The 72,089-nt window shown below is 37.2% G+C and overlaps 2 protein-coding genes and 1 non-coding gene across 3 annotated transcripts; 1 reads left to right on the forward strand and 2 right to left on the reverse strand.

Moving 5' to 3' along the window:
• Positions 1-10,483: 10,483 nt before the first annotated feature.
• On the reverse strand, positions 10,484-11,620 carry LOC126606684 (uncharacterized). Its single transcript, XM_050274056.1, has 2 exons — positions 11,152-11,620; positions 10,484-10,649 (listed from the first exon to the last, which is right to left on the reverse strand). The coding sequence occupies exons 1-2, from the start codon at positions 11,595-11,597 to the stop codon at positions 10,484-10,486; spliced, it is 612 nt and encodes a 203-aa protein (XP_050130013.1). The 5' UTR covers positions 11,598-11,620.
• A 1,063-nt stretch (positions 11,621-12,683) lies between these two features.
• On the forward strand, positions 12,684-12,765 carry TRNAS-AGA (transfer RNA serine (anticodon AGA)). The gene has a single exon. It is a non-coding gene; the product is annotated as a tRNA-Ser (tRNA).
• Positions 12,766-30,096: 17,331 nt separating this feature from the next.
• On the reverse strand, positions 30,097-30,822 carry LOC126609202 (mitogen-activated protein kinase kinase 9-like). Its single transcript, XM_050277183.1, has one exon. The coding sequence runs from the start codon at positions 30,820-30,822 to the stop codon at positions 30,097-30,099; it is 726 nt and encodes a 241-aa protein (XP_050133140.1).
• Between the last annotated feature and the right edge of the window lie 41,267 nt (positions 30,823-72,089).

Raw genomic sequence — 72,089 nt, forward strand, 5'->3', positions numbered from 1 at the left:
TAGGAGAAGACGAAGCTGCAGACGTGCCAGTTTGCCAAAGATGGGTCATTCCCCTCGTCACCGAAATGCTACTAGATGATACAAATGTCATCTCAGTACTTCCAGTCGATGTTGAAGAATGGAGACAACCGTTGATTGACTACTTAGAGCATGGAAAACTTCCAAATGATTCTAGACACCGCTCTGAAATACGTCGACGAGCACCTCGCTTCCTCTACTACAAAGAAACACTCTACCGGCGCTCTTTCGAAGGAGTACTTCTGAGATGCCTAGGTGAGGAAGAAGCCAATCAAGCCATGGAAGAAGCACACTCAGGCGTGTGCGGGGCGCATCAATCTGGACCAAAGTTACATTTCCAGCTCAAAAGAATGGGTTACTACTGGCCAAGCATGGTGAAGGATTGCCTGGAACATGCCAAAAGGTGCCAAGCCTGCCAATTCCACGCCAACTTCATACATCAACCACTTGAACCATTACACCCTACAGCTGCTTCATGGCCATTCGATGCATGGGGATTGGACGTCGTAGGACCAATTACTCCAAAGTCATCTGTAGGAGAAAATTACATCCTAGCTGTAACAGATTACTTCTCCAAGTGGGCTGAAGCCATACCCCTAAGGGAAGTAAAAAAGGAAACCATTGTCCGTTTCATCAAAGAGCATATCATCCACAGATATGGTGTGCCTCGCTACATTATCACTGACAATGGAAAACAGTTCTCCAACCGACTTGTAGACGAGCTCTGTGAGAAATACAAGTTCAAGCAGCACAAGTCTTCCATGTATCATGCTCCGGCCAACAGTCTTGCAGAAGCATTCAACAAAACATTGTGCAACCTCTTAAAGAAGGTGATCGGTCGAACAAAGAGAGACTGGCACGAAAGAATAAGCGAAGCACTTTGGGCATATACGACGACGCATAGGACTCCTACCCAATCTACCCCTTATTCTCTCGTATATGGCGTGGAAGATGTTCTACCGCTAGAAAGTCAAATCCCCTCACTAAGGATGGCTATACAAGAAGGCTTGACTGATGAAGAGAATGCAAAGTTGCGCCTTCAAGAGTTGGAAGCACTCGACGAAAGAAGGCTCGAAGCTCAACAACACTTGGAATGCTACCAAGCACGGCTATCCAAGGCATTCAACAAGAAGGTCCGCCCAAGGTCTTTCCAAACTAGAGATCTCGTCCTTGCATTACGAAGGCCTATCATCAAAACTCACAAGACAAAAAGCAAGTTCACATCAAAATGGTATGGATCGTACGTAATACAAGAGGTCTACACGAACGGTGCCTACTTAATCATGGCAGAAGACGGCTTGAAGATCGGCCCCATCAATGGCAGATTCTTGAAGCGCTACTAACCCTAAAAGGCGACGACCTAGGCTCCTCGCCTGCATGAGCCTAAACTGCACATGGCACAAAGCTCCTGGCCCGCAAGAGCATAAACTGTGTACGGCAAAATCATCATCAAAATCACCATAAAAAAAATAAAAAAAAATTTCATCGCTCATTTGAACTACGTTATGATTTGATCCCTCTTCAACTGAGGGTACGTAGGCAACTTGAAATTTCAAAACTTCAAGTACAGTCACATCACCAACAAAAACACAAACACTTTGAAGAATAAAAAGCAAATTCAAACTATGAATACTTTATTTCTTTAAAGGAATGATTTGGTTACAAAGCCGTATTACAAAGGTGGAGCTCACATTTTTTCTAAAGAGGAATGATATCCTATGCCAATTCAAGCACCCACCAAGAAACCCAATCGTGCTATCGTCAAGCCACTCACGAGTGTATATTACTATTAGCAAGTCAATAATGGAAAAGGAAATGGGTGATAGTGACAAAATGATGCTTCCAGTCACCATTTAAAAGGAAATGGGTGCACTAGTCACCATCTAAAAAGAAGTGGGTGCATAGGGAAGTAATACATCTTAGTCAGATATACGTTTTATTTGTGTTTCAACACAACATACTGAATAAAATAAAGTATGTCCATTAATATCTTTAAGAAATTACAAGTGCGTAAAAAATAAATAAATAAATAAAAAAAAAAGAGAAAAGCAAAAAGGGAAAAGACAGAAACTTCACAATGGTTGTTCACGTGAAGCCTCAGCGCTCGGTTGAACCCTAGAAGAAGAAGGCACTAAAGATTGATCATGTGGCGCCTCAATGATCGATCGAACGCCAGAAAGCGAAGGCAAAAGGTGCTTCTGGAAGAAAGCCACAAACTTCTGATGGTCGCTTTGAATCCGACCTTCAGACGCCTACAGATGATCAAGCTTTCTCTTCATGCTCGTTGAATAATCATTTGCAAGCATGCGCAACTCTCGATTCTCGCGCTTGAGATGTTTGATCTCTCGTCTAAGGCTTTCAACCTCGGCCGTCAATGATTCAACTTGGCGAGTTCGAGCAAGTATACGCTGGCCCATGTTGGACACAGAGCCCGCGCACTGAACGCTGAAAGCCAGGGAGTCTTGGACAACCAACTCATCAGACCGCCTAAAAAACAACCTATTATCTCTAAGAGTGAGGAGGTTCCTAGCTACGATCGTAGCCGTTGTTGCATCCCTCATCACGGAGTCTTCAACTATAAGAGGGTTATTTGAAGATATGAAGGACGGGCACCATATATCACCTTGACGCGGCACGCCCGCATCGCTCCCAAGACTTAAATCTAAGCAAATGTTGAAAGGAGAAGCCATTTTCAGAAATGATAAAAGAAAAAGGTTGGATGAAGCAAAATCTCAGAAATGCAGCAGGGATAATTTTTTACGGGCATTCAATCTTCAAAGTGTGCACGTTGAATACAATTGACACCTCTTTAAAAAAGGAGAGGCAGCACAACCACTTGTTCAAAAATTGAAGAGACACCACTCTCCGAATTTCAAAACCTGGATTTTCCTGCGTAAAGTCCGTCGACACTTTTTAGACACAATCTCAGCTTTCGGCTATCACGTGTAACTTTGTCAAAAATCACTGACAAAGTTGAAAATGTGTGAAGTTCATTATGTCAACTACCGCACTTCTGCTGACAAGCGTGGGTGACAAGGCCACATTCGCACCACTACCTGCTGTTGGAAAACCCCTATATAGGTCGACCTTCACCCTCTATGGCAAGGCACACATCCAAAACGCCTAACTCTTCTTCTTCCTTGCCAAGAATGCATCTGCAACCAAACCTCTCACCATACTCAGCTTTCTTCCTCCCTGAAAATACAAACGCTTGACTCTTCTTCCTTGCCAAGAACACATCTGCAACTAAAACCTCTCACCATACTCATCTTTCTTCCTCCTTGGAAACACCTTTTCAACCCAGTCGCACCAGAGTAAAGGTATCTCATATCACTAGGGTTGAGAGCAAGAGTATCTCATAGCATGCTTTCTCCCTATCCTTTTCTTTGTCCTCCCTCTTCACTGCAGGACAAGGAGAAAGAGAGCAATCAGCCGACACTTGGCATCAACCTTCCGACTTGGAACCGACTGCCTGGAACCCCTTCCCTGATTGCTCACCTAGCCGTGCTCTCGAATACTCATCTTCAACATCTTATGCTTCCTCTTCGTCTACCATATCTGCCTGGAAAACAGATGATGCAGGTGAAGATGATGCTTCGAAGCATGTGGAGACAAGCGCAACGAATACATGTGCTGATCGTCCGTTACTTCTTCAAAAGCAAAAGTATCTCATATCATTGGGGTCAAAAGCAAAGGTATCTCATATCATGCTCTTCCCCCATCTTCTCATCTATCTTTGCTCTTGCCTGCAGAACAAGGAGAAAAGAAGAAATCAGTCGGAAACTGAAATTAAACGTCCAATCAGGAACTGATTGCCCGGAACCTTTGCCTGGTTACTTACCTAGCGTTGCTCTCGAGTGCTCATCTTCAACTGCTGATATGTCTCGAACTCCCTCAGTGAATGCTTCAGGAGTGTGGATCTGTTGACATCGGCTCTTTGCACTGAAGCTGCTAAGCATGAGTGAGTCGCTGAGAGGTGGTGCTCCGAAGAACCATTTAAAGGCAAAGGGTTGCACACCACTTCAACTATGCAAAAGAAACAAGCAGAAAAGAATACAACACAACGAGCTGGAACAAATCATGTAGCACGAAGCCCTTCCCCGCATAATCGCATAATCCAGACGGAGGAGTTCAAGTAAAGATCCAAGCTAGACACCGTTGCTCTAACCAAGAGCTCGAGAAGCTTCAACAACCTTTCGCTGGCACCGTCACCAAAGAGCAAAGTCTCGATAATCCTTAAAGATCAAGTCACCAACTGGAAGAAGAGCCCATCAATCTTGAAGATCATACCGTTGACCAAACTGCTCAGGGTTCATATGAAAATGCTGCGAACTTCCTTGATCTTTCAAAGCATGCGTGTCCTGAAACTGCTTGTGGTCATGTTTAAGTTCGACATCAAGCCTCAACGGCTCTTAAAGAAATCACAAGGCCGATTCAAGATCAAGTGCCCACCACCCTTGAATCAAATCCAATTCAAGATTAAGTCTGTGGAAAGTCCTTTGGAGGAAACCAGAAAACTCCTCCAGCCTAGTTCAAGATCAAAGCTGTGGAAAGTCAACAAGCGCAACAAAATACGTGCCGATTCATTCACTACCAAAGCCAAAGATCATCTACCACGTAAAGCTCCTTGTGGTCCGAATTCAAAGTTCAAGATCAAGCCTCGACGGCCCTTGAAGAAATTTCAAACAAAATTCAAGAACAAGCCTTAACGGCATTTGAAGAAATTACCAGCCCAGTTCAAGATTAAGCTTCAACGGTCCTTGGATCGACAACTACATTAAGGGACTTCAAAGAGCATCTTCTACATGTAACAAGCACATGTATGCAATGCGCCTTGAAGTGGGGGCATTTGTAGACATTGAAATTTCGGTGGCATAAATGTTAGCCATTGCATTAAGGTTGCATTTGTAAACATTGAAATTTTGGTGAAATAAATGTTGACCATTATATTAAAATTACAACCTTCATTCACATCACCTACATCATACACTAAGTTCACCTACAACATCCACCCAAGTTCACCTACATTATACACTAAGTTCACCTACAACATCCACCCAAGTTCACCTCCAACATCCACCAAAATTCACCTACAACTTCCACCAAAACAAATGGATGGTGGTGATTCATTCCCAAAGCCTATAACTAGGCTCCTCCATCAAAGAATCAAGGAGAGGATTTTACATACACTTTCTCTACTCCCAAATTGGAAGAGAATTCACACCACACCAAAGCCTTGAAGCCTCGAAACTCTAAAGCTTTCAAGCAAATTCTGAAGAATCAAGAAAGCCCTCTTCGTTCTTTGTCAAAATCCTCATTCAAGATCAAGCTCCAACGGCCCTTGAAGAAACTTCCACTAATTCAAGATCAAGCCCCGACGGCCCTTGAAGAAAGTGTTCATCATTCATCATCCGTTCATCCTAAAGATCAAGCCCCGACGGCCCCTTGGATCAACAACAACAAATCTACCCATTACAAAGATAGAATCAGAGGCTAAATTTGTAGAAGAGATTGTAACCCCTAAATCATTAATACAAATATTATTTTGTACACGTTGTTCTTGTTTCAGGAATCTCGTGTTTACAGGCTTATCATGAAGCCTAAGAATTTGCCAGAGCCTACACTGAAGGCACATTTGTTGGGGTTCAACCTCATTCGATACCTCTTTAGAATGGTGAAAGTTTCAGATAGGTTGGTGATGTGTTGGTCAGCATGTTTGCTCTTGACTAGCATATCATCAACATAAACTTCCATGCTCTTCCCAATCTGTTCGACGAACATTGAATTGACCAGTCTCTGATAAGTTGCTCCTGCATTCTTTAGGCCGAAGGACATGACTTTATAGCAATATAGTTCCCTGTCAGTAGTGGAGGCTGTGTGTTCTTGGTCCGGAGGGTTCATGAGGATTTGTTGTATCCTGAGTAAGCATCCATGAAGCTCAGGAGTTCACACCCTGCCGTAGAGTCTATAAGTCTGTCTATGAAAGGAAAAGGAAAGCTATCATTCGGGCACCCTTTGTTTAGGTCGGTGTAATTGACACACATTCTCCACAAGACCTTTTGGAGCAAAAGACTTTCTTTGGTCGGATTTTTCTTAACAAAGACCACATTTTCTACCCATGTTGGGTAATTGACTTTGCGGACGAAGCCTATGCCTTTGAGTTTTTCAACTTCTGCCTTCATTGCTTCGTATCGTTCAGCGTCATAAGATATTCGCTTCTGTTTCACCAGCTTGGTCTTGGGGTCAATACTCAAGCAATGACATATGATATCGGGAAATATGCCTGGCATGTCCTCGTATGACTAGGCGAAGACCTCAGTGTTCTCTTGCAAAAAAGATATCAATGTCAATCAAATTGATGGTTACAAGGTGGTGCCAATCTTCACCATGCGATATGGATAATCTTTTGAGATAGAAACCTTCTCCAACACTTCAGCGGGTTATGCTTGCTGGGTGAAAGAGTCGTCTCAAGGATCGTCAGGTTGACTGTTGCCACTGTGAAGATCCAAGAAGATCCAAGTTGACTTCATTCGGGCTGGTCTTTATGACTTGGTCATGTATAGAAAGGGTTTCCTTGGGCACAGGCATGTGCTGTTGCTTGACCGAAGTGTTGTAACATGATCGTGCACTAAGTTGATCTCCTCTGATGTAACCATTGCCATAGAGGGTTGGAAATTTCATCAACAACATATGTGTGGATACCATGGCCTTGAGATCATTGATGCTTGTGCGTCCAAAGATGACATTGTATGTCGTTGGGCAATCAACCACCAGGAAGTTAGTGGTAATGGTAGCTGTGTAAGGGCAGGTACGAATGGTGAAAGGTAGGTGTATGCTCCCTAAAGGTTGCACGATATCACCGGAGAAGCTTATCAGAGGAGAAATCGGGCGATCAAGCAACTGTTCAGCTACATTAAGTGCCCTGAAAGCTTCACCAAACATGATATTGACCAAAGCCCCCGTGTCTACCAGGATTCATCGTACTTCAAAGTTGGCTAAGTGAGCTTCCACGATCAGTAGGTCATTGTAAGGGTAGATGATACCTCTTTCTTCCTCAGGGTAGAAACATATTGGATCCCAGTTAGGCTTTTGATACTTGCCTCCCCTTATGTCTTCCACGTGAAACACTTGGTGACAAGGCCTTAAAGTTCGTTCGCTGTTTTTCATGGCTCTGTTGGAAGATTCATATATGGGTGTGCCGCCGCTTATAGAATAAATCACATCCACTTGGCATTGGTTATGGTTATAAATCACATTCACATGGCGTTGGCTAGGTTATCCCTTGAAGGATGAAGGAGGAATTGATCAATTTTTCCTTCACGCGCCAAAGCTTCAATATGATCACGAAGGGTGATACATTTCTTGCCGTCATGGCCGTTATGCTCGTGGTAGTAGCAAAACGTGCCCGTGTTCTCCGTGGGCTTGTCACCTGACTGCCTCGACATTGGTTTCGATATCAGGTGTGCTATGCTGGGGTAAATGGCCACGCATGTGGCATTCAAAGGTGTGTATGTGTCATACATCGGGGTAGGGTTTGTCCTGACACGTGCTTGGCCCACTATGTTGACTGCCTAGGGGCGGGCATTATCGTGGCGATACCTTTGGTTATCACAATAGTGTCCCTTACTCCTTTTACTAAAATAAAACTGGTGAGGATGGAAATCTTTCCTTTTGCCCTGAGGTTGATATGTCTGTTGACTTGGCGAAGTATTAAGTAAGGCAGGGAGAGGCACCGTTGTCATTTGGAAGGTCGAGGTTTTCTCATTTGGTTAGATCTGGCTTCCACTCCCTACTTGCTGATAAGGGGTGGCTGTGGGGGGTTTCCCTTGATATGTCCTTGCCTCGGCGGAGGCATGGTTGTAAGCCTGTGTCATCACCTCAGAGTAAGTCTTCCAAGTGTTGGCATTGATCATGTACTTAAAGAAACAGTCACGTAGTCTTGCCGTGAAGGCTTTGAGGGCAGTTTTATCGTCTGCCTCGGCACAATGGGAATACTCATGGCTGAAACGGCCAACATACATACGTAATGACTCGTCTGGCTTTTGGAGAATAGTGTACAAGTCATCCGCAGAGTGCAAGCGATCGGTTTGGAAATTGTGTTGAGAAACAAACAGTTTCCTCAATTCCTTAAATGAGTCTACCGTCTCAGGTGGAAGACGATAATACCAGTTTAGAGCTCCGCCAGAGAGGGTGGAGGGGAAGAGAAGACATCGCTTTTCGTCGGTGTGCATCTGGTATGCCATGGTGGACTCAAAGAGGTTAAGGTGTTCAATCAGGTCCTCCTTTCCAGTATAGAGTTGCAAGCCAAGCTTCTGCTTTGTCTTTGTTTAGAGGGGGTGTTGAAGATCCTCCTTGTAAGAGGGCCAAGCCCAGGTTGGTTCCAATAAGGTATCTCAGCTTGTCGTTTGGCCTTCAACTTGTTTACTTCCTTAAGGAGCTGTAGGACAAGAGGGTCCTGAGTGGAGTCGTGTACCACTGGAGCTTTCTTTCGTAAGTTTCCATCCCCTCTTGTAAGTAGGAAGGTTTGATCAAGAGCATGTGATTTTTTCCTGGACTCGCCGTACTGACTTCCAAGGTATGTCTATTGGAACATCTCTAAGTCCCCTATACCTTCGTGTTTCTCTAGGACTTGTTGCCCCTTCCCCAAATTGGTAGTCGGCCTGGGACATAGGAGGGGACCAAGTCTTTCAGAGACCCTTGGGTCATTGATCTTTGAGCTTACATGGATGAGATTGTCTCGACGTTGCTTTAAGAAGTCTCGACAGTCGCGAAAGACGACTTTCTATCCTTTCACTCCTTCTGTAAGAATGTGTCTTCCCCCACTTCTCCTGCTTCAGGTTGAAACAGCTGGGTTGAGAGAAGTCTCATGTTGATCAATGTTTTGATGATTAGCTCGCTCCTCATAAGGGATACCCATGTCGAAGGAAGGTGACCCTCCGTGTTGGGGGGCACCAAGATGATGGTTAATGTCCATAGGGGTAACGAGCTTGCGTGTTTAAGTACGCCTAGTTTCGTGGAGCGTCTCAAAGAGCTTCTGTTATTGCTCTTGGAGGACCTCATTCTTCATTGCTATCTTGTTATTCTGAGCTTCTAGCACATCGGCTTTAGCTTGAAGAACAACCCTCTTTCCTTCCTTCTTTCTTTGCCTCGCACCAAGTGCAAGAGGGGTATCATTCTGCATATTGTGGCTTCTTTCGCTCCCCATGTTTGAGAGGGATGCCTAGTCAAAAGAGAGTGTACGAATGGTGGAAACCACATTGACAAAGCTGAAGAGAATGGGAATAAGTGTCGTTCCCAGAGACGATGCCAAATGTTGATGCACAAAATCAGTGAGGACTTTGGTACAACAAAAAGTGTTAAGTTTATGACCTTCGCTAGATTGCTCCGGTCACTGGTGTGGATAAGTATGTAAATGGATAGAGACAGGGAAGCAAACACAAGATGTACATGGTTCAACTAGATTGGCTACGTCCACGGAGTAGAGGAGTTCTCATTAATTGTGAAGGGTTTATACAAGTACATAGGTTCAAGCTCTCATTTAGTGAGTACTAGTGAATGATTTAGTACAAATGACATTAGGAAATATTGTGAGAGAATGATCTCTATTTATAGAAGAGAGTTTCTAGTTTCATTCTGACATTGACACGTGTCGTGTTGTGATTGGCTTCTGATGTTGACACGTGTCACGCTATGATTGGCTTCTGATGTCGACACGTGTCGCGCTGTGATTGGTCTCCTGGTTGGAGGGAAACTCTTCTGGATCCTTGACGGTATAACGTTGACCAGTGCTCAGTAGTTTCGGGATTAGTCAAGTATGGTACAAACATCTGGTACTGAGTTTCCTTGAGTAGAAGAAGCTTATGACTTATGAGCTACAATAGCAAGTTGTCGACAATGCAGATCATATGGCAGAAGCGTATGCACAACGATAAATGGTTCCTTATTGTTTAGAGCACAACTTTATTTTAGAGAGAAAAGACACTGCTCTCTCATCAATTTGGTTCTATAAACATTTTTCATGTTGGTTTACAGGAGCCAATCATTGTTACATACGTATAAACCTATTTTTCTGCATTTGGAATTGAACAATTTCATATATATATGGCTCTCTCCTTAACCAACCAATATCAGAAGAACAAATATAGATTTTTTTTTTCCAAAACTTTTACTATTATTAAGGGGAGGGGGAGAGTACGAAACTATTATTTTGGAGAGGGGGGGGGGGAGTTTTGAACTTGGAATGCATAGCTAGGTAAAAACCAACACCCTATACACCAAGATATTGGACCACAAGCATTAAGCTCACTATGTCTAGACGTCAACCCATTCAGCGAACTAAACTTGTCAATTCGATCTGATTCTGCTGTCCCAACAAAAAATGATATCCTTAACCGAATGCAGCAGATGAATAGCAAAGCATCTAAGATGGAAAGTGCAAGCGGTTCTCCGGTGATTCAAGTGCTTGTTAAGCCAGAAGCCAGAAGTTTTTGTGGGTCTTTGTATTGAGAAGGTAGCCTCCGTTTTGGCCCTTTTTCTGTACTCCCACACAAGTGCAACTGCTTTTATCAATCAGATACTCTGCTGTGTCTACTGGTTTTGCCCCTCGCGTGGAACCTCCAGGCCTCCTGTAACTGTTTGATGTACACAAAACAAAGAAATGAGAGAATTACCAAATAATTCAAGCTGATCAATCTTCCTATGGCACTTCACATGAGCATTTTCATAAGATTTGGGAGTTGAAGAATTTCTAATTTTGAATTTAATTCTCTGCTTAATTGTAATTTTCATTTTACAAACTAAAGGTCATACATCCATATATAGCACAATCTTTGGGCTAATTTTCGTTTGGGGACTACTTTTGTGAAAAGCACTTCTGCTCATGAATACTTTTTCTGGAATTGTTCTCTAGAAACCCTGGAGAAGCATAAGCATCAAGTGCTTCTTCAGAAGCTACCAACTGTGCCCAAAAGAGGTTTTGGTTGTCAAAAACGCACATTTGGGCATTTTAGAAGCAGTCCTAAACACGCTCGACTTAAAACTGAAAATCAAACAATGCTATGGTAAGTATATCAATCAACGTCGATATTCGTTGTAAAATGCAATGTAATTATTTGAGTGTATGAGAAAACACACCCTAAGATAACTGTAGAAAGACTCCGTCGTTGCCCTATAACAAGGACATTCACCCCAAGAACCTTGCTTTGATCTAGAATAATACTTGCTTTGTCCTTGCCTTCCATTAGTGCCACCTTCTCTACCCGCACACGCACTTTTGGTTTTGCAAGTTTGCATGCATTCTTCATTTCTTCAAGAAACTCCGTGTTCCCTAAGCTTCCTTCTACAGATGCGGTGGTGGAGCAGCCCCTAGGTCTTCTAAGGAACGTTGTTATTGTGTAACGCCATGAATTAGGGTTTTCAATATGGAAGAGGATCAATTCATCGTTCTCGAGAACCGCTTTAGAGAGTGCATATTGGAGTGCACCTGCTGACTCTTGTGTTGGATCTGCTACCACCATTATTCTCCGTGGCGATGCATTACGTCCATAGTCCATGTCCAGCAGGTATTGATACACCACCATCAACTGCCACCACCACCGTCACCACCCCGGTTGCTACCACCAAGTACAACCAGAAAACCCCAAGGGGTTTTGCATGTAAGAAGTTTCTTGTTCATGATTATTATTAATTAATTAGGGGAGTCTGTTACACCCATCCCTCCGGACCCGGACAATTTCCAGCGAAGCTCCTGCGGGAAACCATTTGAGATTGAAATGTTAGCTAAAAGTCTAACACATAAAACTTTCTTCTTCCTTTTATTTCAAACAGAATAATATTCTTTTAGTTATGTTTGTTATTCTTCTTTTCTTGGCCTGTGCATGCATTCAGATTTAAAGTAGCTTCGAGCCACTAAAGTTCAACAATTTTAAGGTTACAACTTGAAAATATCTGTCACTTGCTAAAAATAAACCTTGAAATATATTTATCTGCCACTACTAACGCAACAAGTTACTTACCAACAAACAACAACCGTAAAGCAACCACAAAATACGAAGATAACGAGGAAAAGAAAAACTCTTCAAGAGCTCAATTGGAGAAAGAAATAAAAATTTCCTCATCAATCTACTTATTATGCTCTGATTGATTTTTAATTATGAAATTCTTTAATGTTACAAATAAGTTGAGTCTTCTCTAAAATATTGAGTTTCCAGTGTTTTTCTCTAAAAGTGTAATATTATCAAGCACTTATGCAATCTCTATGTACATTTCCTTTGTAATTTTCCTCGTTTTTCATTTTTTACTTTACAAATAAAATATTGTCACAATGTGGTATTTATGGTCAACTCAACATGTTTCCTGCTTGCATTCTTATGTATTTTTTTAAAGAATAAAATCCAGAATGTATTTTAAATAATGGGAGCTTACAAAATCAAAATGCAAAAGGGTATGTACTCTTCACATTACAAACACACTACTCAACAAGATTTAATCAACAAAAATACAAGGAAATAAATCTGAAAAACAAACTGTCTTGTGTGCTTCCAGAAGTTATTGCTTTCGTTCAGATTTGCTATTTTAGCCGTGAAGTTGACTTCAAAGAGAGCTAGAATGATGGATTTAGCCTGCTTAATGATAATTACACAAACGCGAGAGCTAAAACGACCAAGGTGAGCGTGCCGGAGTGGTTATCGGGCATGACTAGAAATCATGTGGGCTCTGCCCGCGCAGGTTCGAATCCTGCCGCTCACGTTTTTTTACAGATGCTTCCATTGAGAAGTGGTTTTTTTTTTTTTTTTTTTTTTTTTATACTATCCAAATACAAGACTTCCAAAAAGTAAGGAGTTAATAGGCTAGACGTTGTACGCTGATGATGTGGGTCGCGATAGAAAATCATTCTGAAAAAAAATAAAAAATAAAAAAAAATAAAAAACTGAGGTTATTTTGCCCCTCCCTGCACATGTCTAATAAAAAAATGACTCGGCTTCTCGACCCTCCCACTTCCCATACATTCATATCCTCTTCTATTTTGTACGGTCACGATTAAGCTACGTTAACATTTTATATTGATTTTTTATAAAGATAATAAGACAAAAAACAATAGTAATATAAAATGTTGACCTGACTTAACTATGACCACACAAATAGAAGGAGATGAGAGTGAATATGAAGTGGGAGAGCAGAGAAGCCAGGTTCATAAAAATAAATAAATCCCCTGCACATGCTACAACCTCCAAAGTAGAAAAAACGCAAGACACATGATATCACTTCAAGTTAATCTCCCAATGAAGTTTTTCCTTGCAATCCTTGAAAATCTTTAATCCAATTATCTCCCATATAATTCGTCGTACCGTCATAACCTTCATCAGGAAAGAAATCCAATAAAAGTAATACAGCCAAAGCGGCAAAAACAAGATCATTAGATATAAAACAAAAAGCAAAGCATCATGTAACTGTTCGAAAACTCAAATTGAATAATACATAATAATCAAGTTCCACCAATGTAAAACTCAATAAGGAAGACAGTTCATACCACTAAACTATAAAGAAAACGGACAGAGAAATGAAGGTAACCGCACCAAGTTTATTCCTTGAACCAATACATTTTTCAGTAACAAAACAGAGAGTGCTGTAAACTAATCCAACAAATCTGGGCTAAGTGAGAGTAGGATGAGAGAGAGAGAGAGAGAGAGAGAGAGAGAGAGTTTAATTCATGAAAGAATGTGTCTCTAAATTCTAACTCAAAGGCACCACTGTGATCGAGTTACAGGATGCACCCCACCGTAGCCAAGGCAACGATTCCCTTTACTCTCAGTCTCTCTAGGGTTGCATTAATTTGCATGGCATTGGCATCGTTTCCAAATCATTGTATCCCTACACTGACAGACACCATACACGTTATATACACACCCCACGGCCACCACCATCTCTCATCATCCATCAACTGTACGTGCTGTCACTATTAATTGTTAGAAAACAGTGTTGTCCTTTCAACAAGATGGATACTGGATCGGTCTTGCTCTTTCTTGCAGTGGCTGCTATAATCTTCTTTTGCCCATTAATCATGGGACCGCTGAACCCTCCGGCGCTCCCGCTGATGGTTGCCTTCGCAATGGTTTTAGGAGCCGTCTGGATCGCTCTGAACCATGCATCTAAGTGATGAATATGATGCCAGTGGCAGAGTTATGTTATATGTGTACTCCTCTATGCATGCACAGACTGCATGAGAAATAATAATAATAATAAAAGAATAATAATTTTGTTATTGGCTTAATTTGTTTATTGGTCCCTTAACTTTTCTTTAGCTTCTGTAGCCCCTTAAGTTTGTGGTCAAATTTGTAAAGTTTTCCTTCTATTTTATTTCATGTTCGGGGAGAGATTTACGAGTTGGGCTAACTCCGAGTGCAACCAAATCCCATAGAAAATTTAATAGAAAAAGTACCACTTCTTACTAATAATTCGATACATATTGTCTTTTGTTCTTAACTTATACAGTGACGACTGTGACATATTTGCATTAGCTTAGGTTACTTTGAAAGGTTTTATCGTTTATATGTCTCGACGTTTTTTTTTTTTTCTTCCTCAATTTGCAAATTATGTCTTCTTACCCTGTAGTTTGATTCACACATTTACAAATTCAAGGGGAAAGAAATTAAGCTCCTTATTGTTTGGAAGGTTCAAGTCTGTACACAAAACCGACCACTGGTCCACTGGGGCTAACTTTTGGTCTCCAATGAAGATGGATCAAATCCTCGCTTTCAGGAGAATCCATTCTCCTTAAATCTTCATACATAAAGCTACAAGATTTACGAGTTTTATATTTAATTTCTTTTATATATATACATGCATACAACAAACATGGCTTTTGAGAGTAAAATCTAAGACTCTCTACTTACAGTGGGAAATATTACCGAATTTTACAAGTATAACTTGGTTAGAATTATGATAGACTAGGATTCAATGTTATCGAAGGACAAACTCATCTTCCCACTAAAAAGATAAATAAACTCAAAACCTATTTTATTAAAAGAAATTTTTTCAGTGTGACCGGGACACAGGGTAAGCTATATGTCATTTTACAATTAAAGGAAAAAGCATTTATTGGTTTTTTTTCTTTCTCAAAGTTATTTATTTATTTTGAGGTTAATCTTTTGGGAGCCTTACTTATAGAGACACAAATATATACCATATTTCACACAACTCTACACCTTTTAAAATATTACAAGGAGAGACAAAAAACCCAATAACAGAAAACTAAGCCCAAGAAAAAAAGAAAGGACCGACTAAATTACGGCCCATACCCCTCAACTATAACTGTTAATAAACGGACACGTTAACCACTACACGACAAAAAATTATAAAACTAACTGGTTTCCCTTTTCCCTTATTCAATACCCGCGGTTTCATCTTCCCCAAACCTATTATTTCAAATTCCTTTCAAGCAAAAGATACTTCCCTAGAAAAAAGACCCTAAAATCTCCATAGTTTCCGACACTTTCAAGCCAGATTTTGGGTAATTGATTCACAAAGTTCAGCTGGATTTCCAGAAAGATCAGTGCTTCAAAGCTTTTCCTACTACTCAAAATCGTTCGTTTGCATGATTATATTTTGAACTACGTCAAAAATGAATGCATTATCAAGTGTTTTTGCACTTGTTTTTGCAAGAGACACTTTTCAAAGCTGTAAAAAACGCATGCATTATCAAGTGTTTTATGCACTTGATTTTACAAAAAATTCAGTGTTCCAGTTCGAGAAAAAACTATTTCAATGTTATAGATGTTTCAGTTTCGTTTTTTAGTTTTTATGTATATTGATTCTTCAACAACATCTGAAAAAGAAAATGAATATGCGTCTAAATTTTGTGAGTAAAAACATTAACCGTCTAGCTCGATGCTGCACTTTGAACTGATGTTGTACTTTGAACTGATGTTGCACTTTGTAAATTAATTATGGTTCTACTTTCTGTTTGTAAATTGGTTCTGCACATAAATATGTTGTAGAAAAAGAAAAAAGGAATCTGCATCAAGCTTGTGTACAACCAATTTTGCATCTACCTTGTTTGCTAATTGATGCTACATCTACTTGGCCGCTAAGTGATACTGCATCTACTTGCGCACTAAGTGATGTTGTACATGGCTTGTGCGTTAAGTGATGTTGCATAAAGTTTGTGTGCTTACTGATGCTACATCTAGCTTGTGTGCCTAGCATTTGTCCTTTTGCATCTAGTTTGTCATTTATATGACTTCATATTATTTGATTAAAAATTATACTCATTATCATTTCATTTTTTTTATGAAGATGATGCCAAAAGTAAAACATTTTGCAATAAAAAAAATCAGCTCCAAAATCTCTTGCTATAAAGCGTCCGGTGACAAATGATACGTATGTTCAAATAAGACTAAATCTCTTAGCCTTTGCATAACTAATACAAGAGATCAAGCCAAAACTTGATGAAAAACCAAAAGTCTTGGCATTCATATATAAGTCACATTTTGGCAGACTAATGAAAACTTACATAAAAGGTGAATTACAAATGAAGAAATCAGACTGGATGTCATACATATAGTGAACTGGTAAACACTGAAAAGGGAGTGTTTAAATTCAAAAATGGATATTGCAAATTAAATGATGATGATGTCTAACGCATATTTAGGATCCCAAACCGAGGCAGAGAAGCCCCTCAGTGAACAAGAGACTCAAGAATCTCAAAGCCGAAAGAAAACATATTTGTTGATAAATACTTCTCAGACAAGAATCAATACAAGAGAAATTGCACAAGAAATTAAAGTTCATTTGATACTGGGACAACAAAAGGGAATCAAGATGCAACCTGCCTTATAATTCTATATTTGCTTAACACAAATCTACTTAAGAGCTCAGCAGGGAAACTCCCTTGGAGTTTGGCAAAGAATTGCAACTCCATCGATAACATAAATCAGTACAATTGGGCCAAGGAAGTAGCAAGATACTTGATGAAATCAATCAATAGAACAAAAAAGAGAAAAAGTGGCAAACAACCAACTGTCAATGGCGTTGTTGTATTTCTATTGGTAAGCAAACAAAAACTAATAAAAAAAAAATCAGTTTTTGTCTTATTTTACAAAAATATACAAATTTCTAACTTTTATTTTGTCTACGGTATTGGATTTGTGATCACACCACAATCATCAAACCAGTAGAAGGAAATGAGAAACGCTTGCCAATAGTAGTGAAGTGGGATTTGGCAGTTCTACACGAAAAAATCTATAAAGAAGCAAATGAAAATTTGAAGGTAAAGCTAATACTGCATATACTTTTATGTAAAATATGATTCTACATGTACTTTGTGTGAAAAGATATTTTGCATGTGCCTATTGTGTGTTGTTTTCAAACAAAGTATAAAAAAAACATAACTCTTTAACCTTTCACAGATGGACAATGCAAAACCAATTGAAGAGTTAATTGAACATTGCTTAGAAGATGATGATACGACTTTGTCGATCTTCCACCTACATCAAAAAAGAGGAAAATGGAAAAGCAAGTAGCTAAAAAGGGACCAAAAGCTAAGAAAGCTAAAACGTCAAAAAAATTGGTGCTTGAACATGGAGATCCTGAAGAAGATGAAACGATAGTGGGACCTGAGCAAGGTATAAAATATCGATGATATCGAAAATATCGGCAGTCCAAAAACACGGAAATTTCGATGGAAATATTGGGATATTATCGATATCGATAAAAATTTAATAAAAACCACGGAAATTGTAAGAAAAACTTGGAAATTTTTATTGAAATTTTGCAGGATGTTTATTTAGTCAATTATCTATTAGTTTATCATAAAAAATCGGAAGGAAATGCATTGCATGATAGATATAACTGATTTAAGTTGATTATATAGCGAGCTGGCAAACATTGTGAGTGTAGAAAATATGTAGTAATTAATTAAAGAAGTTTAAACACACCATAATCATTTATATATAATGAATTAGTACAATATTTTACATTTTATACATTGCATGGTAAGATACATGAGTGACTTAGCAAGGTCTAAAATATCGATGATATCATAAATATCGGTAGTCCAAAAACACGGAAATTTCGATGGAAATATCGGGATATTATGGATATTTTAGACCATGGACCTGAGCAAGTAGCCAAGAAAGATGAAACCGTAGTGGCACCTAAGCATAAAAAAGGTGATACTGATGATAAGATGATTGACGTTCAACATCAAAAAGAGGATGATGATGAAAGAACTATTTCAGATGTGCCGAAAAAAGGCTATAATCAAACAGATGATGAAGATATTCAAACGACACTGGCTGCGTGGAAGATAAAAACACAAAGTCAGGATAAGCTAAAAAGTCAAGATGATGACCTAGCAGTTAAAATGGTAAATCCAAAAACAAGCTAATTCTACTTAAAATTTGTGTTTATATTTTATATAAAATCATGAGTTTGCCATAAAAAAATATATATATATAAATGCCATCAACTGAATGATTCTGGTATAACTGATGTTGCATACTAAGTTTGGCATAACTGATGCTGCATACTAATTTTTATCACTGATGATGAATACTAATTCTTGTATAAGCAATAATGCATGCTAAAAACTTATATAAGTAATGATGCACACTAAAAAAATTTTAAAAATAATGATGCATACCAATTCTTATATAACTAAAATAATGATGCTGCATTATTATTCTGCTATAACTTGAAGCTTTGTGATTATAATCCATAACTGATACAGCATAATTATTCTACTATAAATCTGAAGCTTCGTCATTATAATCCATAACTAATGCTGCATACTAAATCTTTGTCATTTAATTCTTGATTTTGAATACCATCAAGAGGAAAAGGGTGGAGAACAAAATGAAAATGAAGATCACTTTGACACACTGGTTGATAGTCAGAGTATCTTTGGCACCCAAATTCCAAATGAGCAAGTCCAAGATGACCCAAATGTTGCACATGATTCTGCCTATCCAACTGTTGAAAATGAAGAAAAAAATGCAGACATCACAGAGAAAGACGCGACTAAAATTGATAAGGTGATCAGTAATGTGTTTAATTTCTAAATAGAAGAGGCGGTACAAAAAGAGGCTCCAAGTACATCAATTGAAGAATCAATTCCTTGTTGGAAGTATGCCCACAAAGCCACTCATTTGATGTAATAGCTTTTTGGAATACTTAATGTATTAAACTTTTATATGTTTAATGGAGGGCAAAGCTTATTGTTAATCACTATTTATTGTATCATGTGTTTAAGCAATAAGGGAATCCAAGGGATGTATTTGATCTAAGAGACAAGTGATCTAAGTGAGTTAGATTATCGAGACCATTCTCTTATGTTCATTCCTAAAACGTTCCTAGCCATAGGATTGCCAATTGGGCATTGACAATCCACTAAGGTTAGTATGTGTTATGTTGACTCAAGCGTGAGTATGACTAGTCTCAAGTCATTTGGTGTTGGACACTAAGACAAACACATAGGTGCTCGAAAGAGTAATCGAGTACACTGAACTACGATCAAAAGAGAGTTTGAACATACATGTCATGTATGAACTCTAAAGTTGCAATATGCAAAGTAGTCCTTTGACCTGAGGCATCATAGATGTCTAATGGTTAGGTCCTTGATCTTTGATCATGTCAAACAGCATTCCATCGGAGTGTCCACGACATTGTTGGGGTCAAGCTATCTAGTCATGTAGGCATATGAATGCACAACAAGGGATCTCTAACCTTCCATGGTGGAAGGAGAATACTCTAAGATATGATTCTAAAGTCTTTGGCCAAAACATATGAATATGACTTAGGAAGTTTGTTCCAAATCATATTCAAGGGAATCATATAGAGATGTATCACATTGGATAGTAGACATGAAACAAACTATTACTCAAACAATGTGATTAAGAGTATTGTATTAGAGAATGACCGTATTGCATTGTAGTTGCAACTGGATAGGTTCTCCAACCAATTCTACTTAGCTTGGGTAACCATGACATACTGCTAGGTGTCACTCATGGTTTGTGGAAGCCCTAAATCATTAGCAAAACACTAATGTTGTTAAAGAGTAAAGAAGGATGAGCTTGGAGGTGACTTGAAGGCCCTCCACTTGGGTGAATCCCTTGTGTAAACAAGGATGAGCTTCAAGGGTAAAGAAACTCTAAATTTTTACTTCTCTTTAATATTGTTAAAGAGTTTATTGGTTCACCATATACTAGGCTTTGAAAGTCATGGGTTTTATGAATTGTTTTTGAATGCATGTCTACTTTAAAGTGTTAATAGCTTGCATATGTATTCAAATGTTCATACTTGTTCTTAGCTAGGACAAAATTTTTCCTTCATTCCTCTAGTGGAAGAAGTGGCAATGCAAAAAGAGCCTCCAAGTACTTCAATCCAAGAATCAGTTCCTGTAGTGCAAGAAAAGGCAATGAAAATAGTGGCTCCAAACACCTCAATTCCTCAAATCCTAGTTCACCAACATAGACAAGAAGCAAATGTAGAATCAGTCCCTCCACTGCTAGTTCAAGCTAAGGAACAAGAAGGAAATATAGCATCTGTTCCTCAACTGCTAGTTCACCCCGAAGAGTCGACAATTAAGACAAGTAAGTAACAAACATTCTATGAATTGCTTCTTGCTCCACTTACGGTTGAAGAAAAATGGGAATGTGAAAATTCAGAAAAGGAATTAACACAAGAAGAGCTGTCTTAAAGCCAAACAGATCTGGCAGAGTACTGGAAAATAAGGGTAAAACTTTGGCTTCAGATGTTGAATAATACTATCAACACATGCCACTTCAAGAATTCTGTTATTGAGAAAATTGTTGAAGAGAAGGATGCTTTGCCAAACGATAATAAGGACTTGCAAAAAGAAAACAAGAAGTTGGAAAAAGAGAAAAAAAATTGGAAAAGCAGAAAAGTGAACTTGAGAAGAAGAACACTACATTGGGGCAATAAAAGAAAAATGGGAAGAAGAAAAGAATGAGTTGCAAGAAAAGAACAAATGATGGCTGAGTAACAAGAATTACCTTGAATGGTAGCAAGAAAAGTCCTACAAGAAGCAATGTGAACTAAATGCAATAAACAAGGAAAAAATGGAAAGAAAAAAAAAAGATAGAAATTTCAAATTCTAAAAGCTGAGAAGATTTCTCTAGAAGAATTGGTGAAGAAGCAACAAGAATAATTTTTTGAGCTAAACAAGACCTTGGATTTCATCAATGAGGTTGCAATAGAAAAAGAAGAGAAAACTAAGAAACATGTTCATTAAGATTCTGCTACTGATTCTACAATTGAAAGCGAAGTTGTTAAAACTAGGGATAAAATCGTAATTGTCTCTGATCAAGAGGTAGATATCCAGTCAAAACAAGTTCAACAAACTCCAGAATAAGTACCAACATAATCTCAAACACCCGTTCAACCTCAAACTCGAACAATGGTCAGACTTATCAAGCAAAATGCCAAAAAAGAAGAAGAGGGATATGCATTTCTATTACACTACCATGGAGAAAACAAGAGAATCAAATAAGTGGAAAGGACATCCATCGTACTTTCGCCTACCCACAATGGACAAAAAAGTCATCAACATTTTCTAGGAAAAAGCACTAGTGTAAGAAAACTTTACAGTTAAATCTATAATTTTTGTTATGCATTAACATATTTCTATGTATATTGTATTTCAGGGACATATATTAGTCATCAACTGCAAATAAGTTCAACTACTATGACAATATTGTGATAAAAGAAGATATATATGGATTCCTTGGAGATGACAGAGTTACAAATGTTGTGATTGATGCACACAACTACATTCTCAGGGACCAAGAAAGCAATTTGGATCATCAAAACTTCTACTTCTCGGTCAATCTCTTTTTAAGTTATAAATATTGAATTTAGATAAAAATCTATTCAATGTCGTTGAAACTGCATACTGATGTTTCATACACATGTCCACATTGATGCTACATACTGATTGTCCATATACTAATTATGTTCTTGATAACAGATGAACTTCACCAATTATGAAAATGACGAAGCCAAGATGAAAGAATTAAAGCACAGTTTGGGGGAACAATTAAACGAACAAATGGGAGTTGCGCGAAAAATCTTTATAACTCTTCTAAATCAATAACACTACACATTGCTTGTGTTCGATGCAAAGGAGAGGCATTTCAATTTTTACAACTCTAATAGAAAAAACCTCCAAGAAGGTGAAACAAACATGCACAATGACAATGCATATAAAGTGGTATGTCTAAATTCATTATTGCTTATATTTTCAGTGATTTCCTAGTACATTTTTCAAACATACGTTTAATCTGTATACAGGTCAAAATAGTTGAAGAATGGTACAACAACAGAGACATATTATTCCATTTTCCATTGAATGAAAGGAAATGTTCAACAAATGACTACATCAAAAGAAGTCTTACAAATGCAACTTTTGAGATGGATGAACAATGTCCAATCCAGCTTGGATCATAAGTATAATTGTGTATTTTGATTGTTTTAATTGAATTACTATTCTTGGTTACATATTTAAGGTTAAACTAATTTTTGCAATGAATAAGATAGTAAAATGATTCTGACTAAATATTAATGTTGTTGGAATCCTTAAAATTTGTTGATTATGAATAAATGTTCAGTGATAAAATGATTGTACACTAATCATTAGATTCCGTATAAAATACTAATTATGCATACTGAATGAGTCTATTATAACTGATGCTGCATATTGAAGCTGTATACTTAGTCTGCTTTAACTGATGTTATATGCTAATTTTATTTTTCCATAACTAATGTTGCATCAGTCTGTTTTAACTGATGTTGCATGCTAATTATATTCTTCCATAACTGATCCAAAAATACATAAAGACACGATCTACAACTTTTGAATGAGGTTTGAGGCTTACCTTAGCCGGAGAACGTGAAAACTCATGGGAAAACTTGGGGAACAATGCAACTGCACTGTGTAACGATGGAAGAGGTGTTTGGGGGGTTCCTTGTTCATTTTGAGTTTGTGGTTTCAACCAGGGAAGAGGTGATGGTGTTGGTGTCATTGATGTTGTTGTTGTTGTAGGTGTAGTACCCTCAGGGAGGGTAGTTTTTGTGAGAGGAAAGGGATGGCCAAGAGGTGAGGGAGAGAGTTTGAGAGAGTGAGAGTGTTTATAAAGAGAGGGAGAGCTTGATATTTTCAGAAAAGGGGAGGGGGACTCACGGGTACAAGGGGAAACATGTGGGGCCTAGCGGCTCACAAAACAATGTCACTAAAGACGAAACACAAATTATCCAAAAAACGTTCGATGTTTCGATATGAAAAATCTTCGTTATAACTCCAAATTCAACTCCGTTTGCGCCTACAAGTTCATGGCGATGAGTACAATATGAATAAACTAAGAAAAATAGTAATGCGCATCACAATGAGATGGTCAACAAAAGCCAACTCAAGGGTAATTCGGTAATTTCATAAGTCCAACAATACGACAATATAACAAATTAAGGACGGGGTTTCACAACTCTCAATTCAAAACTGTCTCCCATACTCACACTCATCTCACACCCACCTCATCACCTATATCTCCCCCATCTCTCACTCTCGCAATTGATTTAAGGTTAGTTTTTTTTTATTTGTTTAATTGTGTAAAATTAATTAGTGTTGTTTGTTGTAGGTTTGTGATTTGATTACAATAAAATTAAAAGAAGGTATGTATTTGTCTCTTAATTTATTTTTAGTAAGTTTTAATATATTCAAAGGAAAACTAATGAAAAGTCCAAAAAAAATTTAGTTTTAATGAAAAATGACAAACAAATGAGCAGTGAATAGTATCAGGGAAAGGTAAAAATGTGGTTTTTCGTTAGAAGTAAACAGTACCAGGACTGTTTCATTAAAACTCCCTTTATTCAATTGTGATATATATATATATATATATATATATATATCATTGTGTGTGTGTGTGTGTGTTGAAATTGTTGGTTTTGTGAAAATTTGAGTTTGTGTTATTAAAACATATGTAGCTTAGGTGAATTTAATTTGTGTAGCATTAGCCTAGAAAAACATATTGTGAAATTTGTTAAAATTTCATAACCATTTATATGAAGTTAATTATGTAGATTAAATTTGTATAATATATTCCAAAAAAAACGTAGACTTGTTTGAGAGTCTGTTGGATGTGCGTGTAGACACAATATGTGTCTTCACAACCTAACTGCTTCTTGAAATGTGCATTTCGAACAGTCCAAGAGTGCACTAATATGCGTTTAGGGGTTTGCGATTAACGTGGCTAAGTTTCGATCATGAAAATTCGATTGTATCCCTGTAATGTTCTTAAAGTGCATACTAGATATTTGTTCATAATACATACGTTGTGCACTTGGGGAACCCTAAGTTGATGCTGCCAAATTTTTTATGATAAAAAATAGCTACCTCAATCGCAAACTGCAACATAGAAAGTGCACTTACAAATGATATATGATCATTACCAGACATATGAGGGGATGATCAATCGTATATCAATTTGTTGTGATGACTAAATTCTCTCAAAACAGGCACAATGGGATCACGAGTGGCCGAAGCAGCATACCTTGTTCTTTTGGTACGCTAGAAGGGTATGCTACTTAGGTCATTGAATAAGGCTGCCCTGGGATCACTAGTTGCATAGCAAGCCTAAAGCATTTGATGGGAAAACAAAGTTTGTCCTAGACTAAGAGAATGATCTGGAGATGAGCTATTGCCCAAGTTGAATAGTCTCAAATTTAGAGAAGAACTGAGACTAGTGGAACAACTAAATTCCACTAAAAGGAGTATATTTTTTTACTTTGAATGCTGGTCGGAATTAAGAGAATGATCTGGAGATGAGCTATTGCCCAAGTTGAATAGTCTCAAATTTAGAGAAGAACCGAGACTAGTGGAACAACTAAATTCCACTAAAAGGAGTATATTTTTTTACTTTGAATGCTGGTCGGAATTGAAAATCAGAGACATTACTGATCCCAAGCATATTGAGAAGAATGCTTGCAACAATATGGTGGGAATGATTCTGCCTATCAAGGTAAAATCGAAGGACACCACGAATACTTGTATTGGCATACAAGAAATGGGGATAAGGTATAACATGTGGCCGGAATTAGTCAATTGTAAATACAATAAGGGATATGCCAATTCTACTTACAAGATGACTGGTAAGAGAAGATTCTTGAATGGGTTACAAAGTGTGAAATTTCGAGACGAGTATGCTAATATTATATCAAGACACGTTAAAATCGACAGTGAGATATTGTCAAGTTTAAAGAGTCAAGACTATCTTGTGTTACTGCATTTCCTATTGATATTTGGCCCTACTTGGAAGACATGGTTCTTAAGACGATTGTATATCGATTCTTCTAGCAACTATGTGCTAAAATGTTGTGAAAGTCGGACATAGATGACATGATTGAAGATATTGTGTACATTCTATGCCATCTAGAGCAAATATATCCACTGACATTTTTCACGAGTAGGGTTCATGTAATGATATATATGGCAGATGAGGCAAAACTTGCTGGGATAGTGCATAATTGTTGGATGTATCCAATTGAGAGGTAGCCTTGTCATTACGCTTGTTAATACTTTTTATCCAATGATTGAAAGTAAAGACTCTCATAATGTTGATATTTTTTAGACTATTGGATAGTTACAAGCGGTTCATTTAGCAATAGGACATCACCCGAAGAATCCATAATTGGTCGAAACTAGTGTCAGTTACAAGCGATTAGTACAAAATCGCTTACCTTTTGTGTGAAGTACCTTTGGAATATTGGAACTTCCTTTAACAAGTGTCAGTGCAATTTTGACGTGGGTGAGCCGGTCGAAACTATTTGTCTTTGCTCAACCTGCACGCCTATTCGGTGACTTGGAGGCGGCTCATTAGTTCATATTAAATAGCTGCGGTGAAGTTTGGTCATTCCTCAAACAACATGAGGCATTGATGAAGACCCAATATCCTTTACGTTGGGTTAAAATGGACGAACAATTCGTTTCACATTGGTTTGCTCAGCATGTAAGTCTTTTAATTTTTACATTAATTTGATTTTGCCTGTTGAAAATTCACATATATAGTGGTATTTGGATTTTACTTAGTTGCGACAATTAAGATAAGACAAATCGATCGCTCTTGTTCGGCGAAGAAATACTGCAACTCACATATACAGTGGTATTTGGATTTTACTTAGTTGCGACAATTAAGATAAGACAAATCGATCGCTCTTGTTCGGCGAAGAAATACTGCAACTGGCATATGGTCTCATTAAAGCAAAAACGTACTCTAGTTGTCAGGTAAATGGAGTTAAACTCTTGACAATGAAACGAGACAACAAATTGTAAACTCAAAATAGTGAAGTTTTTGTTCCGGGGAAAAATGCGAATAACTTTTTCTTCAGCAAACTTATAAATGTGGTTCAGTGGTTATACATAAATCGGAAGGAAGTCATGTTGTTCAAATGTCATTGGTATGATACGAATTCGAGCACTCCAGGTAGTATCATTTGAGATAATTACTTGTTTTCTATCAACAAACACCGAGGGTTTGAGGATCATCCATACATCCTCGCCGATACGGCAAAACAAGTACTCTACCTTGATGATCCAAAGGCAGCAATGGGGGTTGGTTGGAAAGTAATAAAAATTGTGTACTGAATAAAGTATTCTATTAATTTTATTTAAGTTCACAGTGGTACATTTAATCTTCATGCTTAAAAAATGTTAATGATTTCGCCGATAGAAAGGCAATAATTATGTCGGGTAAGGTGTCCTTGTCCGACGGAAACATAGGTCATTTGTCGAGCAAAGCTATATTTTATGATTTAGGGTTTAAGGTTTATAGATAATTGGGCGAATGTAAAATATTCGTCGGGCAAAAGTTTAGGACATTTTTCTTTAGTCAATTTCTTAGGGGATTTTTATAATCAACGAAATTATTTTGAACAATCCAACTATAAATGTAGATGGTATATACTCCAAGATTGCATAAGCAAAAAAAAAAAAAAAAAAAAAAACTTTCATGGATTAGGTAACGAGACGAAATATGCAGTCTACAAAACTAATTTCTACTATCCTATCATCAAACATGTTTGAATATAGTATGAGATTGCGTATGACAAAAATTACCAAAAAACAAACTTTTAGGGATTAGGAATTAGGTCGAAAGGTTGGACGGTTTCAAACGTAGCATAACGATTTAACTACTATGTTAACTTTGATTTTGGTGATTGTTTGCAAGGATGCTATTTGAGAGTCAAATCACACATTGAATAGACTTAATCATCAAATTCAATGATCGTTTAACTGTTTGAAAATAAATAAAAAATTTAGAGAGAAATTGATTTTTTTAGTGTTCTCTAGACAACATTTACAATGTTCATTGGGCAACATTACTTACATTCGTCAGGCAAAGGTTGAAATTTCCCTCATTTTTTTTCCAAAAGTTCAAATTTCCCTCCATATTAAAAGTTTGCCCTACAAAATTCTATAGATTTCGCCGAGCAAATATTCTCAGCCACCATTTTTTTTTTTGCCAAAATTTTCATTTGGTAGACTTTTTTTATGGAGGACTTGCTCAACGGAATTGTTCGTTGATGAAAGATTGATTAAAACACGGGTAAAATCTTTAGACCGTAGCTCGACAAACCATTTGTCGGGCAAAGTTCTATTCTTTTATTTCGGGCCGAAAGTCTCTCTTAATCTTCTTGCAACTTTTTTTTTCTCACTCCAAAATCCCCTACCCCTGCAAACCCCCTATCCCCTTAGCTCTCACACTTGCCATCTCTCTTGCCCCTCTCCAAGACTCCAACTCTCAAACTCTCACAAAGGTACGCTATCCCCACTTATTTCGAATTAAATTTTATTATATTAGAAATTATTTACTACAAAAACATTTAATTTATATGTCTAAATTTGTGATGTATTTGTGAATTATTTGCGCATTATATGTGGGGAAGGGGTGGAGAATATTGAAGAGGTGGGGGATGTGATAGGCATTGTTGTTTTAGGAAATACTAGCATATGGGCACACACAAAGTGTGTGAGAAAATTTTTTATTTTTGTTTTTGAAATAGAAGGAGAGAGGAAGAAAGTGATAGAGAATGTAGGAGTGGGAAGTTTTTATTTTATTTTATTTTTTATTTTATAATTAGAGATATATTATGATTACATGTAGGTTAGACTTTGAAAAAAAAAACAGGAAAATTTGGTTGTGTAAAATTACATTTCTGCCATACATTTCTTATTCATATTCTGTTTTAATTAGAGGGTTAAATTGGTAATTTTATAAAGCTTTGGTTGACAATGAGTGTTTTATTAATTAGTAGAGATTATAAATCTTTTAGAAATATTAGAAATTTTTAGAAAATAATGAAATTTTTTAGAATCGTGGTCGAATTTGATGGAAGAACGAACAGTATTTCATGTTTTTATTTCCTAAGTATGAACACAATGCTTTCTCTTGATTATAATGTCAGAAGGAAAAAAAATAAAAAAAAAGAGTCCAAAAAATAAAACCTGTACAAAAAAATAATATTAATAATTACAATAATAAAATTTGTCAAATTTTGGTGGATAATTTAATTACTTGGTTTGTAACATCCCACATCGTTCAGGGGAGTGGATCCTATAAGCCTTATATGTATATTCTCATCTCTACCTAGCACGAGGCTTTTTGGGAACTCACTGGCTTTGTGTTCCATCGGAACTCTGAAGTTAAGCAAGTTCGCGCGAAAGCAATCTCATGATGGGTTCCACTGGGAAGTTCTCGTATGAGTTCCCAGAAACAAAACCATGAGGGCATGGTCTGGGCTCAAAGCGGACAATATCGTGTTACAGTGGAGTCGAGCCTGGGATGTGGTGGGGGCCTAGGCCAGGATGTGACAATTTGGTATCAGAGCCAATTCCTGGCCGGAAGTGTGCCGACAAGGACGTTGGGCCCCTAAGGGAGGTGGATTGTTACATTCCACGTCGCCCAAGGGAGTGGATCCTGTAAGCCTTATATGTATATTCCCATTTCTACCTAGCACAAGGCCTTTTGGGAACTCACTGGCTTCGGGTTTCATTGGAACTTCGAAGTTAAGCGAGTTCGCGCGAGGTCAATCCCATGATGGGTGACCTACTGGGAAGTTTTCGTGTGAGTTCCCAGAAATAAAATCTGGTCGGGGCCCAAAATGGACAATATCGTGCTATAGCGGAGTCAAGCCAGGATATGGTGGTGGCCTAGACCGGGATGTGACATGGTTGGCTTATGAGATTTAATTAGGGACATTAATAGAAAGAGAAGAACGAAGCTTTTTTTTTTTTTTTTTTTTGAATAAAAGAAAGAAGTTTTAAACATAACTGATATATAGATTCAGCTGTAAAATAAATTAACATGGCATCCATTAAGTAAAGGGCAAGTGAAAGAAAGCAAGTTGGAAAAATAGCTAGCATTTATCTAACGAGGCAAGTGCTCTGCATGTTTGTTATTTTTAGTTCATGTTTCCTCTTATCCCTGCAAGTAGTGTTACATATATATGTGTGTGTGTAATCTGTATACATAATTAAACGAAAAACTCATATTATTACAGTGAATTCTACTTTTTTCCTCTAGCCGTCCTTTTTCCATAAAACAATAGTTTAACAAACATGCTAGTCTTACTACATTTTTTATATCGTACTTGTACCATAGAAATGGGACCAACGTGTGTTGGTGGACATTATTTCTATGGGGCCTATCAGAGAGATGGGTACAAATGTGGTAAGTTTATGTACAGAATTGTAATGCTAGAGAAATCATTTATTGAACCTTATGACGTGTTTGTTGATGATTGTTAATTTATTATATAAGTGTTGATTAACGTATTTAATTTTTATTGGTGTCACACATCAATTGGTTTGTTGTCCAAAAAATTAGTCATTACCTTATACAAAAACCCAATTTTAACTTGAGTGCAAAGCGAAGAATGATTTGGTCCAACACATTTTTGTATTTTTCGTAATATTGCATAAGAAAAGGATGAAAACATAAAAATTTATGTTTCATCAGATTTCGATTTTCCGTGGGAATCAATCAATCAATGTACAGCAGCAGAAATTAACATTCAAAAACCAAGATTGGAAAGGAAGGGGTGCCTCAACAACTGACCCGCAGTCCATCTCTTTCCGACTTCCTTCTGCAAACTAGCCTCAATAAAACTCTTGAATGTAAGCGAAAGTACCGACAAGAGAACTGCAGGCGCCGTCCTAGTGCTGATACCAAAGTCGGCGATTTTCACTTCCATGTTACTGTTCACCAAAATATGGGCAGGCTTGATGTCATTGTGAGCGATGTTGTGGGTATGGTGATACTTCAGGCCGCTGAGCACTTGACGGGCCACGTGGGCAAGCTTGGCCTCGGAGAAGGTGCCATTGTCTTTGAGTAAAGCTTCGAGGCTGCCGGAGTCCATGAACTCCATGAGGATCTTGATGACTCCCATGGACTGTTCAAAGAAGGCTTCACAGCGGACAATGTGGGGAAAGTCAGTGCAGCGGAGGATCTCAATCTCAAGGAAGAGATTACATCTGACCGTGGGGTCTGAATGGTTGCTGACGAGTTTGAGAGCGTAGGTACTGGAAGTCTGCTTGTGGCGAACCTTGTAGACCTTGCCGCCATTACCTTGGCCAAGGAGTTCTAGTGTCTCGAGATCAGCAGCGGAGATTGAAGGGGAGGAGTAGTTGGTGTCTGTCATCAGTGCGGGAGGATGGACGGGAAGAGAGAAACATGCGCAGTGCTCGTGCACGGAGAGAGGGGCCAAGGACTTCAGTTGCCGACCTCGAATGAGAGCCATGGTGAGTAGGGTTTTGAGTAGCTAGGTCGTAGGGTTTCGAGTACGTGGCTAGGTTTATGGATTATGGCCATTGAGTAGCTAGGGCTTTGATATATATACCTTTCCTAAAATGAGTAGTTTTAGCAGGATACTCGGAAAATGAGTACACTACAAGAAAACATGGATTAAGTGACCGAATTTTTTGTGGCACGTGAAAACTCATCACATATAGGTAAAACAAGTGACGCTTTTTTTAAAATCGTCACTTTAAGATTTTTGCAGGACACCAAAATATTTTGCGTCACTTATACTTTTGGATTCGCCACAAAAAAGTGGGCGGGAAAGTTTACTGCCAAACAAAACTTTAATAAGTGACCCAATGTTAAATTCATCACATAAGAAGAGGAAAGGCCATGTGGCCATTCCTCACATATAATATTGAATTAAAAATAAAAAATATAGATGCAATTATCAAAACCCCCAAATAACAAAACCTATCCATTTATTCTCATTTCTTCCCAGTCTTCAGCACCCTTTCGTCTACTCCTTCACCCTAACTTCAACGACCGGCTACTTGGTGGTTGTTAGCGACGGCGACTACCACCTCTCCTTCATCTCCCTCCCTCAGCCATTCTCCCACCCATTGATTCTCGTTCACTAACTCTCTTATCTCTTTGACATAACAAGATCAAATTGGGGAAAGAGAAGTTCTATTTTTTCTCAAGTTCTTTCAGTTGACAACAAGGTACTTTGTTTCTCTATATTTCTTTAATTGTTTTTGGATTTTTTTTCTTCTTTAATTGTTCTCCAGATTCTGATTTTCTTTCATTAAAGATCCTATTGTTGGTGAATTGTTCTCTACTTCAAGGAGAGTTATACTAGCAGTGAGTTTTCTGATCCAGTCTTGATTCTTCTTTACTCTTTGGAGTCAAAATTTTGGTCTTGGTGGTTAATATATGTTTTTATATTTTTTCTTAGTCCCCTGACCAAGTGTTATCTTTTTGTTCAAATGTTGGAAGTCTGTAACCATTAAGTTGCGTGTTGTCAAGAGTCAAGACTAGGTTCGCCTTGAAAAAATTTGGGTAGGGCCTACAATGATCTTAGTGTCGTTTCTTACTAGCTACTTGTGTTGGGAATTCTTTAGATGTGTACTTTCTTTTGTTTTGGCTGGCGGAAAAGGGGTGACTAAGAAATGATTAAAACTACTTACATCCCTCCAGTAGAGCTCTGCAAATCACTCATAAAGTTCTCTAGAAATTTTAAGTTTGTTTGAATGTATTTTTCAAGATTGATTGAATGTACAAGAAGGGATATATAATGAGGTAGAAGGTTACAAGCAACCTTACCTTGGCAAATCCTACTAACTCGATAAACCCTAAAGTTATCACTCCTTAAATTAAGGGAGTGCAGCAAGTAGCTAGCATACAACTATCAACAAGTCATCTAGATGTCAATCTTCCTTAAATTAAGGGATTAGACTTAATAGAGAATCTCATGGAAAGAGGAAACATAAAATATGGTAGCATCAGTCACCCCATGTCGTCTAATATCCATATGCAGCATCAGTGATATGCAACATTAGTCACCCCATATGTATGCATCATCAATCATATGCAGCATCAGTTATGCAACATTAGTCATATGCAGCATTAGTCACCCCATATGTATGCAGCATTAGTCATATGTAGCATCAGTCACCCCATATGTATGCAGCATCAGTTTTTCATTGTGATTCGGGAAAAAAAAGAGTGTTTATATGACATGAAGAGGAAAGATGGGAAAATGTGAATATTATAGTTTGAGATGGATTAAGAGCCGCAGAGTGGACTCCATCTAGCACCTTACGATTGCGCTCTCATTTAACTATACTCTAATGCACATTTATCTTTGTACATATATGAAATTTTTATACTTTCATGGTTTTCAGGATTGAAGGTGCTCAAGGTCAAGATTACTTAAGTACAAGACCAAAGCTCCAAGTTCGTATGTTGTCTTTAACGCTTGCAATTTACAATGACATATTATTAATGCTACCGCTAGCCAAATAATCATTGCATTTGAATAGTAATGATGAATACGAAGTATTGTGCATGTATATGCTGAAAGCATGGTGGTTTTTCTGTTAGATTATTGCAAATTTAGTATCTAGCATGGTGATTTTTGTATGATTTCTCTATTTTCTAGTACGTTTGTTTTAGCATCTAGTTGTTGTTGAGTTGGGATATGTGAATTTTTCAATTGAGCTTCTTGACGTTTTTGGTTGTTATATTATACGTCTATCTTAACAATTTTACATATATATATTTTCTATTATGGCAACCTATTGAAATATGTCAGAGTATGCAGCTCAATATTAGGATTGAAGTGATCTGATTTCATGGATCGACAATGGATTCGTAGTCGGGATCGCCTTAGTTCCGAATATAGAAAAGGGATCAAGTCATTTATTGACATTGCTTGTCACCATGTGAACGAGAATAATCAAATACCATGTCCTTGTAGAGTTTGCCATAACACATTTTTTCACTTAGTTGAAGATGTTCATCTCCATTTGTTGAATTCCGGGATCCCTTATCTCCTCCTCCAAATGATGCACTTGCACCTCATCCACCACCTCCTCCACCAACACCTCTTCCATCACCACCTACACCTTCACCAACAAACACTAATCCAGGTAAGAAAGGTAGTTACAATTATTTACTTTTTCCTTATTAACTTAGTTTTAAACAACACATTACATTGATTAGAGATACGTATATTTTTTTAGAGACATATTTTTATTTTCTTGCAAAAAAGATGACTCGTGGAAAGTCATGTGGGAAAGGCGTCCATGATATTTCGGAGGCCAATAACGGGCTGAAGATGCCAATCATCTTTGATTTTAAACATCATGTTCCAAGTGATCCAGTTGTGCCAGGTTTTTTCACGTCCGAGATAGGGAATATTGTTCAAACTTATTCACCAGTTTGCTATGAGAGATGGTTTAAGGTTCCAGCTTCAGAAAAGAAGAAACTGCAAGAGAAGTTGCTTGTCAGTTTTGAATTTAATTCAATTTATTCATTGTAATTTCAAGCACTCACTTGCATATATTTATGTTTAACAATAGGTATTATTTGTTGTGGACTTATCTCATCCGAAGATTATTGAATATGTTGACAAGAAGATGGCAAAGTTGTACTCTCAGTTTAGGCACTGGTTGCATCTACACTACTTGTCATGTGGAACACCTGCGAGAGGACGAGCTAAGCTTCCAAATGATATGATATGGAATAGGAGACCAAAGAGTCATTGGGATTGGTTATGTGATAATGTTTACAATGCTACACTCTTTTTGGTATGTATTCTATACAATCTTTTCTAGTATAAATCCAAGTTAGAAACCAATTCTTTCAACATGAAGACTTCTTGTCGTGTTCTACAAATTCAATTTTTATAGTTTGAACCTCTAAACTTTAAATGAATTTTGTTTCTTTGAGTGTGATTAAGATCTCATGTTTTTTGTCTATAACATTTATATTTTGTTAGGATAGGATTAGGATAGGATTTATGTATCTTAGCTTACTTGGCTATACAGCCACACACTTTTTTACTTGTAATTTTCAAATCTGCTTAAACACCTATTTAATTAGGTTAGAATTAGGAATATGGAAAATGTAATATAACCTCTATTTTTGTGGAAATTTTAAGCTTGTTTGAATGTATTTTTCATAGATGGTTTGAATGTACAGGGGGGGAATATATAATGAGGTCGAAGGTTACAAGCAACCTTGCCTTGGCAAATCCTACTAACCCGATAAACCCTAAAGTTGTCACTCCTTAAATTAAGGGAGTGCAGCAAGTATCTAGCACACAACTATCAACAAGTCATCTAGATGTCAATCTTCCTCAAATTAAGGGATCAGACTTAATAGAGATTAAACTTAATAAAGAATCCCATGGAAAAAGGAAACATAAAATATGGTAGCATCAGTCACCCCATATCGTCTAATAATCAGTTAATATGTAGCATCAGTTATATGCAACATTAGTCACCCCATATGTATGCAGCATCAGTCACCCCGTATCGTCTAATAATCAGTCAGTATGAAACATCAGTTATGTAGCATCAGTCACCCTATATCGTCTAATAATCAGTCAATATGCAGCATCAGTCATATGCAGCATCAGTCACCCCATTTCGTCTAATAATCGATCAGTATGCAGTATCAGTCACCCTATATATATGCAACATCAGTCACCTTATATTGTCTAATAATCAGTCACCCTATATGTATGCAGCATCAGTCACCCCATATCGTCTAATAGTTTCGATAGCCATATTTGAAATAAAAATATCCTAACATGCATTAATGAATTTCACCTTGTGGTTAAATTGATTGTTACTTCTTTACACTTAGGTAATTTTGAGTTAAAATATGAAGTTTGTTGATTGTTACTTCTTGACACTTAGGTAATTTGGAGTTAAAATTTAATGTTTGAAAATGGTTATAATATACTCATCTGACTAACTGTGTTAGCCTAATGCCCTTGGTAGAAGAAAGAGTATCTTCCATTCAATTTCTTTAAGCTTGGTGTTTATATGTTTCTCTCTCCTTAGCTTGTGATGTTTCTAACATTGTTGATCGAGAGAATATGGAAGGTGAGCTGAGATATCCCTCTAAGGTGAATGAATATGTACAACTGAAATACATGACGTTATATATGACAAGTTTGAGAGCTTGAAACTTTCCAAATTGTACACATGTATAGCTACCTAAATCTTCTTTTGTATGTAATGTACCAAATGTGTAATGTAGGAGCTTTCAAAGCTAAATGCCATTAATAGGAAGAAACAGAAGTATCACCACAAAGGAGAGGCAAGGCCATTTATCCAACATGCTAGGAAGACCCAGATGGTATTGAAATTAAATTACTTATTATACTCATTATGGAATTTACATATTCTAATGTATGTTTCTGCATTATTGAGCAGAAAGGAAATCCATTATTTGTGATTGACAATTGGGGGGCTCTCTATAAATACAAGAACGGTTAGTGAATAAATGATGTTGCCCGGGAGAGATTTAAAAAAAAATCAAATTTGACATGATACAACTTAGGAAACACAAATAAAGTGAACATGCAAGATTGAATTGAAAAAAAACTTAATATAACTAGCTAGAAGATGAAAGGTTATACCTAACATACATTCAAACATAAACTACTTTAAAGGTCATACGTTGTATGTTGCCTAATCCTATGTAAAACACATTGAAGCATAAAGTACAAAATCATATGTAAAGACAGTTTATACCCAATGGTTTGCTTCTACATCAGTTCAGGATCACATCCAAGTATTTAAGTGGTGTTTTCTTAAGCATATTGTGGTTGATTTGTTTGAAACAAAAGAAACTTATTTGTTTGTATTTTAATATGAAAGTATAACATGATGAAAAAGAAGGATGAAGTTAGGGAGAAACTAATCCAAGAAGTGCATGAGGGTACTATATTTGATTCCATACAAGTACCATTGGAAGATGAATTTGGAATCATGGCTGAGAACCTTGGCAGGAAGGGAAAATCTGTTAACGGTGTAGGTATTTTCCCTCGTATGGATACCTTTAGTTGTGTTTCTTCTATGGCTTCAAGTTCTGAGTTAATTGATATGAGAGATCAGATCAAGATTCTATCATATGGTTTCCTCAAATTGCAACAGGAAAATGAATAATTGAGAGCTCAGTTAGATTTACAAAATGCTAATGAAACCTTGGCATAAAAAATTATGACTTTTTTGGCTGCAAGTCAAAGGCAGACCAACAACAACTCGAAGGAATTTGGTGGTAATAACTCATCTAGTGAAAATGTTTATCCTGAACTGGAAGAACATGACTCGGAAGAAGAATGATTTCGATAGTTATGTCTTTTGTATTAGTTAAGTATGCACATGGTAGACATTTTTGTTAGCACCTCAATGTGTCTTAGACTTTTCTTTTGTTAGTTAGTACCTTAACTGTCCATGTATAGGCCTTGGTACCCTTCTTCACAAATTGCTATTATTAAGATAGGTCACCATGGGTTAGATTGATTTTGGGATGTTTATGTTATTTTGTTGGATGTATAGTTGTTGAACATATTTGAACTTATGTGATTTAATTGTTGATTAATGAAAATGGGAAGTATTGCCTTATAATTGTTATGAGTTGCTATTCTAGATTACGAAACACGAATAAGTAATGGTTTCCTCAAATATTATTCCTAAATAGTTATTTGATTATAACATATGTGACATAAGCCGCTTCACCCATCAAAAGAATATGTGACGATTTCAGCGTCACTTAGTGTAATTATATAATTTTGGGATCATATTGAGTGACCCAAAAAATATCGCTTATAAGTATGATATGAGACGAAAAACATAGGTCACTGAATTTTGTATTTTGTGACGCTAATTTCATCACATGTTAGAATAATAATGACGGAAGAAGCGTCACCTAAAAGGAAAATATGTGGCGACTCCAATATTCGTCACTTAAACTATCGGTGACGCTGTATAGGTGATGCTAATTGTGATGCTGAAATTTCGTCACATATAGTCAAATGTGATGATTTTTCATATTTATGTGATGAATGTTGGTCGTCACAAAAGCCATGTTTTCTTGTAGTGGTAGTATTCCTAACACATCTTGAACTAGTAGGTTTCCTAAAAGGGTAAATCGTCAAAATGGTCCCTGAGATTTGCATAACTCATCACTTTGGTCCCTAAGATTCCAAATCGATAAAAGTGGTCCCTGAAATTTTTCAGCATCCATCATTTTGGTCCTTCCGTTAAAAACTCCGTTAAGTGTCCCGGAGCTCTTGGTCGGAAGTTTGGGAAATTTTCAAACCTTCGTAACTCAATCGTTTCTTAACCAAATTCGACCCATAATATATCAAAATGAAGATAGGAAAGTGTAAAATAAGATTATACCTATTTCGAAGCCTAATGGTTGCCAAAGATTGCCGGAAAATAGCCTCAAAGTTGACTGGTCCGAGTGAAAACTTGAAAACTCGCCGGAAACTAGGTAAACTTTAAACGTTCATAACTTCTTTAATACTCAACGGAATCAAGTGACTCAAACAAAAAAATATCATACTGCTTGACGCGAAAAAGATAATGGTACCTTTTATGACAGCTAACTCGCCGTGGTTTGGCCGAAAAACGGCTTGAAAGTGGCTGTCTTGGTCTCGAGTTAGCCACTTTCGAGTCATTTTCCGGCCAAACCACGGCGAGTTAGCCATAAACAAAGGTACCATTCTCTTCATCTTGTCTAGAAGTATGATTTTCATTTTTGAATCACTTGATTTTGTTGAGTATTGAAGAAGTTATGAACGTTTAAAGTTTACCCAGTTTCCGGTGAGTTTTCAAGTTTTCACTCGGACCAGTCAACTTTGAGGCTATTTTCCGGCCATCTCCGGCAGCCATTGAGCTTTGAGATGGTATAGTCTTATTCTACACTTTCCTATCTTCATTTTGATATATTATGGGCCGAATTTGGTTAAGAAACGATTGAGTTACGAAGCTTTGAAAATTGCCCAAACTTCCTACCAAGAGCTCCAGGACACTTAACGGAGTTTTTAATGGAAGGACCAAAATGATGGATGGTGGACAATCTTAGGGACCACTTTTATCGATTTGGAATCTCAGGGATCAAAGTGATGAGTTATGAAAATCTCAGGGACCATTTTGGCGATTTACCCTTCCTAAAATGAGTAGTAATTTTAGCAGGATACTCGGAATTAAGCTAATTTCCTAATGCATCCTGGACTAGTATTCCTAAAACCGTCATGAATTTGTTTGATTTCCTAACTCAAACTGGATTCCCCAAACTCAAGTCCGTTATATAATATGGGGGTTCTGCTCTTTCCGTTCACTCTTTACAAAGCATCGTGACCATTCATTGAACAATGTTTGGAAAAGTATACTACCGTCGCCACATAAAGAGAAGAACAATATCGCCAAATTGGTCTGACCTCCGACCTGAAATATTAGAGTTAATAATGAAAAATCGCTCCTTCTGCGACATGCTTCAATTTAAATCCGTTTGTTCTTCTTAGAATCACGCCATGAAATGTTATTATGCTGCATTGCTTCCTCAAACTTCTCCATGGCTAATGCTCCCTAGTGATCCAGAAAACGTTCATAACGATAGTAGCTCTCGTTGTTTCTACAGCCTCAAAGAAGATAAAGTTTACACTGTCAAGAACGTGTTAATGTCATGATGCCTGGTGTGTTGGTTCATCACACGGTTGGCTGGTGATCATGGACAACAACGCAGTCCCACATCTTCTTAATCCTATTTCGCTGTGTAGAATTCAACTCCCAAAAATATGGTCTCTGCAAAATTGCCCCAGCAATCCTGACAGCATTGAACAATTGCGCATGATTTTTATTTGCAAATCTGTCCTCTCCTCCGACCCTTCTTGGAACGGCAACTTTGTTGTTGTGATAATTTATGGTGTGTTATCTTCAAAACTTGGATTTTGTAAGTACGGGGAGAAGGGCAGCAGATGGAAAGGCTTAGAACGTGTGCATGGAGAATATTGTGATGATATTTTTCACAAGAAGTTGTATGCATTAGCGGGGGATGGCTCGGTCGAAGTGTGGAGGGACTTCAACAACTCCTCTCTACTCCCATCAAAACTATGAATCTTCATCAACCATTTTTAGAGCTAGAAAATGTAAATCATATAATTAAGGACTTTTCCAAGGACAAATATTCTACTCAAACTTACTTGGTGGAGTCTTTGGGTGAGATTTTGTCCGTGGAGCGAGTTATCGGCAACTTTGTCAACCATGAGGGCACGGCTATTCTTGAGGGGGATCTAGATGAGTATGGTTACTTCTGTCCAGCGTGCTAAAAATCGGTCTAAGCGGTCGCCTTGGTGGCACCTAGGCGCTGAGCGTTGGCCAACCACCTGGATTAACTCTTAATCGGGAGAAAAATCGAAGAACGGATTAGATGGGCGCCTTAGGTGGCCTGGGCGGGCCTTAGTCGGCCTGGGCGGACCTTGGGCAACCTAGGCGGATGATTAGTGGGCCTAGGCGGTCTGGAATTTCAATTTTTTTTCTGCTTTCAAACTTAAGAAAGGTTGAGTGCAGTGTGTTATGTAATTTCTGGGTTTGCTAGTTTTGTTCTTGCGAAGACAAAACGAGGAAGAAGATGAGTAAATGAAAATGAGTATATGTCTCATCCTCTAATTCTTACGTGACCACCCCTAAACTTTCCCATTTAATTTATTTTTTAATTTCGTCCAATCACGTTTGGACAACTAGCATCAAGTTGATCTTTCAAACAATGAAAATGGGCTGTCAATGCCTAGCATTAAGTTACTATTTGTTGTTTTCATAAAAAACATAGGATGTTAGTCCCCAGGTGTATTTTTGCTAATTGGTGTGGCTCCCCTCTTTATGCGTCTAGTGTCTTATTTTGCTTTCTACACCTACATATTTGACACTTTTATTTGGCTTAAAATTCAATATAAATCAATATGATCTCTAAATATAATTACTATGAACTTGTAATTATTTGAACTTTTATCTTATACCTTAAATTCACAAAAATACTAAAGAAATATAATACATTTACTTAAATCTACATAGTCCGCCTAGGCTATGGTGAGCCGCCTAGAAGCTAGGCCCCAACCTGCCGCCCGACTAGCACCTAGCGTTTTTTAGAACCTTGCTTTTGTCCCTATAGAACATTGCAGTTTTATGTCCTTAAGTTGAATTTCACGGTCAATAAGTGGGAGAAAGTTGAATATTTGCGTGGTCAAGCTTTATTTCTGTGCAGGAATCAATTGATGTCAGTATCGACTCTCGATTTTCCAAACTACGAAGAAAGCTCAATTTACTTCACGGACGATCGATGGGACGAGATCAATTTCAACGCCGACAGTGTTGATCATGACAGTGGTTATTGTGGTCATGATGTAGGAATATACAACATAGGCAACAAAGTCGTGAAGCCAATTTACCAATGTGAGAAGTGGAGAGTTGATCCACCACAAAGGATAGTTCCTACCCATGGTGAGAGTAGGTAGTACACAAAATGGATGTGTTATGTAATTGATCTCATTTCTTTTATATATAAATTAATATTTGAACACCAAAATTACTGGAAGAGGGTGAGGTTGCAAGTCAATGTTTCTCTATCCAGCTTTCTAGCATGTAGAGCAATGAAACAACAGCAGGAAGAATAAAAATAGAAGCCAATCATTTCTAGAATGTAGTTCAAAAGTAGCCGCAAACGCGTCAAATTCAAGAGATGCTTCTACCGTAGGAAGATATACTTTGTTAATCTACAGATCTATGGTGTTTTGGAGAGAGAAAGAATGAGTTCGAGAGTATCAGGGAGATCTTTAAGCTTTCTTGTATTAATTTCTTGATGATTAAGAAATTACATTGACTTGGTATTTATACAATTCACAACACCTCTAACAAACCAACTACCTCTCTAAGATTGTGACACTTAGTCACAATCTTACCGTTACAATATATCTCTATCATCTCCCCTCAATCACTTGCTTTGATGAACCAAGCATGTGATTATTACACTGAATTCTAAACAAGGGTGCACTCAGCCCCTTAGTTAATATATCAGCAAATTAATTGTTCTTTGGAACACAAATTACACACGAAGTTTCCCTTTTTCTACTCTTTCCTGGACAAAGTGAACATCAATCTCTATATGCTTGGTCTTCTGGTGTTGTACAGGATTGAAGGACAATGCAATAGCTGAGAGATTGTCACAAAACAACACTAGAGAAAAATGCAAGGAAAACTGCAAAAATGTACGAATTTGTTAGATCCATTCTAACTTTGTAGCAGTAGTGGACTATGCCCTATATTCAACTTCAGTAGAGGACTTTGACACTGTCTGTTGCTTCTTAGAGGACCAAGAAATGGGTTTGTTGCCTAGGAAAACCATCAAACCAGTGGTGGACCTTCTATCATTAGGACCCCCTGCCCAATCAGCATCACTAAAAGCCTGCAATCCTCATTCACCTCTAGAATAAGAGATACCAAAATCCATAGTTCCTTTCAAATATCTCAAAATCCACTTCACTGCAGTGAAGTGAGAGATTATAGGTGCCTGCATAAATTGACAGACTTGATGTACAGAAAAAGCTATATCAGGTTTGGTAAATGTTAGGCATTGTAAATCACCTACTACACTTATAGCCTGTTATAAGGTAGACATGGAGTGTCACAAGCTTTAACTTCATTCATTTCAGTCTTGTGAGGCAAGTCCTGAACATATTTGTATTGAGACAAAAATAAAGCATTGGTTGTTCTTGTGATTTGAATGCCCAGAAAGTAGTGTGAAATTGGTACTAGGCAAATTACCCTACAATAAAAACTTTGAAACCAACTGTACTGACTAGTCAAATGTACTAGTCAACTGAGTATAGATTGTTAGGTTCCCACAAGAATATAAACCAAGCAAATTGATACTGCTAAAACAAGACAGTGTGATATTCGGTTATGTTTTAGCCTTAATTCTTGATTTATGTTTACTTGGTTAATAAAGAGTCAATACCAGGAAACCCTACAATGTTTATCTCTACAATGGTTATTTGGTCATAAAGGATGCTTTGTAAAGTATTGAACACAAGGAAGTTTTTTGTCGCAAAAACCCACCTTTGGGTTAAAAACCGAGGACTCCCCACTGAGTCCAATCCACTAGTGTAAACAAGATTCTTACAAAGACCACACAAGCTCAATTCCTAGGTCTCTATTTACGAAGCAGCTTTACCTTTGTGTAACCTTGTCTTACACGGGATGAATTCATTCGGTCTTCACAAGATGGTAGCTCCTCCTGAGCTCTTCACCTTATGGTACTAAGATCAACACAATCAATGATATGATGTTATGATATGCTTATGAAATGAGGATTCAAACAAAAGTCAGGTTCTCCAATTAAACATTTGAAGAAAAACCTAACATGAATCCAAAAGGTTGGTCTATGAATACAATGCAAACCTAGTAAGCAATGATTGGGTATTTATGCATGAGATGGTTTTGTGGCTAAGGTTTCGGTTTGGAATCTTACGAGGTAGCTCTAGGCTAAGTGCACTCTTTTTCTTGAAATGTAAATAACCTAGCCAAGAGACAAATGAAACCTTGAAACCTTTTTTAATGGAAGAGCTGGATGTTTCAGAAGAGGAACAAGTGACAAGTGTCACAAGCCAAAGAGACATTTTCAGATGAAGGGTAAGAAATCCACGCATGGGAAAAGGTGTCAGTTGGCCCATATGGGCTATCTTAATTTGCGTGCCCAAACAGCTAGACAACAAAAGGAATTTCTAACTAGACAACTACACTAAACAAAAGGAACTGAAAAAATAAGTTTGATATGCATATGCAAATGTATGAATCAAACCTTATGTAGTGAAGATGACTGGTGCTTTGATAAATTCAATTCCAACAGTAATCCAACATCATCATTGTGCCCTAACTCTGAATTATAAGTATGTGTGGTAACATTTACAATTTTTGACAAAGGAAGGCAAATATTAAACCTAATACTTAACATAGTGAATAGGGCCCAAATCCTTAATATCAAACTCAAAAGTTAAGGCTTAATCACTTGTTGAATTGCCTCAACAACACTACCAATAATGATTATGTCATCCATATAGAGTAGCAAAATCACAATTTGAGAACCAACAATTTTTACAAATAATGAAGAGTCTAAGAATGTGTTCTTGAAACCAAGCTGAGGATGAAACTAAGAAAATCGATCATTCCATGCCTTTGGGGCTTGTTTCAACCCATAAAGGAACTTATGAAACTTACAAACCAATTGAGGAGAATTGGGATCCTCAAGATCAAGTGGTTGAGTCATATACACCACCTCCTACAAAATTCTATGCAAAGATGCATTTTTCACATCAAGTTGTCTAAGTGACCAATTAAATTGAGCTATAAGGGCTAGAACAATTCTCACTGTTATTGGCTTAACAATAGGACTGAATGTTTCATTATAGTCTATACCATGCTCCTGACTAAACCATTTTGCAACTAATCGATCCTTATGCCTTGCAATTGAACCATCAACATGCATTTTGATCTTGAATGTCCATTTTCAACCCACAAGGTTTTTGTTTACAGGTAAAGAAACCAAACTCCGTGTTCCCTAATGATGTAGTGCCTTAATTTCTTCTTTCATAGCTTGTAGCCAAACTGGACTTTTGAGGGCAGACTTATAAGTATGTGACTTACTAACAGATAAATCAACAGGTTAAGAGGCACTTAATGTAGAAAGTAATGTTTTCTTTTTAATAATTCCACTCTTACTTCTAGTCTACATAGGATGTAAATTGAGAGGTGGTATAGAGAGAATCGCTTGAAAAGTGTCATAGGAATGATCAAGAGCCATAGGACTAAAGAAGTTTACTTGCTGCATTAGTAATGGAGTGGGAAGTGGATGGTGTGGATGGTGTGGATAGGGCTAAAGAAGTTCACTTGTTGCATCAGTAATGGAGTGGGAAGTGGATGGTGTGGATAGCGTAGGAGAAGATATGTGAGGTGCAGGAATATGAGATTCAAAAGATGGAGACCTCAATGGTGATGGATTTGAAATGGAATGTGTATAAGTGGGTAATGTATTTGTATGTGACTTAACTATAGGTGCTGGAAGTTGCACAACAACATTTTGACATGTAACAACTGGAAAATTACTTGATCCATTATAAGTGATAGAGGGAAATTGCATTTGTTTTGAGTTGGATAGAGCTTCAAATGGTGACTTATTGGATAAGACTGAGGAAGGCATTCTTTTGATGAGATATGCAGTAGTTTGACAAGCAAATGACCAAAACTAGGAAGGTATTATTGTTGTTTGTGACAATGTAATTGTGGTTTCAATAAGGTGCCTATGTTTTCTCTCAACTAACCCATTTTGTTCTGGTGTATATGGACATGATTTCTAATGTAAGATGACTTTGGTTGACAAAAAATTCTGGAATGTCTTACTAATGTACTCACCCCCTCCATCACTTTGTAAAATTTGAATTGTTGCATAAATTAAGTACAAAGGAATGAAAGGCAATAAATGTTGCACAAAAATCTGATTTATTGATTAATGGCAAAATCCAGCAATATCTGGTACATTCATTTATTAAGGTAACATAATATCTAAAGCCATCCACAGATAGGCAAGGTGTAGGACCCCACAGATCACTATGCAACACTTCAAATGGTTTTACAAACTTATTGACATTTGTAGGAAAATGGTAACTTGCAAAATTTCCCTTCTAGACAACTTTGACATGTCGCAGATACAAACTCTTTTACATAACTAATATTGGATTTTTGTAACATCAGAAACACAATAGAATTAGTAGGATGACCTAAGATATTGTGCCATAATGTAGATGTGACAAGTTGACCAAGGAAGGCTTTGGTTTTCAAACTACTTTGAGTAGCTGCTGGAAAGGAGATGCCAGGAAAAAAAATGGGATATAGTCTATTATTGCACAACCCTTTGTATAGTATCCTCCATGTGGCCTTGTCTTGTATCCAAAAATAAAAAGCATCAAAGATAAGCCAACAATTATTGTCCAAGTATATTCTATGTACTGACAATAAATTATGTGTCAGCTTTGGAACATATAATACTGAATTCAACTTAATGAGATACACTGGTGGTTTGAGAAGAGTGTTATCAATGTGTGACACAGACAAACCTTCATCATTTGCAGTCTGAATGGTTTCATTAGATGGATAAGGAGAAGCTAGAGAAAGGTTGGTCAAATTAGATGTCATATGATTTGTAGCCTCTGAGTTAGTGAGCCAAACTTGTGGTTGAGAAGAAAATGGTTGAGACACCATTGTATGCATAGCTTGCATTTGTGAATCTGAAGGTAGATTGTAACTCCCTTGAGGGCTAAACTAATAATATTGATTTCTGGAACTAGAACCAATGTAATTATGACCCTTCTCTTTGTAAAAATAGTACCAAGTTGAGTGATTGAATTTCCAGCAAATTTGACAGTTAGACCTATCCTGTGATTTTAAACCACAAAATGCAGCAGAGTGACCCTCAGTATTACACAGTTGACATGTGAGTAATGGTGAAGCTAAAGGTCCTGTGTTGAACTAAGGAGATGGACCAAGAACACCAGGATTTAGTGTTTGTATGACATGAGTTTGAGTAGGGTAATACTGCATAGGCTGAAAGTTTTAAGCCCCTTGATTAAATCTCCCCTTGCCCTTGTTTCTATTGTTGTTAAATTATTTAAACCCTACTAAGATAAATCCAAATTGATCAAAATTGGAATGAAATGACTTATTGGATTTATTTTGAAAATTGGAAGGAGGATGATTAGCCACGATTGCAAATAAGAACTGTGTAGTTGTATTAGAGTTAATGAAAGCCTCTTCAGCAAGCAACTGAGACCTAAACTCTTTTAGAGACATAAGAGTCTCTCTTCCTCTAATGATAGTCCTGAATGTGTTATATTCTACAAGTAAACCATTCAATGCAATGATAGGATTAAACGCACAACACAAAGTAGCACACAAATGTCCTATTTATTTTTCTTATTAACACTAGGATTTGTCAATTGTTGCATATGAAAATAAGGGTCTTTCCCCTAGAAGATTGTTTTGCCTAACTACTTAAAATGTCACAAAAACTGGACTGCTGTTCTTATTGACCAGCCACCGGAAAATAATTATTAGACTAACTTACACTTATCTAAATTCAACAAAATTTTATATGTAGACACTAGACACACAAAGGTACACTCACACAAAGTTGGGATTTTTGGAGTTGATTTTCTATTTTAATTAAATCAAACAAAAAGGGGACAAAAACTAATTTTAAATAATAAAAACGGATTGTAGTTCACAAATTAAGAAAGCGAGTTACGGGAATTGCTATCTAGCACCAAATAATCATGCAAATATGTTATGTTTCATTCAAGTTCCTTTTATTTCTGGATGAAGATGTTCAGGTCGGTTTAATGTTAGAACATAACCTATTACTTTTTCTTATGTAGTATGTTAAGAGAATGACATTTTCAACTTAACTTACTCCCTAGCATGCAATCTAGAATGGCGTGTTCATAAATTTAACAAGTAGAAATCATTAAGAACGAAAAGAGTTTGAGTGATCACAAGGCATCGTAAGTACTGGCGTTGTCTTACTTATCCTAGAAATTGGTTCACATGTTAATCGCAATTAACAAGTACTACTCTATAATATATGTAGATCCTCATTCGACAAGGGCATGCACACACATATTCATAGCATTAGAATCCTATATATGCTTACTAAGTATGCATCCATAAAAAAAAACACATAAAGAACTCATCACTGACGTAAGTAGTGAATCAATTTTCATCTTTCATAAAAGAAATTGAAACGAAATGTCATATCAAACTTGCAATCATATTCGAGGATTCAAAACAGCCCTTAACTTCTGAAAATTTAGCTATACATAATTCGTGAATTAAACCAAAACAAGACATGAGTTGAGAAGATAAAACCAAAACAAGAAAATGCCAAGATTTCCTCCTTTTGTTTCTCCTTTTATTTGTGCTCTATTTTTTCTATCCTTCCCATCCCACCTTGCCCCTGGGCATTCCTTACCTCTCCCATAACTCACCAAACTTAATAGCCACTTTATTGTCATAAAAGAGAGGAAATGGAAATACAATTTTAACTTGTTGCTAGCCTCTTAGTATTTCACCTGCCATAGCCCTTATATCAATTAATCCTCCACTTAATCCTCATCATTATTTCCAATTTAACTTTGCTAAAACTTCTCTTTCTCTTGATTTGGTGTGACCGGCTGACCATGGAAAATGGGAGAGAATTATGTAGCTTTTTCTTCCTTGTTGGTTCAATCACATAAGCTTGTGATTCTACAAATTGTCATGTGCTGGTGACTTCACCAAGTAATTCCAATAAGTTACCTGCAAACAAGTTAAATGAAAATGATCTAAGCCACATGTATCTTCTAAAGTCAAGTAGTCTATATACTTCAACCAAGGGCTATAGGCAAAGAGATTTAAATTAGAAGAAATCACCTGATTAAATTAAAACCAAGGAATTATAACATGATTTTTCTCCAACTCATTAATTTAATTATATAAACACAAAACCATGTAATTCCTTTCATTTAAATCTAGAATATAACAAGAAAATGTAGCTTTCAGGATAAAATAGATATTAAAATATGGACTCATCATGCAATAATGACAATATCCTCATCCACAAAGTATACTCCTGCAATAGACAAATAGTCCATAGCCTCCTTGATTTTTGGTAAGTACTGAGATACAAAATCATACCCTTTCTTAATTGTTTGCAGGTAAGACTTCATTTGGAAAATGCTAGTTTTAGATACTGTGGAAAATTGTTCTTCAAAGCGAATCCATAGATCTTTGGAATTGGCACTTCAAATAGCACAAGACATAGCCACTTGAGATAGAGAAACAGTTATAAGTTGCATAATTGCTTGATCATGTATCATCCACTCCAAATATGCATCACTATCAGTAGAAGATGAAGAATCTGTTGAATTAAGTCCAAATTCACCAGACTAAGATGCATTGCATGGAGGACAAGGATTGAAACCATCCACAAATCCCATAATTCCATTACTTTCAAGCAATAATTGCATTTCGAAATATGCCAATTCAAGTAATTTGTATCATAAAGTTTAACATTCACATAAGTTGAAATTGACGAAACAAGAGCAGTAACAGGAGATTGAAGAAGTTGCAATTAAGAAGCAGTTACCATTTTCACTGGCTTTGATCACCGACTTTGCATGCACTGTTTAAATGAACAGTGTTTAAGGGTGGATTTCACTTTATTTACAAAATTGCCACCGCATGCTGTTCATATTGGAGCTTTCCATATACTTACGAAATTGCCATCACTTCACACAATGAAAGGTAGCCCACACGTCTGTCATCGCTGCACCTTACTTCTTCTCCACTTTTTCTTTGTTTTTTTATTCTCTCTCGCCATTCTCAGTTTCTGCTACTCTCCACAAACCCAAATTTCTTCATATCGTTCTAGTATTCAACAACAAACCCAAAACCAAGATCCTTAAACCCAAATTTCTTCATTTTTTTCCCTCCTCGAGTTCTTGCTGGAGTGTCGACTACACCATGGACATCCACAAGTCCTTCCATCACACTGAAGATGTTCCCCAAGATGATTATATAGACAACCCTTTTGTATTTATAGTTGAATGTATGTTTGCTTGTGGTAATTTTTATATAGGGTTAATCTCTATTTACTACCCTGAAGTTACGTGGTTTCAACATTAAGTACCTGAAATTTTTTTCATCTCAGATTCATACCTTAAGTCTTAATTTTGGGACAGTCTCATACACCCGTTAAGTTTTCTGTTAAGTCATCCGTTAACTAATGATGTGGCGCCCACGTGGACAATGACTGGGCGCCACATGTCAATAAGGTCCCACGTGGATATTAAAAAAAAAACAAAAAATTTCTTCCTCAACCCCGTTCTCACACAACCACATTCAATCTCACCCCCATAAAATCTAAAACCCTGATGCCCCGATTGAGGGGCTAGCTGATCACACAAGTCAAATTCTGAATTAAAATCCCAACAACCCAAACTTACTATCTTTAATTGCATGCCCTACAAAATTCTGACCAGAAAAAGAAAGAAAAAGACTCACAGAGGGTTTGTTGGGGATGATGCACTGCCACACCATCAAATTGATAGAGCCGTCCGAAACAATCTCCTACTTCGCCACAAAACCCTAATTTAATTAATCAACCACAAGCTCAAACCAAATCCTGCAAATCTCTACCCTCATACTCCCCTCACCCTACTAGAAAGGGTAGTTGTTGTCTATGGCGACTGCCCCTTCATCGTCTATACCACCACCACCTACACGTGGTCCCAAACCCACCACCGATGTCTCCAGCTAGCCTCCTCCCTCTCATCCCACCTCGGCATCAAACCTTTTCGCCCAACCAGTCTCCACCTCTTATCGCACCCCACACACCCTGCAATCCGGTCAATCCACCCACCCAACTTCCACCGTCACCTCCTCCTTTGAACATCTTCTTCTTCTCCCTCCCTTCTCTAACCCTCCTCTCTCTCCTTCTCTGCACACCCTCGCTCTCCTCCTCGCCACACCACATGCTCACAAATCATAAATATCTGCTAACCCATTTCAATTTCAACATCACATTAGAAATCCCAACTCGGGAAATTTAATATTTTTTTTTACCAAATAAAGATAAATTGCAGAAGAAAACCCAAAAAAAAGCTTCCAACTTTAAGAGAAAGCGAACAAAAAATGATAAAAAGTTGGAACCTTGGTATAACCGTGGAGCATCGGAATCTGGTGACACTAAGCATACATATAGCTCTTGGAGTAATAAAGGGAAGCCCAGGAGCCCGCAAGAACGCCGATAGCTCCACCCCTCGCTGCACTCCATGCACCCAGCTCTCTGTTCATGAGCACATCTTTTGGGATTCCGATGGCTGATCTCAGCTTCTCTTCCATGGTTAACCCAAATCTGGGAATTGAGGGTGGGTGTGCGGAGGAGATAAGTGAGGGAGAGGGTCATGGGTTAGGGTAGGGTGCCCAAAAACCTTTCCTTTTTTTTTAATTGATTGGGTTGAGGGAGGGAGGGTTGGGGTAGAGGTCGGGGGTTGAGGGAGGGAGAAGGTTGGATTTGCAGATATAGGTGGAGGCCGATAAGGGGCTGAGGGAGGGATGGGTTGAGGGAGGGAGAGGATTGGGGGTTGAGGGAGGGAGAGGGTTGGATTTGCAGATATGGGTGGAGGCCGAGAAGGGAGGGAGAAAGGAGGGAGAAGGGTCGGGTTTGAGGAAGGACAGTTTTTTTTTTTTTTTAATATCCACTTGGGAACCTTATTGACATGTGGCGCCTAGTCATTGTCCACGTGGGCGCCACATCATTAGTTAACGAATGACTTAACAGAAAACTTAATGGATGTATGAGACTGTCCCAAAATTAAGACTTGAGGTATGACTTTAGGATGAAAAAAAACTTCATGTACCAAATGTTGAAAACCACAAAACTTCAGGATAGTAAACAGAGATTAACCCTTATATATATATATATATATATATATAGGTATGTGTGTGTGTTTGTATATGCGCACCCATTAGGTGTTTGACAATTTGTCTCTGTGGATGTTACGATATGGTGGATAGGAGGGTGGAGGTGATGTCTCTCCTCAAAGCTATGCCCCATCTCTCCACCCCACTCCTCGTCTAAGGTTTGGTTTAGAGTTTAGACCCCTGTTTGGTTTCCGAGAAAATCACAAGCTCAAATTTTCTCACACTTTTTCTCAATTTTTATGTTGGAATTGATAGGTTGCATTGAAGGAGGTTATCGAGAAGGTTCTCGCTGAGCCAATACGGCTTCATTTCGTTGTAGCTAATATTAGATTTTATAAAAACTTTCAAATATATCAAAAATATCACTTAAATAGACACAAATACACGTAAGGTTTAAACCTAATAAATTAAAAAAACTAAAACCCTATTAGATAGAGTTCTCACGGCAAAACCTAAAAAATGATGGAGACATAGGGAAGACATCGATTGTTGGTGGAAACTTGTGCACCCCTAAACGCAGGTGAGTGTAGATAGTTAATTTCTTGCATTTTTCCTCATCTACGTTTTCTCGTTACTTTTGTAGCTTCTTCCTTCGATTGAATATTTATCGAAGAATGAACTGTCAATATATGTAACGTTATTTATCTCAATTTTCCTTTGGATTATATGTGCTTCGTATTTAATTTTCCACACCCTTGCATTATTATGGGTGTTGTCCGTGTCTGAATTTAGTTTCGAAGGTTATCACTGATTGCTAGTGAATCAAGAGACGGTTGTGTTCTTAGAAAGTACAAAAAGCATATTAGAAAAAATTAGGTTTCATTTTGTCAATGGAAGTTTAAGATTGCTAAAACCATTTGTTTTTTAATTTATTAAGTTTAAAGCTTAGGGTATTTGTGTCTGTTTAAGTGATATTTTTTATATATTTGAAATGTTTTATAAAAACTGACATTTTTGAAATTAGGGGCTAATATTTGGCTATATTTGATAAATACTCTTGGATTGTATGACATTTTGTAAGCATGTATGTGTTCTTACTCATGTAAACCCTTTAATCTTTATTAGTATATAATTTAGTTATATTTTGATTAAGAGAAGCAAATTATGGATTTTTCTTTTGTTGTTTGTTTGAAATTACAGATATAAAAAAAAATTGGGGTCCAGTGTTCCATTCATCATTTCTACTTCAAGGGGAATTTTTGGAAGCTCTTACCCATGAATTCAGTAGTAGGAAAAACTATTTGCGCGACAGATGTTTGGGTGACAAAGAAACATTTGCCGCTCAAGTGCGTTCTTCGCAATGAAACAATATATTTGTTGCGCAAGAATGCACGACGAAAAAAGATACTCTTTGCGCAAAGGCAGTAACCTTGGGTGACAAAGGCTATTGCCTTTGCGCGAAAAAATTGCGCGATGAAGTTTTTCCCGCTGAAACCTTGGGCAACAAAGGCTTCGTCACGCAAAGTTCGTTGAGTTTTTGGGTCAAAGCATTGAGTCCATGCGCATCCGCGAAACACTTGCGCGACAAAGGCTTCGTCGTGCAAAGTCCAGTCAATTTTTGAGTCAGAGCATTCAGTGCATATGAATCAGAGGAATCAATACTGTATTTAGTGCAAATGTTTGCGACAAAGGCTTCGTTGCGCAAAGTCCATAACCTTCCTATAAATATGCGCTTCTGCTCTCCTTATTCTTCACAATTCTATTCGTGCTCAAATGGAGGAAAAAAATCGGGAGCAAAGCATGCCCTCCGAGCCCTATGATATGAGGCAATATGTGGAGTTTGCACATGTGATTGGTGTAGGAATGCAGAATAATTGTCCTACTGCTGAGTGGCGTTCTTGGAAATGTGTGCCTGAAAATGTGAAAAAGGCAGTGATAGATCAATTATTAGTAAGTGTGACAAATGTTGAAAATAATTAGTTTTGTGAATTTTTTTGTTATATGTCGGAATTAACTATACTGTTGATGATACAAACAAAGAGTTGATGAAGTTGATCGAGGAGGCGTTGAAGGGGGTTACAAGCGGTGGTGTTATGACGTGGAGCTGATTGGAGGACCAACGAAACAATAGTTTTAAATTTATGTTTTTTAGGACAATATTTAATTTAAGGTTTTTTATAGGTTATGTAGTTGGACTTAATTAGGCTTTAATTCATGTTTTGTTGTTTAAAAAATTGCATGGATTAATTCAATTTATTTAAGTTTTTAATTATTTTTAGGATAAATGTAATAACTGAATGTTTGTTTGTAATTATGAAGTTTACGTAAATATAGATACTAAAGATCTATGTCTACGTAAACTTCATAATTACAATCAATTACATTTGTCGCAAAAATTTTAGCGACGAAAGTTTTGTTGGGCAAAGGGCGCAAAAAACGCAAATAACTTTACTGCCATATTTTGAATCTATATGTTTTGTGCAATGAAACATTCGTCGCGTTAGGTGATAAAATCTTGGGCGACAAAGGCTTCGTTGCGCAAAGATCATTCAGTTTTTAGGTCAGAGCATTCAGTGCATGTGAATCAGAGGAATCAAAGTTGTATTTAGTGCGGATATTTGTGCAACAAGGCTTCATCACACAAAGTCCCTATCCTTCCTATAAATATGCGCTTCTGCTCTCCTTATTCATCGGAATGCATTTTGGAAACGTTTTACAATTTTGTAAATTATAATCAATTTGTTCTTTGATTGTTGGTGTGATGGTATGTGTTCGTCAGAGACAATGGATGGCCAAGGTTCTGGAAAAGGTTTGCATTGTAAATTTTGCATTTTGTATAAAGTTTTTATTTAGCTTTAGTATTATGAATATATATTTTGTTGATAGACAATAAGAAAATAGTTGCGATACGGGTCCGACACACTTATGGTGGGAACTGTTACTGAATCATTGCTGAAAAATTAATAGGGGTTGTGAAGTCAGATATGCGCACCAGCTTTTGGTCCGATGTTGGAGTATTGGTGAGTAACAATTGTGCTGCGGATTGGGAGTCTTGGAGAGCCATCCCCTCGAAGCTAAAGATGCACTTGATTGATGAGTTAGCTGTATGTGTTAAGTTATTAGTTAAATAATAATTATGTTTGTTAAATTTAATATAATATTAAGATTTTAATTTATTAACTTTCACATGACAACCTAATTGGAACATTGACAAAAGTAAGCCAAATATGATAAAGGCAATCGACAACATGTTCAAGTCTCGTTTTCGGGAGTGAAAGTTTGATAATTAACGTGCGGCAGAACTACAATGAGAACCAAAACTATCGACGGAGGAGTAGAATAATGTTTTTTATTTTAATTTTAGTGCTTATTTAATAATGAGATTTGAATTAGAAGTTTGTTATTATGAACGGTTTACTTAAATATGTACTTAATGTTTATTTTGAATAAAATTAATGCATTTTAATAAATATTTATATTAATTAATTATGCACAAATAGTTTAATGAAATAAGTTCTTGATTTATTAAGTATTTATATGATTTGAAAAACATTGAAGACGGAATGGAAAAATTCAATTTTTTTTTTAAAGAAAAAGGTAATGCGCAACAAACTATGGTTCATCACACAAAGTGTGATAAAAAATGCAGCAAAACGTAGTTGGATTAAGCCCAAAGTGGAAGCACCATGTTTTGAGTAACAGTGATTTCGTCGTGCAAAGTCTTTTCACTTTACTGAATTTAATCAGAATGCAGGAAGGCATAAGCTGCAAAACAATTGCAGCAGCTGCCTTCCTGCTAGAATTTCCTACCATTCTAGCTTTGTTGCCGTTAATCTTGGAGTTATATTTTCTTAACTAACTTATTTAATTTCCATTCATTTAAATTGTTTTGTATGTAGTTTATAGTTGTTGTGAGTTTATGTATTTGTATGCAAACATTCTTTTATGGATGAACCCAAAAATGGTTTGCAATGTTCATATGAGCTTAGTTTCTTGTTTGAGAATTAGTTGGATTTCGCGAATGGATGCGAAAGCATGATTGCGGTCCAATTAATTCTTGAATTATCCCAAAAATTTTGGACAGTTTGAGAATGCACAGTTACATGTTGTATTTTGCGGTTCACGCATTAGAGTTTGAATGTGGGAAATTTGGTAGCATCTCTTTGCGTTCTTCGGGTACATCGTACTTTTTTGTATCTACGTCGTGCACTTGAAGAACTGCAAGGAGATATCTTCCAAAATTTTCCCACGATTGAACTCTAATGTGTTGGAACCGTAAATTACAGCAAGTAATTGTGCATTCTCAAATGAGATAGGACCCATACCGAAGGCATAAGATGGCATGTCATAATTGAAGTTGTTGTAACCCTTGTAAATTTTTTATGTTTGCAGGTGATATGGACAAACAGTGGATACATAATCCTAATAGATGTGCTGATGATTATTTGGATGGAATAAATCAGTTCATTGATTTTGCAATTGCAAACAGCCGAGGTTCAACTCAAATTCGGTGTCCTTGTAGAAAGTGTAACAACTCAATGATTGAATATTTTGAAACTATTCGATACCATTTAGTTAGAAATGGGATGATGGAGACCTATACTACGTGGAATCATCATGGAGAACAAATACAACACGCTTCATCCTCACACATTACCCGAGCATTGGAGACAGTTGAATCTGTTGTGGGCCCAAATGAACAAATTATGGACATTATCAATTATGCTTTTCCAAACGCTAGTTCGAATATGAATGAGGAAGTATAAGATGACGTCCCTCCCACCATGGACAGTGAAGCATTTGAAAAATATGAAAAACAATTAAAAAGTGCTAAGCAACAATTATACCCCGATTGCGAAGGATTTTCGGTGCTCCTGACCATTGTTGAGTTAATGCATGTCAAAATAAGGTTTCGTATGTCGAACCAATGTTTTGATTACTTTATGGGGGTTTTCAAAAGGATGCTTCCAAATGACAAATGCCTACCCAAAGATCATAAAAGTGCAAAGAAGGTGCTGAGTGGTCTTGGATTGGGATATGAAAAAATTCACACATATAAAAATAATTGCATTTTGTTCTACAAAGAGAATAAAGTGTTGGATAAATGTCTTGTATGTAATGAGTCGTGGTTTAAAATGACCTCTCAAAATACAACAACGAAGATTCCACAAACAGTTATGCGTTATCTCCCATTAAAGCCCAGGATGCAGCGATTGTATATGTCGAAGTACACTGCAAGCGACATGAGGTGGTATAAGGACAGACGAGTGGATGACGATGTTATGAGACATCCTGCAAATAAAGAGGCCTGGAAAGAGTTTGATTAGTTGTACCCTGATTTTGCATGTGAGCCCCGAAACGTTAGATTGGGACTTGTGACAAACGGGTTTAATCCGTTCAGGGTTCTAAACCAAAACCACAGCACTTGGCCAATCTTCACAATTCCGTATAATTTTCCGCCTTGGAAGTGCATGAAAAAAAGAACATATGATGATGACATTGCTTATAACCGAAGATCCGAGCACGTCTATTGATGTTTATTTACAACTCGTTAGTCGATAAACAAAAAGAATTATGGGAAAACGGTGTTCCCACATACGATAAATCTACTGGGAAAATGTTCACTTTGAAAGAAGCAGTAATGTGGACTATAAACGATTTTCATGTGTACGCTATGTTGTCTGGGTAGTGCACTAAGGGTTATTACACATGCCTAGTTTGCAAAAAGAACACAACGTCTAGTTGGCACACGGGAAAAGATTATTACCTAGGACATCGTAGTTGGTTATCGTGGGACCACGAGTGGCGTCAGAATGAGACAACCTTCTTCAATGGCACAGAGCTTTGGCCAAGACTTAGAGAATGGTCTAGAGATGAAATTTTGGCTTAGGTGAATTGTTTGGATTTTGCTCCGTTGGGCAAATCTGTAAATAGGACAAGACCAGACACACATTTGAACTGGACACACAAGGCGAGGTTGTTTGAGCTCCCATACTAGTCCAAATTAAAATTTAGACACAACATTGATGTAATGCATGTTAAGAAAAATATATTGATACACTGGTCGGAACTATAATAGACATCGAGGGAAAAACAAAGGACACAATAAAAGCTTGGATCGATATGGAAAAAATGGGCATTAGGCTACATTTTTGGATGACGAGGGACGGAGACATAGCCAGAAAGAAGCTTGCATCATTTTTTGTGAAACCGGATAAGAGGAAAGAGTTTTTGCAGTTTCTATCTTCTGTACAATTTCTGGATGGGTATTCTTCAAACATCAGCCGTTGCACAAATGTGGATGGAGGCAAATTTTCAGGCCTCAAAAGTCATGATTGTCATGTGATACTTCAATGCCTTCTCCCAGTGTGAATTCGACACCTTTTGCCTAAAGATGTGGTGAAGCCGATTATGTTGTTGGCAAGATATTTTTCTCAATTAACTGTAAGATCTTTGAGCAAGTCCAATGTTAAACAGTTGTGCGACGATATTATTAAAGTGCTATGCAAGTTTGAACAAATATTTCCTCCAGCTTTCTTCACAAGCATGATCCACGTCATGATTCACTTGCCGGATGAGGCACTTCTAGCCGGACCCATCAACTATCAATGGATGTATCCGATAGAAAGGTATTTAATCGCCATAAATACTCTATTCGTGATATATGTACAATTTGACTAATTTTACACGTTATTTTGTTTATTGATGCAGACTACGGGGTGAATGAAAAAAGAATGTATGAATAGGGCAAAGCTTGAAGGATTAATCATGGAGGCATGGGTCACATTTGAGTCGCTTACATTTTGTGCAATGTACCTACAAGACGTTGAGACTACGTTCAATCGACAGCAACACAATAATGACGGTGGTGTGAGAAGTGAAATTTTTTTTGTTTTTGCCCAAATTGCACGACCCTTTGGCTAACCAATCAAAAGGGAGTCGTTTAACAAAATGGACATGGAGGTAGCATATTGGTTTGTACTTAACAATTGTGACTAGACAATTACCTACCTAGATGAGAATGAATAGTTGATGAAGTGGGAACATCCTACACATTTATATGCCAAGAAGCACCGTGAATTGTTTCCTCTTTAGTTTTGTGAAAATGTAAGTTGTTCGTGTTTTGGGTTATTTGCATAATTGTAAATGGTAAACTAACATGTCAACTTTTTATCATTAATTTAGGTGAAGAAATTGAAGGACATGAATTCGCCCGCTTACACTGAAGAATTGTACAACTTGGCTATTGGGTCCCTAAGCGCAGAATTGTATTATGCAGAATAACATCACGAAATTACTCTCATTTGTGAAGTTCTTTGTGTTTACCACCACATAGTATTCATAAGTTTCTCATTACCTGAACACACTAGGATTAGATTTATTTCCATTGCCATTCCCCAATTCATGACTTTTGTCTTTCCAAGTACGAAAGCATGCCATAAAAAACATGTAAAGAGTTATAGCACAAGATACACATGTATGCTACGCTTTATTGATTTGAAGATGCCCAAAATCAACCATTTATGAACAATATACACAGCCTTGAATCAAAAGTCCAATTACAATCCCACGCTGCGCACACACACATATATTCATCCCTACCTTCAACCAGAATAAGTACATGCTTGCCTTCTTCCATCATTCATCGATTCCTTGCAAGTTGCATTGTCCTGCAAACTGTTTTTTCAATACAGGGTTTATTAACTACATGCTTCCTTGTTCTAGAAGAGCTCACCAGTTCAATTGACCGACAAGGCGAACCTTTTCTGAGGTTAAATGTAGTGTTTCATGGCATTTGCATGTTCTATCCTTTTAACTTTTCTTTTTCATGTTTATCATATAGGTTTGCATAAGGCATGTAAATAGGTTATACATATAGGCATGTGGGATACTGTAGATGTTCTTATTGTGCATGAATATATTTTTCATAAGGCATGTGGGAAATTGATGCTTGTGGCCGTGGTAAGTTTTGCATAAGGCATGTAAATAGGGTATACGTATAGGTTTGCACATTTAATATTTAGGCATGTGGGATACTATAGATGTTTCTATTGTGCCTGAATATATATTTTGTGCGTGCATGGGTAATTTGATAATTCGATTCCTTCTTTAATGGGATTAATGAATATAAAGATATATCTTATTTTGCTTCAAGATTAGGATATTTTTTTAGTATATCCAAACTAGATTAAACTAGTGGAATGTAACTTTTTTATTTATTGTTTTTGTAGATGTCGAACTTAATTTCAAACAGCCGGGAGGCTAGTAGGGTCAAACAGACACCTTCTCCAGCAAGTAGTGTTGCTGCCACCTTCCCACCTGATATGGGCACGACATGTGTCCCTCCGGTTACGCCTTTGGGTCCAACGGTGTCTACGGCTCCTGCGTCATCAACTTCTTAGGTGACACATCCTATACTAAGCGCCCGATGGACTCATCGATGGCCCCGAAGTTCTAAGAAGGTTGAGCAGTCTGGTGAGGCTTCCTCTGTCCATAGAGAAGGGTCCCAGCCAGGTAATGCATCTTTCTCATAGTATAATTGAAATTTTGAAAGTTTTTTTTTTGTTGTTGTGAAAATCAAACTTTTAAATTACTTGGTTTTCGGGTAGCTTCATAAAAAGTCATTAGTTACAAAATACTATCAAGGAGGATGCTGAAATCTATTGGTGGATGACAAAAGAAGATCCTATCCCTAATCTTCTTTACAAAAAGTTGGTTGATACATTCTTTGGTTACACTCTTAAAAAGTTATCTTTCTTATTCTTTTATTTTCTCATTAGTGAAAATCTTTAGAATATTTTTCAAGTTATAAAAATGGTGTGTTAAAATTTCAAACATACGAGACTACTCACATCAATATTGTTCTCAACGTAATTAATTACATGTGCAATGCAATATGTGTGTAGTTTCTTCACATATTCACAGCCAATGATTCAATTAGAAGTGAAAACACTTGATACAAATTGTAACTTTTGTTTTAAAGTCCCCAATTGGTATAAAATGTTTCAATTGTTGGGTGGATGTGTTGTTTTTATTGTTATATTGTCTGCAGGCTTTAGGAAATGTTATAGTTTTAGAGAAGGTTCTACCAAATTTTTGGTAGAAAATAGAATTCGTCTAATGTTTACTTTGTTTATTTGGTAGTTCAAAAACAAAACAAAACAAAACCAGGGGCCCATACAGACTTCTGAAGATGTCACAGACCACTCACACCACGATCAAGAAGATCACCATTACGTGGGATTCTCGACAATGTGCGGTTGCAACAAAGGAGCAACATAGTGAGTTAGCCAGAGACATTGGTTCAGTTATCAGAAATCATTGCCCCCTCATATGGGAGTCATGGAAAACTGTCCCACCTGAAATCAAGGAAGTCGTTCTTCATGAATTATCGATAAGTATTTGCAACCTCAAATACTAAACTTTTATTAAAGTATACAAATATTATAAATTTTAACTACTTTTTAATTGTTGAGTTTTGTAGCATCACTATGAGCTCATGAACCTCGATGCCAATCAAAACCAGTACATCATCGACCTTTGCGCCGGTAGGTTCACTCAATGGAAGAGTGACCTCCACAAGCATGATGAGAAATATGATGGTCTGGAGGTTGCTCTAGTAGTTAGGTGCCCTATAGAGTGGCTCTGCGACCATTTTCAAGACGAGAAATACCTAGTAAGTATAATATATATTTCAATAATATTTAATCAAAATTTTTATATTTTTAAATAATATTTTTCATTTTTTCATTAATTTGTTATAAATATCTAAACTAATACGTTTTTTTAATTTGTCAAAGAAGAAACTTCTTCACCGCTCCGGCTCACAACGCTTCTCTTATAGGTTGGAAAAGCGACATAAGGTAATCGTATATTTATTTTAAGTTTTCATTCTTTTTACTCTCTATTACACAATTTGTAATCTATGTGTTAATATTATTTTTTTTTTATTCAGGGAGGGTCAAATTTGTCTGAGATTGACTTGTTCAAGGAGGTGTACGTTCGGCCCAGGGATGAGCTAACGGAGCAACTTCATGTAAGTTATTCCAATTTTTTAATATTCAATTAGTATTAATATTAATTACATGTATATTAAATTTAATTTGTTTATTTCATTTTTCTAGTCCACCATGGTGGAGAAGGGCCAGACCGTTTTGGAGGAGATGGCTTCCCAACTTCCCCTAAAGACCCCGATTGATGAGGTGTTTTCCCCTGAGGATGCCTATCACAGCCCGTCCCAAATTAAAGTTATCGATAAAATGAATTGACAAAATTGCCCTTGAACGGTTGGTGGTGGTGTGTGTAAATGGGCTAAGGTTTGGACTTAATCAAATTTTAAGTTTTAGTTGTTTGGTTGGTGACCCAATTTGGACCACACACACACAAAAGTACCTTTCTCTCTCTTCTCTCCCGTGCTCTCTCCCTCAGACTCACTCTCTCTCCTCTTCTCCCGTACGGATTAACAACAAACTAGTCGGAAGTTTGCAGATCGACGGTTTAAAGGACACCATTGTGTTCCTGAGGTTCATACAAGTTGAATGATACCATTTTTAGGTAAGAACTTCTTCGAAAACTCGTGAAAACCCTAACCCGATTTATGTCACTATTCATGCAATCATAAAATCGTGTGTTTTTTGGGGGATTTCAAGCTTACAAGTAGCTTAAGAAGGTCCTCATGAGGCTCGAAGTGGTTCGTTGGAAGAATTTGGATGTCTGATTATCGAGAACGACGGGTTTTAAGATTTGCCGAAATATTGAGTCTTCTTTTGGCGGGTTTCTAGGGTTTCAGGGCTCGACTCAGGTATTGTTTTGTTCATCTTGGTGAGATCTTCAATTTGGTTCAAGTTTCATGGAATTTGGTTAAGAAATGAAGAAGATATAAGGTTTTGAAATCAATTACAGAAACTGGCGAAGTCACCGGTGTCCGGCGACTCGTCAAAGAATACAAGGCCATATTCCATTAGTTTTGATGGAATATGCTAACGGCGTTAGATGAAGCTGTTAATAATTGACGGTATATGCTTGCTTTTGGATGGATGATCGGATCATATTTATATATATTTTTACTTCAAATTCACTCGTCTTTTCTTGGTTAGTTCCTTATATTTTTGAGCTATTTACGTTATTTTTGTGTTTATAGGATTTGTTATGCAAAGAAAATAAAAATAGAACAAGTGAAATTTTATGTAATAAATTCGTCAAACTGTCTGTGTAGATCAGCTTTTAAATAAAATTAATTAAAAAAATAATAATAATGATAAATCATGATGATGTTTGAAACATCATCATGATTCATGTTTTGTGGCAGGAAGAAAGGCATAACAATGGAATAAAAATAGGAGGAAAGGGAGAGACTCACGGGGTTGAAAGGCAGAAAAGAAAGAAAAACAGAAATAAATAGTGGGAGACAGCTACGGATCCAAGGAAAAAAAGGCAGCAAGGCTGCCAGAAAGAAAAGAATAAAAGAAAGCTGCCTTGCAGCACAGCGGGGGGAGATAGAAGAAAAAGGGGGCGCTGCCCTTTGGGCAGCTCGCAGAGAGCAGTGAGGGGAGAGAGGTCAGAAAACAGGCGCAGAAAAATAGAAATAGAGGAAGGCACGGGATTGGAAGGCAGGGCAGAGAGATAGAAGCTGCCTTTGGCAGCGTGGAAGAAGGCGTGGGGAGAGAGAGAGAGCACAGAAAACTGTGCGGAAAAAAAGAAAAAAAAAAGAAACAGAAGGTCAGACGGAAGAATAAGGTTAGAGAGAGGAATCGAAAGGGGAGAGAGATAGGAGAGACTGACGGAAGTCAGAGGGCAGGTCAGAGGCGCGGCAGCAGAGCAGAAGCAGTGCGCAGGGACAGACAGAACACTGAAGCACTCTCTCTTTCGGTTTAATTTTTCCAAACTTCTCTTTTATTTCTGTTTTTAATAATGTGTAATTAAATTTATGTTGGTTAGAGGTTAATTCGAAACCATGAATATATTTGTAATATGAATTGATTACCTTCAGTTGTGAGTTATAAGTTGTGAATTCAATTTACTTATCCGTTCGTATAAAAACTGATTTGTGTATGTTGGTTGAGAGTGCACGCTTAATTTACATGCATGAATTTGATGCTAGAATATAAGTGAATTTCACCTAATCGTTATGAACTTATTTTCACAAGTAGTAAAGGTTGCTAGTCACAATCACGTTAAGTAAATTCTTGGCAAGAGTATCATGCTTTTCATAGTTACGAATGCCTCGTCAATGCTTATAGTTTTCACAAAGTTTAATGATCTTTGATTGTATCTCTATTGTGCTTTTCACGTAGGGGACTTTTGAAGAATGTTTTGAATTGTTGTATGCGTTTTCCCGTCCAATTCAATAACTTAAGGAAAACTTGAAGATTAAAAAAGTGCTGTTCACGGTTAATCTGAAGTGTTGAAATTCACAATTTATTAAATGAACAACTGGAAATCATTTTGTATGCAAGTATAACATGTGTGGAGAAGAACCCTCTAGCTAGTCCGTCATTTATCATTTTACCTTAATTTTATGTTTTTGTCAATTCTGTAATTTAATTAAGTTTAATTTACTTTTCATCAAAACCAAACACCCATCCATTATTAAATTATATTATTTAGTTAGTTTTCTTTATTGTTAGTCTTTTAATTTAATTTCCGTCCATTTCAGTTCCTAGTGTTTAATTTAATTGTTTTCATTATTTTGAGTCATTTTAAGTGTGTTTCGAGTTATTAGAGTTTTTAGCCTAATTTTGTGTCCTTAAGTCTTGTTTAATATTTTTAAATTAATTTAGAATAGATTAGCAATCCCTCCTAATCCCCGGCCTAGAACGATACCCTACTTACATCTATACTACAATTGTCAAAAAGAGGGTTTAATTTGTGTGTCAAGTAATTTTTCGCATCAAATTTTGGCGCCGTTGCCGGGGATTAGCAACTTTGCTAATCCTTTTATTTTTGTTTTTGTTTATGTTTATATTGGTGTTTGTGTATTTTACTTTTGATATTTGATTTATTTTTCTTTCTTTGATTTCAGGTTCAAATGGAGCCGAGGGAAATTTAAAGGAAAGATGCGTCCGGCTAAAGACGTTAAATCAAGCGCTTCTTGGGAGGCAACCCAAGCATTCAACGAAGGGAGACTTTGGAATCACTAACCCAATCAGCTTTGCATTCTTCCACCCTTATCTTTACTGCTTTCATTTTGTTTTGTTTAGTTAGTTGTGTTATTTGGTTGATTTCTGTGAGTTTGTGTTATTTAGTTTAAGTGTGGGGGAAGATTAACCAAAGTCTCTTTACATTAATTTACATTTAAAAAGAAAAAAAAAAAAAAAAGATAAAATTTAAAATTAATGATAAAAAAAAAATACATAAAAAAAAAAAAAAATTTTAAAATTTAAAAAAAAAAAAAAAAAAAAAAAAATTTAAAAAAAAAAAAAAAAATTTAAAAAAAAAAAAAAAAAAGTACAAATATTTTACAATAATGTAAACTAATAGTATTCATTGGTCGGGTGGTGCTTCGGTAGTCGGCGGGGCCACAGAAGGAGGAGGCGTCAGAGGTTGATCAGTTGGAGCTTCACTACGCGGTGCCGCTCCAGAAGACGAAGGCAGATGCGGTTGGAACAAACCCACAAACCTTCGATGATCAAGTAAAATTTGACCATCAGTGTCCTGCATCTGGTCAATCTTCCTCTTCATGCTGGTGGCATAGCTGTGTGCGAGCTTGTGCAATTGTTTATTTTCATGCTTGAGTCCTTTAATCTCCTCTTTGAGACTCTGTATTTCAGCCACCAACGATTCAACATGACGGGTTCGGGCAAATAGGCGTTGGGCCATGTTGGACACAGAACCCGCACACTGCACGCTAAGAGCCAGAGACTCCTTAACCGCCAATTCATCAGACCGCCTAGCGAGCAGTCTGTTATCTCTGGGAGTGACAAGGTTCCGGGCCACCACCGCAGCAGTCATGTCATTTTTCATCATCGAATCCCCCACGGTAAGAGGACCGGTAGGGGATATGAAGGATGGCCGCCATATGTTGTCTGGTGAAGGCGGAGCTGCCTCTTCACCAATGTTCAAGTCAAAACGACGATCAGAAGGGCCAGACATTTTTCAGAGGTGGTGTTGAGAAAGAAGAGATCGGACAGGTTAAGATTTCGGAAGTGCAAGAAGAGAGTGTTTACTGGAGGGATAAGTGTGTTGTGGAGCAAGATTAACGCCTCTATAAAAAGGAAGAAATCAAAGAGGCGCTCCTCAGAAATCGATGAAGCGTCCTCTCGCAAATCGAAGAGGCGGGGCTCCTTTCTCAAAAGCCGGATTCTTTTCTGAAAAGAGGCGTTTCATTTCTTAAAGGATGGGCTTGCTCAGAAACCACGAGCCGAACCCCGGATTTCAAAAGATCAATTTGTCCAGACGTGTCGTCACTTGTCACACGCAAATTGCTTTGCGAAATTCTCGGGCAGTTTGTCGAAGCACCAATGCAGAAATCGAAGAGGGAAATTCAACAGTCAAAGACACGCTAGCTTTCTCAAAAGCTGGGCTTCAACCCACGGGCAAATCTTCTTTTCCAGATTTATCCGCACGTGTCACATGCTACCTCTACAATCGACGATGCTCAGAGCTCGAAGCGCCGATTCCAGATATCAATGAGGAATCTGCTTTGCGGAAATTACGGGCAGCTTTGTCAGAAAGCGCGTAATTTGTACTATTCATCCATCCACCGGCTACCGACAATGAGTGAGAGAACAGTTCCGGTTGTGAAGACAAGTCCTATAAGTTTCTACCTTCGCCTTCCACAACAAAAGCACACTCTCTCAGCACACCCTCTCAACACTTCTTCATCTCCGAAAATGCATTCCCAAAGAATCCTCCTAAGTTACTCTGTGTTTCTCATTCCTTGGGATACTCCTGCGAACAACCCATTCAAAGCAAAAGTATTTCATATCATGAAGGTTGAAAGCAAGAGTATCTCATATCATGCTTTCTCCCTGTCCTTTCTCCAGCCAGCACTTGCTCTCGAGTACTCATCATCTTGTGTTTCCTCTTCGTCTCTTACGTATAAAGGAAGTGAAGATGATACCTCGAAGCATGTGGAGACAACGTGCTGATTCATCCTCAACTAAGGACAAGGAGAAAGAGAGCAAGAGGTGGGCACTTGGAAAGATTGAAGAAAGAAACAGACCAACACCTCTCCCTCGTGCCTGCCCGCCATGCAGAGGAAACAAGCAGAGAAGAATGCAGCTTGCACAATCATCCCAGCAGAAGGAGTCTGAGATGAAGAACAAGAGAAGCTGCCACATCTGCTTGGAGAACAAATAAGGAACTGCAATATTCCCAAAGAGCAAAGCTCCGCCGTACAATATCATCAAATAGTAAAAAGCTAAGTGTCACCCCGTTCAAGAGGAAAGCTGTGGAAAGTCAACAAGCACGACCAATGATTACTTATTAGTTTTATTCATTATCTTTTATCGTAATTTTCAATTTTTCGTTTGCAATTTTTTTTTAATTAATTTTCTTGCGTACTTAACTGAATTATTTTTTTTCTTTGCAGGAACTTTTGGTTATTTCCACCCTTGAAGTTGATTGCAGAATTTTAGCTTGGGGGTCATCGCTTGATTTTACTGCAAATTAGGGAAGTTTTCAGTCCAATCGCGTTATTTTGTTTCTTATTATTTATTTATTTTATTTTATTTTTTTTATTTGCATTATAGTGTTTTCTGACATTGGGGACAATGTCAAGTTTAAGTGTGGGGGTAGAAATCTCCAGAATTTCATTTGTCTCTGTGTTGTTGTTTTTTGTGTTCTTAATTAGTTTTGTTTTTTTTTGTGTTCTTAATTAGTTTTGTTTTCTTTTAAAAAAATAATAAAAAACAAAAAAAAAAAAACAAAACTATAAAAAAAAAAAAAACTGTGTTGTTGTTTTTTGTGTTCTTAATTAGTTTTGTTTTCTTTAAAAAAAAAAAAAAAAAAAATCGGAAAATTTAAAAACTCCAAAAATATTGTCTTGTTTCCCTTATTGTTTTGAATTAGATTTTTGTTAGTTTCCCGACCCAATGATATAATTGGATAAAATTTGAACCATGATCATCAAGAACTTAGTTAACATGTGTTTTGTGAAATTCCTAATTCTCTTGTTAGTTTTGTACATGTTTGATCATCTTTGAAAAACCAAATGCACATAGCCTTGTTGATGTGAAACTAAAGCATGACTTAAAGCTTCATATGTGAATTTAGTGACCATATACATCCTATGTGAGTTTTTGAGCCTATTGAAAGTGTGTGCATTTTTCATACACTCCTATTCTTTTCATGTGTGATGAACTTATGTGAGATACATCTCTAGAACTTGCGTAACGATCTTTCGAAATGTTTGTCATTGATTGCATGAACTTGGAAATGATAGAGGCATTAGGTTTACCACCATGACCCAAATAACCATGTTTCCCAAAGAAAAATGATATCATTAGATTACAAATTTGAGCCGTGTATGTTGAGCCTTTTATTTCTTATCACCAGATATGCATACCCTTATACCTGAAACATTTTTTCCTTACCCTTTCCAAGCAAGCTAGTGAGCAATGTGAGATTGTCTTATGGGAAATGTTTGTGAAGTACTTGGAAGGTGTTTGGCAAAAGAATAAGTGTGGGGGTATTTCATGTTTGTATAAAAAAAAAAAAAAAAAAAAAAAAAAAAAAAAAGAGAAAAGAAAAAAGAAAGATTGTACACAAAGAAAATAAAAAGTTGTTCAAGTTTCAGTTTAAGAGTGTGGTTGGAGGTGCTAAAAGAATCGTTGGAAAGGTTGAGTTCTTATAAATCTAAAGAAAAGAATTGCTTGCAATGTAGCTTGGAACTTGTGTTTACCTATTCTTTCATTTCAATAACCCTCTCCCTAAACCTCATTACGTCCAGTAAAAGTCCTCTTGATTTAAGTTTTGCAATTATGATTGTGGAGATGAGATCTTTATGCAAGCTTATGGTAGAAATTTCATATTTGATTCTTTGAGCGAAACACATTAAAACTAAACACATGTGTGATTGAGTGCATATCCCGTGAGAAGGTTGCTAGTTTGCATATGATGATTTTAAAAATAAAAACTTGAAATTGCATTAGCATGGCTATCTCACACACTACACTTCAAGGATGATTCAAAGATTACTGCTAATATTTGAATAAGAAAGATGAACTTAGATTAGTTCCTTGATGCTAGCTATGGTTCTTGATGATTTGTTTTCTTGAATGAAATTCTATGAGGGTCACATAGAGGGAAGCTAATGTTTTTCATGTTATTACTTTTTCATGTTTTCTTTGTTTTGCTCGAGGACTAGCAAAAGTTAAGTATGGGGGTATTTGATCGGATCATATTTATATATATTTTTACTTCAAATTCACTCGTCTTTTCTTGGTTAGTTCCTTATATTTTTGAGCTATTTACGTTATTTTTGTGTTTATAGGATTTGTTATGCAAAGAAAATAAAAATAGAACAAGTGAAATTTTATGTAATAAATTCGTCAAACTGTCTGTGTAGATCATCTTTTAAATAAAATTAATAAAAGAAATAATAATGATAAATCATGATGATGTTTGAAACATCATCATGATTCATGTTTTGTGGCAGGAAGAAAGGCATAACAATGGAATAAAAATAGGAGGAAAGGGAGAGACTCACGGGGTTGAAAGGCAGAAAAGAAAGAAAAACAGAAATAAATAGTGGGAGACAGCTACGGATCCAAGGAAAAAAAGGCAGCAAGGCTGCCAGAAAGAAAAGAATAAAAGAAAGCTGCCTTGCAGCACAGCGGGGGGAGATAGAAGAAAAAGGGGGCGCTGCCCTTTGGGCAGCTCGCAGAGAGCAGTGAGGGGAGAGAGGTCAGAAAACAGGCGCAGAAAAATAGAAATAGAGGAAGGCACGGGATTGGAAGGCAGGGCAGAGAGATAGAAGCTGCCTTTGGCAGCGTGGAAGAAGGCGTGGGGAGAGAGAGAGAGCACAGAAAACTGTGCGGAAAAAAAGAAAAAAAAAAGAAACAGAAGGTCAGACGGAAGAATAAGGTTAGAGAGAGGAATCGAAAGGGGAGAGAGATAGGAGAGACTGACGGAAGTCAGAGGGCAGGTCAGAGGCGCGGCAGCAGAGCAGAAGCAGTGCGCAGGGACAGACAGAACACTGAAGCACTCTCTCTTTCGGTTTAATTTTTCCAAACTTCTCTTTTATTTCTGTTTTTAATAATGTGTAATTAAATTTATGTTGGTTAGAGGTTAATTCGAAACCATGAATATATTTGTAATATGAATTGATTACCTTCAGTTGTGAGTTATAAGTTGTGAATTCAATTTACTTATCCGTTCGTATAAAAACTGATTTGTGTATGTTGGTTGAGAGTGCACGCTTAATTTACATGCATGAATTTGATGCTAGAATATAAGTGAATTTCACCTAATCGTTATGAACTTATTTTCACAAGTAGTAAAGGTTGCTAGTCACAATCACGTTAAGTAAATTCTTGGCAAGAGTATCATGCTTTTCATAGTTACGAATGCCTCGTCAATGCTTATAGTTTTCACAAAGTTTAATGATCTTTGATTGTATCTCTATTGTGCTTTTCACGTAGGGGACTTTTGAAGAATGTTTTGAATTGTTGTATGCGTTTTCCCGTCCAATTCAATAACTTAAGGAAAACTTGAAGATTAAAAAAGTGCTGTTCACGGTTAATCTGAAGTGTTGAAATTCACAATTTATTAAATGAACAACTGGAAATCATTTTGTATGCAAGTATAACATGTGTGGAGAAGAACCCTCTAGCTAGTCCGTCATTTATCATTTTACCTTAATTTTATGTTTTTGTCAATTCTGTAATTTAATTAAGTTTAATTTACTTTTCATCAAAACCAAACACCCATCCATTATTAAATTATATTATTTAGTTAGTTTTCTTTATTGTTAGTCTTTTAATTTAATTTCCGTCCATTTCAGTTCCTAGTGTTTAATTTAATTGTTTTCATTATTTTGAGTCATTTTAAGTGTGTTTCGAGTTATTAGAGTTTTTAGCCTAATTTTGTGTCCTTAAGTCTTGTTTAATATTTTTAAATTAATTTAGAATAGATTAGCAATCCCTCCTAATCCCCGGCCTAGAACGATACCCTACTTACATCTATACTACAATTGTCAAAAAGAGGGTTTAATTTGTGTGTCAAGTAATTTTTCGCATCAAATTTTGGCGCCGTTGCCGGGGATTAGCAACTTTGCTAATCCTTTTATTTTTGTTTTTGTTTATGTTTATATTGGTGTTTGTGTATTTTACTTTTGATATTTGATTTATTTTTCTTTCTTTGATTTCAGGTTCAAATGGAGCCGAGGGAAATTTAAAGGAAAGATGCGTCCGGCTAAAGACGTTAAATCAAGCGCTTCTTGGGAGGCAACCCAAGCATTCAACGAAGGGAGACTTTGGAATCACTAACCCAATCAGCTTTGCATTCTTCCACCCTTATCTTTACTGCTTTCATTTTGTTTTGTTTAGTTAGTTGTGTTATTTGGTTGATTTCTGTGAGTTTGTGTTATTTAGTTTAAGTGTGGGGGAAGATTAACCAAAGTCTCTTTACATTAATTTACATTTAAAAAGAAAAAAAAAAAAAAAAGATAAAATTTAAAATTAATGATAAAAAAAAAATACATAAAAAAAAAAAAAAATTTTAAAATTTAAAAAAAAAAAAAAAAAAAAAAAAATTTAAAAAAAAAAAAAAAAATTTAAAAAAAAAAAAAAAAAGTACAAATATTTTACAATAATGTAAACTAATAGTATTCATTGGTCGGGTGGTGCTTCGGTAGTCGGCGGGGCCACAGAAGGAGGAGGCGTCAGAGGTTGATCAGTTGGAGCTTCACTACGCGGTGCCGCTCCAGAAGACGAAGGCAGATGCGGTTGGAACAAACCCACAAACCTTCGATGATCAAGTAAAATTTGACCATCAGTGTCCTGCATCTGGTCAATCTTCCTCTTCATGCTGGTGGCATAGCTGTGTGCGAGCTTGTGCAATTGTTTATTTTCATGCTTGAGTCCTTTAATCTCCTCTTTGAGACTCTGTATTTCAGCCACCAACGATTCAACATGACGGGTTCGGGCAAATAGGCGTTGGGCCATGTTGGACACAGAACCCGCACACTGCACGCTAAGAGCCAGAGACTCCTTAACCGCCAATTCATCAGACCGCCTAGCGAGCAGTCTGTTATCTCTGGGAGTGACAAGGTTCCGGGCCACCACCGCAGCAGTCATGTCATTTTTCATCATCGAATCCCCCACGGTAAGAGGACCGGTAGGGGATATGAAGGATGGCCGCCATATGTTGTCTGGTGAAGGCGGAGCTGCCTCTTCACCAATGTTTAAGTCAAAACGACGATCAGAAGGGCCAGACATTTTTCAGAGGTGGTGTTGAGAAAGAAGAGATCGGACAGGTTAAGATTTCGGAAGTGCAAGAAGAGAGTGTTTACTGGAGGGATAAGTGTGTTGTGGAGCAAGATTAACGCCTCTATAAAAAGGAAGAAATCAAAGAGGCGCTCCTCAGAAATCGATGAAGCGTCCTCTCGCAAATCGAAGAGGCGGGGCTCCTTTCTCAAAAGCCGGATTCTTTTCTGAAAAGAGGCGTTTCATTTCTTAAAGGATGGGCTTGCTCAGAAACCACGAGCCGAACCCCGGATTTCAAAAGATCAATTTGTCCAGACGTGTCGTCACTTGTCACACGCAAATTGCTTTGCGAAATTCTCGGGCAGTTTGTCGAAGCACCAATGCAGAAATCGAAGAGGGAAATTCAACAGTCAAAGACACGCTAGCTTTCTCAAAAGCTGGGCTTCAACCCACGGGCAAATCTTCTTTTCCAGATTTATCCGCACGTGTCACATGCTACCTCTACAATCGACGATGCTCAGAGCTCGAAGCGCCGATTCCAGATATCAATGAGGAATCTGCTTTGCGGAAATTACGGGCAGCTTTGTCAGAAAGCGCGTAATTTGTACTATTCATCCATCCACCGGCTACCGACAATGAGTGAGAGAACAGTTCCGGTTGTGAAGACAAGTCCTATAAGTTTCTACCTTCGCCTTCCACAACAAAAGCACACTCTCTCAGCACACCCTCTCAACACTTCTTCATCTCCGAAAATGCATTCCCAAAGAATCCTCCTAAGTTACTCTGTGTTTCTCATTCCTTGGGATACTCCTGCGAACAACCCATTCAAAGCAAAAGTATTTCATATCATGAAGGTTGAAAGCAAG

Source organism: Malus sylvestris, chromosome 16 (assembly GCF_916048215.2).
Source record: "Malus sylvestris chromosome 16, drMalSylv7.2, whole genome shotgun sequence".
Taxonomy (NCBI): Eukaryota; Viridiplantae; Streptophyta; class Magnoliopsida; order Rosales; family Rosaceae; genus Malus; species Malus sylvestris.

Excerpts from the sequence above, each read along its gene's own strand:
- LOC126606684 (XM_050274056.1), bottom strand. The coding sequence starts at position 11,597 with ATGGTGGTGTATCAATACCTGCTGGACATGGACTATGGACGTAATGCA. Across the intron at positions 10,650-11,151 it reads CTTTCTACAGTTATCTTAGG|TTACAGGAGGCCTGGAGGTT; the intron begins GTGTGTTTTCTC and ends TACATCAAACAG.
- LOC126609202 (XM_050277183.1), bottom strand. The coding sequence starts at position 30,822 with ATGGCTCTCATTCGAGGTCGGCAACTGAAGTCCTTGGCCCCTCTCTCC.